The 72089-nt window shown below is 45.3% G+C and overlaps 1 protein-coding gene across 1 annotated transcript; it reads right to left on the bottom strand.

Moving 5' to 3' along the window:
* Window positions 1–36850: 36850 nt before the first annotated feature.
* Window positions 36851–58291, bottom strand: LOC141212759 (uncharacterized). The gene is made up of 7 exons (XM_073665068.1): window positions 58218–58291; window positions 45333–45482; window positions 45024–45203; window positions 44818–44941; window positions 44642–44739; window positions 44353–44443; window positions 36851–41926 (listed from the first exon to the last, which is right to left on the bottom strand). Exons 2-7 carry the CDS (start codon window positions 45408–45410, stop codon window positions 39747–39749), a joined length of 2751 nt encoding a protein of 916 aa, XP_073521169.1. The 5' UTR covers window positions 45411–45482; window positions 58218–58291; the 3' UTR covers window positions 36851–39746.
* Between the last annotated feature and the right edge of the window lie 13798 nt (window positions 58292–72089).

Raw genomic sequence — 72089 nt, 5'->3', positions numbered from 1 at the left:
GGAAGAATCTCGCCACCCGATGTTTGAAGATCTCCCACCACTCTGACTTAGTGTTACCAAGGCCCAGTAGCGGTACCTGACTTTGAAAGAAATCCTCAAAGGACTGTCTTACAGCTGCTTCCTTCAGGAGTGACGAATTCAGCTTCCAAAAACCTCTTCCCATCCGAGGAGTCTCTGTAACATTCAGAGAAAACATAATCAGGCAGTGGTCGGAGAATTCAACCTCTACCACCGATAAAGGTGAAGAGACTGCCTCCTCCTTCAAATAAAACCTGTCTATTCTAGACCTAGTCTGACTACCTCTGAAATAAGTGTAACCCGCGTGGCCCGTGGTGTTCCGGATGTGGACATCCACTAGGCGAGCCTCACTAACTATGCTATTCAAGGCGACGCTGTCGTAGGCCAACCGGTCTCTGGAACCTCCTCTGTCTTGGGGCCTCGAGACATTGTTGAAGTCCCCTCCAAAGACCACCAGTCGGCTACAAAACAAAAAGGGTTTAATACTCATAAAGAGACACTTGCGGTCCCACTTAGTCTGGGGACCATAGATGTTTATGAGCCGAAGCTCTTGTCCCCTTATGAACACATCCAAGATCAAGCACCTCCCCATTTCCAACTCAATAACCCGTCGGCATACTACATCTGCGGTCTTGAAAAGGACCGCCACACCGCTATACGGCTCAGCCGCAAGAGACCAATAGGAAGGCCCGTGTACCCACTCCCTCTTAGCTTTTTTAAGGGACGTGAGATCGACCAACCTGGTCTCCTGCAAAAACAAAATGTCGGCATCAAGCTGGCCGAGAAAATGGAAGGCCGTGAACCTAGCCGCATCAGACTTTATGCTGGCAACATTAATGGTCGCCAGCGTCAACGGGGTGAGTGCCGCCATCATGAGTGATCAGGTTGGACAGCGACCTTCTTCCCACCCACCTTACCCTTTACATGTGCTCCATTTTCCTCCTCAGAGGACGATATAGCACGTTTCAGGCACACCGACACATCCATACCTGCTGTTCCACACACAACTTTAACGGGCACAACTGTTTCAGGCGCACCCTTGCCCTTGTCAGGAGGCCCTGGGTCGACCCCCCCCACCAGAGGCCCGGTTTCCCCAACCCCCGATGTTGAGGGCCTGGCGCCCCCTTTAGCCCCTACATCCTTGTCCGCAACCCCCAGCACCAGACCCCCCTCCTCCCCCCCATCTGAAGACAAGGGAGACTCGCTTAGGGCCTGGTACTGGTTGGAGAGCTCCACCGGAGGAAGGGAGGAAGAGCCTTCCTTTGGCACCTGGCCCCGGGTTGCCTTCTCCTTCGAGTTACCCTTCTTCCTCACCCTTTTCTTCTCCCTTTTCTTTTGCTGTTGCCACTCTTCATTCCCCCCCTCATCCACACCTTCGCTGGATGAGGATAAGGGAGAGGTGGCCCCATCCTCCCTGACCATCCTCCTGACCTCTTCGTCTATCTCACTGTCCGGGACCTCAGCTGCAAGCTCCCCCGAACTAGGGACCAGAGGCAGGGACATAATCCCCTGGTCCCTCTCCACCACTCTCCTCGGACGCTGCTCTTTCCCTCCCGCCTCAGGGGGAGTTCTGCTCCTCATCGGTCCCTTACTTCCTACGCCGCCGCTAGTCCCTTCACCGGCTGGTCTGGTCCTCGCCTCCTCCCTACCAGCACCTCCCGGATTCAGGCCAACATTGGCATAGGAGCGCGGACAGCGACTAAACGGGTGTCCCAAGACACCACACAGGTTACACCGAATGTCCCTACAGGTTGCGGCCAGATGACCCACCCCTCCACACATTGCGCACTTCTCCACCTTACACCCCGCGCTGAAGTGAGAGGGGCTGCCGCACCTGTGGCACAACTTCGGCTGCCCGAAGATCAGGATTCGGTCCCTTCCCAAGAATGTTGAAGTGGGAATGTGGGTAACCGAGTAACCCGAGACCTTCAGTTTTACCATAAAGGTCCAGGCCCCTGACCAGATGCCATGCTTGTCCAGATTCTTTTTGGGAATCTGGACCACCTCCCCATACCTGCTCAGCCAGGTCATGATGTCCATCTCAGAAAGTGACTCGTTACTGGTGAGCACGGTCACTTTCTTCACTGAGTTTTGGCGAGAGATAGCCTGGACTATAAACCCTCGCCATTCAGGGCAAATCCGAGCCAGCTCATACTGAGACCAGAAGAGCTCTAGGCCCTCCGATCTCACAAAGCTGACGTCGAAAAAGGTGGCACCATAGGGATGAATCAGGGCATAGATGTCATCAGCCCTGAAGCCCATCCCCAGGAAAAGCTCCACCACCTTGTCCCTAGAGGGGCAAGTTTCATTGCCTTCCCACCGGAGACGGACCACATTCCTACGGACGCCACCCTGCCCTGCTGTCGGCAGAGACCACGTAACGTTCTCTGCCCCTAACTCTCGGAAGGCGGACAGACCATGTCGGTCTATCCAGAACGATAAATCTACCTCCCTACCCTCCACTGTAATGGACTGCTCTCCCCTCTTCAGGGCGTCCAGGAGACGCCATTGCAAGTAACCCTGCCCAGTGTCCCCTGACAAGGACCCTCCACTACCCGCGGCAGCGGCCGCCGCAAAGGTGCGGACATGTGAACCGCCCTCTAACGAGGCCGCCAACGAACTGGGATTCCTTGGCCTCACACTTGGCCCCTCATTCACACTCACACTCTGCCTCACAGCCTCACCTACCGCCCCTGCACCACTACCATCACCACCAGCCGTACCACTCACCACTTCCATACCTGCATCCTCACCTCCATCCTCACCTCCTTCATGTACCCCATTCATCCCCACCTCATGCACCCCATCCATGCTAGCCAGAACAGGTGGGGTACTAACCGCTTTACCCAAGGTCCTGGCATCACTGGGGGGGGGTTTCAGGACACTCACCACATCCGCAGCATTGTCCTTACTCCCCTTCTCCCCCTCTGCCACCTTGGACCCTCTAATATTCATGCGCTGGGTATCACAGGGGCCGGGATTTTGGGCGCCGGGTTTTACCAACCTCACAGGTGCAGACACCCCAGCCGGTTTACCCCCGGCAGCCTTGTCCCCAGCATGCGGCCCCTCAACCCTCTGGCCAGATATGGAAGCAGTGTCTCTCTCCTCCCCCACCATCCTCCGGACCTCAGCCAAGATCTCTGAAAAAGCTGCTCCGGCTCCACCGCCACAACCCCCACCTTCCTCTGCCCGAGACCCAGAGGCCATGGGAGACAGAGATGGGAACTCCACCACACTGAATATGTCTGGCGCCACTGCCAGCGATGACCCTTTGCCATCCCTACTGTCCTCCGTAGGGATCGCCACACCATCACCACTCGCCTTAAATTTGCCTTTACTCTCCCCACCGGACCTGCGCCGAGGACCAACTTCATGATTCGGGCGCCCTTGACCGGTGGGGGTTACACAGGAGACAGCAGCAGCATCAGTATCATCATTAAACACGTAACGCATACTCACCGTCTCCTGTGCCTTCTTCTTGCGCCCCTTCTTCTTTCCAGGTCCCGGATCTTCGTCCCCGAAACAAAAATGCTGGAGGTTCACCGGGGACTCCAGCAACCGGATGGCCGCCATGAGCCCCCCGGACCCCGAAGACGCCTCCATGTCCTCCTCCTCTGATGTGCTGGAGGCAGGCAGCGCCACCTGCTCAGGACGCAGACCGGAAGATTTAGGAGGCTCCCCAGTAACGCCGGCAGGCTGCTCGACCGGGGTTACTGCCACCTCCTGGGACACTGTTCCTGGATCCGTCTCTGTCTTCCCTGCTGTTTTCCCTGCTGCCTCCCTCCCAGCCGCAGGTTTCTTCTGGGTAACTCCAGGTGCTGTGGTGGGCAGGACGAGGGGCGGGGCACTGGCGCAAGGCTTGCTGAGCCTTCTGGTACTATAAGCATTGCTTGCTGCTTTTTCTTTCATGTCCCTCCTGCCTCCCTCCTTCCCTCCGCCCACAGACTGTACAGAGGCAGTGCAGAGAGCTGCGGTGGGCAGGACTAGAGGCGGACCAGCAGACCGGGAACTGCTGGGCTCTGCAGTTCCACTCGCGGCTCTCATGGTAGCTGCGCCGAGCGCTGAGGTGGGCGGGGCTTGGGGCGGGTTGGCAGACTGGGGGCCGCTGGGCTCGGTAGTTCCATGTGTGCCTCTCATGGTGGCCGCGCTGAGTGCCGAGGTGGGCGGGGCTAGGGGCGGACTGGTAGACCGGGTGCCGCTGGGCTCTGCAGTTCCACGTGTCTCTCTCATGGTGGCCACGCCGAATGTCGAGGTGGGCGGGGCTTGGGGCGGGTTGGCAGACTGGGGCCCGCTGGGCTCGGTAGTTCCACGTGTGCCTCTGATGGTGGCCGCGCTGAGCGCCGAGGTGGGCGGGGCTAGGGGCGGGCTGGCAGACCGGGTGCCGCTGGGCTCTGCAGTTCCACGTGTGTCTCGCATGGTGGCCACGCCGATTGCCAAGGTGGGCGGGGCTAGGGGCGGGCCGGCAGACCGGGTGCCGCTGGGCTCTGCAGTTCTACGTGTGTCTCTCATGGTGGCCACGCCGAGCGCTGAGGTGGGTGGGGCAAGGGGCGGAGCCCCGGACCGCGATCCCCCGGCCTTTGTGCCCGCACCCACACTATCCTCTGCTCGCACTAACAGCGCGCCACTTCCTCCACCCCCCACCTTCTCCTCCTCCATGGCTGGGGTAACCCCCGAGGCAGCACCCAGAGCTGTGGTGGGTGGGACAGGGGGCGGGGCTCCAGACAAACGTTCCTTTCCAGGCTCCTGGCTGCCATGCGTAGTCCTGGGAGTGCCTTCACTGGCCGGCAGGCCCCCTTCACACGCCCCCCTTCCTTGCTGCGTGGTTAACCCCTCCTGGCCCGAGAACCGCCGATCATTAGAGAATTTCTCCAGAAAGGGACCCGCAGCCCTCTCTATTTCTGCCTGCCTCTGCTCCACCTCGGCGATCCTATCCTTGACCTTCTGGATTTGCGTGGCGATCGCCGGGCGCTTCCTCTGGGCTGCTGCATTATATAGCGCCTTGGCCTGCCGCAAGTCCAGCAGGAGTTTCGCCAGTGCCACCTTCCCCTTTTCGTGGCACCGCAACATCTCCACCACCCGCTGGGAGAAAGCCTCCGCTGACTCGTCCGGGCCCCTCTCGGCCCATGGGGCACTCCCCTTGCTTCCCTTGGGCTTGCCAGTCACCTTGTTAGCCGATGCCGGCATGCTCACCGTAGCCGTTTCACGCTGGGACAGCCTCCCAGACCTCCTCACAGAGTCCTCCGATGGATCCATATTCAGTCCTCCGACCCCACCCGGCCCAGACCGGGAGGGCCGGAGCCCGGGGATACCCCCCGACACCCCTGCCTCGGTCCTGGGAAAACGAAGAGGCAAGGGTCGGGCTTAGAAAAAAGTCCTAGTTGGAGCTTCCCAGGAGCTCCTCCACACAGCTCTCACTCAGCTAGGAACACAGGCCACACCTCCTCCACTTCCTGCTACCGTGGCTGCTGGCATGAGACTTGCCCTCCAATAGATCCTTGTAAATGGATTTAAAGTGTATTCATTCAAATTAGAGAGACAATTTAAATTAAAAAGCTTAGAGCTGCCTCCACCACAGGGGGGCTCGCTCGACCCACCAGCGGACAGGCACCAGTATTGGGAGAGGGGGGCTGGCCGTCAGGGTTCACCGCGGCTCTGGCACAAACCCGGTGGCACGGGCAGGAGCGGACTGGCCGTGTCGGCTTCTCACTTTTTGGATTTTAGAAGGGCATGACATGCCTATATCTGTGTCTCCCCCTCCTTTTACTCCTCCACCTCTTTTATTTTCGCATGACTATATGTACTTGTCACTTTTCCATGTGTTAGTTATGTCTTCTGAGCAGTTTGTCAGCTTTTGGACACCTTTGAAGGTGTTTTCTATGTGTTTCTATGTGTTTTTGTTTGCCTGTCATTGGTTTTAACGGTGTTCGAAGGTGTTCGACGAACAGTTCGACGAACAGTTCGGCGAACACACGGGTGTTCGACGAACCAAACCGAACTCGAACACTACGGGGGTGGCTCAACACTACTTATTAACCCCAGTATTTTTGTTGAACTAAGGACCGATTGATTCTAATATTTACACTACACTGTGGATTGATTGACCACAGCATTTACAGTAGACTGTGGACTGACTGACTACAGCTTTTACAATAAACTGTGGAAAGACTAACCACAGTCATTATCCCTGAGATAAGTAATTTTGGCCCTAGTGTGTTATTGGTGTGTATAGCATGTAGCAGGAACATATTATCATATAGGTTGTCTTTTTACAGGTGACTGAATCCCAATGAGATATTAGAATGAGAAATTTTTGTTTGTGGACTCCAAGAAGAGAATCAGAGGAATCACATAACAGGTAATTAATTCTCATATTAATTACTGATAATCGTTTGTCTAGGCTTAAGTTCTAGCCTGGCGGATGTGTAATAACACCCACCTTCCTGATACATGACAATATACTGTATGTGTTTTTTCAAATGTACATCTTCTATACACAACTCCTAGTATAACACCACCATATCTCAGGTACAGAGATAAGAATCATTTCTTCTCATTATCCTCTGTCTTTTATTTCATAACCCACCTGATCTGAGCGGTGACACAATCAATACCATGATTACGCGACACTCACCACAGCATTCACTCTAGACCAGGGACTGACAGAACACAGCATTTACACTAGGTGTGCATTGACTGAGCACAGTAGTTATACAATACTCTGGAGTAACTGACCACAACATTTACAGTAGACTGTGCACCGACTGACCATTGTATTTACACTAGGTGGGGACAGAACGAGCACAGTAATAATACCATACTGTGGAATGACTGTCTATATCATTTGCACTAGTCTGTGGTCTAACTGACCACAACATTCACAATAGATTATAGACCGGCTCATCCCAGCATTAACACTAGTTGTGGACTTATTAACCCCAGTATTTTTTTTGAACTACGGACCGATTGATTCTAATATTTACACTACACTGTGGATTGATTGACCACAACATTTACAGTAGACTGTGGACTGACTGACTACAGCTTTTACAATAAACTGTGGAAAGACTAACCACAGTCATTATCCCTGAGATAAGTAATTTTGGCCCTAGTGTGTTATTGGTGTGTATAGCATGTAGCAGGAACATATTATCATATAGGTTGTCTTTTTACAGGTGACTGAATCCCAATGAGATATTAGAATGTGAAATTTTTGTTTGTGGACTCCAAGAAGAGAATCAGAGGAATCACATAACAGGTAATTAATTCTCGTATTAATTACTGATAATCGTTGGTCTAGGCTTAAGTTCTAGACTGGCGGAGGTGTAATAACACCCACCTTCCTGATACATGACAATATACTGGACGTGTTTTTTCAAATGTACATCTTCTATACACAACTCCTAGTATGACACCACCATAACTCAGGTACAGAGATAACGAACATTTCTTCTCATTATCCTCCGTCTTTTATTTCATAACACACCTGCTCTCAGCGGTGACAAAATCAATACCATGATTACGCGAGACTGACCACAGCATTCACCCTAGACCAGGGACTGACAGAACACAGCATTTACACTAGGTGTGCATTGACTGAGCACTAGTGTTGAGCGATACCTTCCGATATCAGGAAATATCGGATCGGATTGGATCTGGCCGATACTCAAAAAGTATCGGATATCACTGATTCCGATACCGGAAACCTATGCAAGTCAATGGGACACAAATATCGGAATGAAAATAAATCCTTTCTTTCCTTGTAGGTTAATTCTACATGAAGGAAAACAACTAACAATAATGTAGAATGTATTGGGGGAGGTGGTTGCCCAAATCGATGGGAACAGTACTCACAGTGAAACATGAAAGCCGGCAATTCATCAGCGGCATACACCGGTACCCGACAATTTAGAACAGAAAGAATAGAGCTTCACACATAGATTATATAGATAGAAACATGTCAGCTACATATATAAGAAGTACAGGGACAGTGTTGCTTACTGTACTTGTCATTTAGTGTAAAGGATTTATTTAAAAAAATAATAGTGTTTTCGTACAGCGTCTCTTTTAAAAAGCCGGCCGGCAATTCAGCAGCGGTACCCGACAATTTAGAACAGAAAGAATAGAGCTTCACACATAGATTAGATAGATAGAAACATGTCAGTCACATATATAATAAGTACAGTGACAGTGTTGCTTACTGTACTTGTAATTTAGTGTAAAGGATTTATTTAAAAAAATAATAGTGTTTTCATGCACAATCTCTTTAAAAAAGCCGGCCGGCAATTCAGCATCGGTACCCAACAATTTAGAACAGAAAGATAGAGCATCACACATAGATTAGATAGATAGAAACATGTCAGTCACATATATATGAAGTACAGTGATAGTGTTGATTACTGTACTTTTCATTTGGTGTTAAAATAAAGGATTTATTAAAAAAAAAAATTGGTGTGGGGTTCCCCGTAATTTTAGTCTCTAGCGGAGGTTAAGGAGACGGCTGGGGCAGATGTTTGATGCCTGGGAAGGGGGTAATACCCACAGAGCTTCCCAGGCTACTAATATCAGCCCCCAGCTGAATACCTAGCCTTTACTAGCTATTAAAATGGGGGACCCCAAAAAAAATGACGTGGGTTCCCCCCTATCTTAATAGCTAGCAAAGGCTAGGCAGACAGCTGGGGGCTGATATTAATAGCCCAGGAAGGGTGCCATGAATATTGGCCCCCTCCCAGGCTAGAAACACCAGCCGTCAGCCGTCCCAGAAATGGCGCATCCACAGGATGCGCCAATTCTGGCACTTAGCCTCGCTCTTCCCACTGCCCTGTAGCGGTGGCAGTGGGGTAATAGGGCTGGGGTTGATGTCAGCTTATAATGCCAGCTGACATCAAGCCCAGGTTAGTAATGGAGAGGCGTCTATAAGACACCCCCATTACTAACCCCATAGTCAAAGTTACAAAAAAACACCCAGAATAAAGTCCTTTAATTGAAATAAACACACAATTCTTTATTGTTCTAAATTAAACCATACTTACCATCACGCCCATTCCAGCTGAAGCCAATGATCTCCTGCAATAAAAGAAAAATAATAAAGCAACATCATCCTTACCTTTCGATGGTTCACAGGACAGCTCCAGCTCTGCTACATCGAGATGACAGGCTGGACCGCAGCAGAAAGCTGCCATCCAGCCTGTCATCCCGCAGACACTGAGAAGCGCAGGCATGCTTGCGCTCCTCAGTGTCTGGCTGTGACAGCATCCAGATGAGCCGACAATCAACTCAGCTCACCTCATGCACGTCACTGACAGCGTGGGAGAATTCTCCTGCGCATGCGGTGAGCGTGAGAGAATTCTCATGCTGAAGCGCTGAGCACAGTAGAATTTTCCCACGCTGTCAGTGACGTGTATGAGGTGAGCTGAGTTCAGTGGACATGACCTCGGCTCATCTGGATGCCGTCACAGTCTGACACTGAGGAGCGCAAGCATGCCTGCGCTTCTCAGTGTCTGCGGGATGACAGTCTCGATGGCAGCTTTCTGCTGCGATCCTGCTTGTCATCTCGATGTGCAGAGCGGGAGCTGTCCTGTGAGCCATCGAAAGGTAATGATGATGTTGCTTTATTATTTTTCTTTTATTGGAGGAGATCGTTGGCTTCAGCTGGAATGGGCGTGACGGTAAGTATGGTTTAGTTTAGAACAATAAAGAATTGTGTCTTTATTTTAATTAAAGGACTTTATTCTGGGTGTTTGTGTTTTTTTTTAACTTTGACTATGGGGTTAGTAATGGGGGTGTCTTATAGACGCCTCTCCATTACTAACCTGGGCTTGATGTCAGCTGGCATTATAAGCTGACATCAACCCCAGCCCTATTACCCCACTGCCACCGCTACAGGGCAGTGGGAAGAGCGAGGCTAAGTGCCAGAATTGGCGCATCCTATGGATGCGCCATTTCTGGGGCGTCTAACGGCTGGTGTTTCTAGCCTGGGAGGGGGCCAATATTCATGGCACCCTTCCTGGGCTATTAATATCAGCCCCCAGCTGTCAGCCTAGCCTTTGCTAGCTATTAAAATAGGGGGGACCCCACGTAATTTTTTTGGGGGGTCCCCCATTTTAATAGCTAGTAAAGGCTAGGTATTCAGCTGGGGGCTGATATTAGTAGCCTGGGAAGCTCCGTGGGTATTACCCCCTTCCCAGGCTTCAAACATCTGCCCCAGCTGTCTGCTTAACCTCCGCTAGAGACTAAAATTACGGGGAACCCCACGCCAATTATTTTTTAAATAAATCCTTTATTTTAACACTAAATGACAAGTACAGTAAGCATCACTGTCACTGTACTTCATATATATGTGACTGACATGTTTCTATCTATCTAATCTATGTGTGATGCTCTATTCTTTCTGTTGTAAAATGTCGGTACCAGTGTATGCCGCTGCTGAATTGCCGGCCGGCTTTTTTAAAGAGACAGTGAATGAAAACACTATTATTTTTTTTAATAAATCCTTTACACTAAATGACAAGTACAGTAAGCGGAGCGCTGCCATCCAGCTTGTCATCCTTCAGAGACACTGCAGAGCGCAGGCATTTTGGCAGCTTCCGATTCCGGTATTCGATATTCTAAAAGTATTGGAACTCAGTATCAGAAGTCCGATACCGCGAATATCGGTCGATACCCGATATTTCAGTATTGGAAGGCTCAACACTACTGAGCACAGTAGTTATACAATACTCTAGAATGACTGACCACAACATTTACAATAGACTGTGCACCGACTGACCATAGTATTTACACTAGGTGAGGACCGACCGAGCACTGTAATAATACCATACTGTGGACTGACTGTCTATATAATTTGCACTAGTCTGTGGACTAACTGGCCACAACATTCACAATAGATTATAGACTGGCTCATCCCAGCATTAACACTAGTTGTGGACTTATTAACCACAGTATTTATGCTGAACTAAGGACTGATTGATTCTAATATTTACACTACACTGTGGACTGACTGACCAGAACATTTACAGTAGATTGTAGACTGACTGACTACAGCTTTTACAATAAACTGTGGATAGACTAACCACAGTCATTAATCCTGAAATAAGTAATTTTGGCCCTAGTCTGTTATTGGTGTGTATAGCATGTAGCAGGAACATATTATCATATATGTTGTCTTTTTACAGGTGACTGAATCCCAATGAGATATTAGAACGTGAAATTTTTGTTTGTGGACTCCAAGAAGAGAATCAGAGGAATCACATAACAGGTAATTAATTCTCATATTAATTACTGATAATCGTTGGTCTAGGCTTAAGTTCTAGACTGGCGGAGGTGTAATAACACCCACCTTCCTGATACATGACAATATACTGTATGTGTTTTTTCAAATATACTGTATATCTTCTATACACAACTCCTAGTATAACACCACCATATCTCAGGTACAGAGATAAGGAACATTTCTTCTCATTATCCTCGGTCTTTTATTTCATAACACACCTGCTCTCAGTGGTGACACAATCAATACCATGATTACGCGAGACTGACCACAGCATTCACCCTAGACCAGGGACTGACAGAACACAGCATTTACACTAGGTGTGCATTGACTGAGCACAGTAGTTATACAATACTCTGGAATGACTGACTACAACATTTACAATAGACTGTGCACCGACTGACCATTGTATTTACACTAGGTGGGGACCGACCGAGCACAGTAATAATACCATACTGTGGACTGACTGTCTATATCATTTGCACTAGTCTGTGGACTAACTGACCACAACATTCACAATATATTATAGACCGGCTCATCCCAGCATTTACACTAGTTGTGGACTTATTAACCCTAGAACGCATACCTGGGGCCTCGTAGGCCCGCCCTGTTAATTGTTTTCTATTTTCTGCAAGATTACTTTAGTTAGAATTTTGAAACTCTAGGTATTCCTCAGGAATATAGTTGTTTGTCATTTCCAGTTGTTCATTTATTTTTATGTTACAGGCATTTTCGGTATAACAACTCTTTTTTGAAAATACCCATTTTTATGGTCATGCGTTCTAGGGTTAACCACAGTATTTATGCTGAACTAAGGACCAATTGATTCTAATATTTACACGACACTGTGGACTGACTGACCACAACATTTACAGTAGACTGTGGACTGACTGACTACAGCTTTTACAATAAACTGTGGATAGATTAACCACAGTCATTATCCCTGAGATAAGTAATTGTGGCCCTAGTGTGTTATTGGTGTGTATAGCATGTAGCAGGAACATATTATCATATATGTTGTCTTTTTACAGGTGACTGAATCCCAATGAGATATTAGAATGTGAAATTTTTGTTTGTGAACTCCAAGTAGAGAATCAGAGGAATCAAATAACAGGTAATTAATTCTCATTTTAATTACTGATAATCGTTGGTCTAGGCTAAAGTTCTAGACTGGCGGAGGTGTAATAACACCCACCTTCCTGATACATGACAATATACTGTATGTGTTTTTTCAAATGTATATCTTCTATACACAACTCCTAGTATAACACCACCATATCTCAGGTACAGTGATAAGGAACATTTCTTCTCATCATTCTCTGTCTATTATTTCATAACACACCTGATCTGAGCGTTGACACAATCAAAACCATGATTACGCGAGACTGACCACAGCATTCACCCTAGACCAGGGACTGACAGAACACAGCATTTACACTAGGTGTGCATTGACTGAGCACTAGTGTTGAGCGATACCTTCCGATATCAGGAAATATCAGATCGGATTGGATCGGGCCAATACTCAAAAAGTATCGGATATCGCCGATTCCGATACTGGAAACCAATGCAAGTCAATGGGACACAAATATCGGAATGAAAATAAACCCTTTCTTTCCTTGTAGGTTAATTCTACATGAAGGAAAACAACTAACAATAATGTAGAATGTATTGGGGGAGGTGGTTGCCCAAATCGATGGGAACAGTGCTCACAGTGAAACATGAAAAGCCGGCAATTCATCAGCGGCATACACCGGTACCCCACAATTTAGAACAGAAAGAATAGAGCTTCACACATAGATTAGATAGATAGAAACATGTCAGCTACATATATAAGAAGTACAGGGACAGTGTTGCTTACTGTACTTGTCATTTAGTGTAAAGGATTTATTTAAAAAAATAATAGTGTTTTCGTGCACCGTCTCTTTTAAAAAGCCGGCCGGCAATTCAGCAGCGGTACCCGACAATTTAGAACAGAAAGAATAGAGCTTCACGCATAGATTAGATAGATAGAAACATGTCAGTCACATATATAATAAGTACAGTGACAGTGTTGCTTACTGTACTTGTCATTTAGTGTAAAGGATTTATTTAAAAAAATAATAGTGTTTCCATGCACAATCTCTTTAAAAAAGCCGGCCGGCAATTCAGCATCGGTACCCAACAATTTAGAACAGAAAGATAGAGCATCACACATAGATTAGATAGATAGAAACATGTCAGTCACATATATATGAAGTACAGTGATAGTGTTGATTACTGTACTTGTCATTTAGTGTTAAAATAAAGGATTTATTAAAAAAAAAATTGGTGTGGGGTTCCCCGTAATTTTAGTCTCTAGCGGAGGTTAAGCAGACGGCTGGGGCTGATGTTTGATGCCTGGGAAGGGGGTAATACCCACAGAGCTTCCCAGGCTACTAATATCAGCCCCCAGCTGAATACCTAGCCTTTACTAGCTATTAAAATGGGGGACCCCAAAAAAAATGACGTGGGTTCCCCCCTATCTTAATAGCTAGCAAAGGCTAGGCAGACAGCTGGGGGCTGATATTAATAGCCCAGGAAGGATGCCATGAATATTGGCCCCCTCCCAGGCTAGAAACACCAGCCGTCAGCCGTCCCAGAAATGGCGCATCCATAGGATGCGCCAATTCTGGCACTTAGCCTCGCTCTTCCCACTGCCCTGTAGCGGTGGCAGTGGGGTAATAGGGCTGGGGCTGATGTCAGCTTATAATGCCAGCTGACATCAAGCCCAGGTTAGTAATGGAGAGGCGACTATAAGACACCCCCATTACTAACCCCATAGTCAAAGTTACAAAAAAACACAAACACCCAGAATAAAGTCCTTTAATTGAAATAAACACACAATTCTTTATTGTTCTAAATTAAACCATACTTACCATCACGCCCATTCCAGCTGAAGCCAACGATCTCCTGCAATAAAAGAAAAATAATAAAGCAACATCATCCTTACCTTTCGATGGTTCACAGGACAGCTCCAGCTCTGCTACATCGAGATGACAGGCTGGACCGCAGCAGAAAGCTGCCATCCAGCCTGTCATCCCGCAGACACTGAGAAGCGCAGGCATGCTTGCGCTCCTCAGTGTCTGGCTGTGACGGCATCCAGATGAGCCGACAATGAACTCAGCTCACCTCATGCACATTACTGACAGCGTGGGAGAATTCTCCTGCGCATGCGGTGAGCGTGAGAGAATTCTCATGCTGAAGCGCTGAGCGCAGTAGAATTTTCCCATGCTGTCAGTGATGTGCATGAGGTGAGCTGAGTTCATTGGACATGACCTCGGCTCATCTGGATGCCGTCACAGTCTGACACTGAGGAGCGCAAGCATGCCTGCGCTTCTCAGTGTCTGCGGGATGACAGTCTGGATGGCAGCTTTCTGCTGCGATCCAGCTTGTCATCTCGATGTAGCAGAGCTGGAGCTGTCCTGTGAACCATCGAAAGGTAAGGATGATGTTGCTTTATTATTTTTCTTTTATTGCAGGAGATCGTTGGCTTCAACTGGAATGGGCGTGATGGTAAGTATGGTTTAATTTAGAACAATAAAGAATTGTGTCTTTATTTCAATTAAAGGACTTTATTCTGGGTGTTTGTGTTTTTTTTTTAACTTTGACTATGGGGTTAGTAATGGGGGTGTCTTATAGACGCCTCTCCATTATTAACCTGGGCTTGATGTCAGCTGGCATTATAAGCTGACATCAACCCCAGCCCTATTACCCCACTGCCACCGCTACAGGGCAGTGGGAAGAGTGAGGCTAAGTGCCAGAATTGGCGCATCCTATGGATGCGCCATTTCTGGGACGGCTAACGGCTGGTGTTTCTAGCCTGGGAGGGGGCCAATATTCATGACACCCTTCCTGGGCTATTAATATCAGCCCCCAGCTGTCAGCCTAGCCTTTACTAGCTATTAAAATAGGGGGGACCCCACGTCATTTTTTGGGGGGGTCCCCCATTTTAATAGCTAGTAAAGGCTAGGTATTCAGCTGGGGGCTGATATTAGTAGCCTGGGAAGCTCCGTGGGTATTACCCCCTTCCCAGGCTTCAAACATCTGCCCCAGCTGTCTGCTTAACCTCCGCTAGAGACTAAAATTAAGGGGAACCCCGCGCCAATTATTTTTTAAATAAATCCTTTATTTTAACACTAAATGACAAGTACAGTAAGCAACACTGTCACTGTACTTCATATATATGTGACTGACATGTTTCTATCTATCTAATCTATGTGTGATGCTCTATTCTTTCTGTTGTAAAATGTCGGTACCGGTGTATGCCGCTGCTGAATTGCCGGCCGGCTTTTTTAAAGAGACAGTGAATGAAAACACTATTATTTTTTTTTAATAAATCCTTTACACTAAATGACAAGTACAGTAAGCAGAGCGCTGCCATCCAGCTTGTCATCCTTCAGAGACACTGCAGAGCGCAGGCATTTTGGCAACTTCCGATTCCGGTATTCGATATTCTAAAAGTATTGGAACTCAGTATCGGAACTCCGATACCGCGAATATCGGTCGAATAGATTGTGCACCGACTGACCATAGTATTTACACTAGGTGGGGACCGACTGAGCACAGTAATAATACCATACTGTGGACTGACTGTTTATATAATTTGCACTAGTCTGTGGACTAACTGACCACAACATTCACAATAGATTATAGACCGGCTCATCACAGCATTAACACTAGTTGTGGACTTATTAACCATAGTATTTATGCTGAACTAAGGACCGATTGATTCTAATATTTACACTACACTGTGGACTGACTGACCACAACATTTACAGTAGACTGTGGACTGACTGACTACAGCTTTTACAATAAACTGTGGATAGACTAGCCACAGTCATTAATCCTGAAATAAGTCATTTTGGCCCTAGTCTGTTATTGGTGTGTATAGCATGTAGCTGGAACATATTATCATATAGGTTGTCTTTTTACAGGTGACTGAATCCCAATGAGATATTAGAACGTGAAATTTTTGTTTGTGGACTCTAAGAAGAGAATCAGAGGAATCACATAACAGGTAATTAATTCTCATATTAATTACTGATAATCGTTGGTCTAGGCTTAAGTTCTAGACTGGCGGAGGTGTAATAACACCCACCTTCCTGATACATGACAATATACTGTATGTGTTTTTTCAAATGTACATCTTCTATACACAACTCCTAGTATAACAACACCATATCTCAGGTACAGAGATAAGGATCATTTCTTCTCATCATTCTCTGTCTATTATTTCATAACCCACCTGATCTGAGCGGTGACACAATCAATACCATGATTACGCGACACTCACCACAGCATTCACCCTAGACCAGGGACTGACAGAACACAGCATTTACACTAGGTGTGCATTGACTGAGCACAGTAGTTTTACAATACTCTGGAATGACTGACCACAACATTTACAATAGACTGTGCACCGACTGACCATAGTATTTACACATGGTTGGGACCGACCGAGCACAGTAATAATACCATACTGTGGACTGACTGTCTGTATCATTTTCACTAGTCTGTGGACTAACTGACCACAACATTCAAAAGAGATTATAGACCAGCTCATCCCAGCATTAACAGTAGTTGTGGACTTATTAACCACAGTATTTATGCTGAACTAAGGACCGATTGATTCTAATATTTACACTACACTGTGGACTGACTGACCAAAACATTTACAGTAGACTGTGGACTGACTGACTACAGCTTTTACAATAAACTGTGGATAGACTAACCACAGTCATTAACCCTGAGATAAGTAATTTTGGCCCTAATGTGTTATTGGTGTTTATAGCATGTAGCAGGAACATATTATCATATTGGTTGTCTTTTTACAGGTGACTGAATCCCAATGAGATATTAGAACGTGAAATTTTTGTTTGTGGACTCCAAGAAGAGAATCAGAGGAATCACATAACAGGTAATTAATTCTCGTATTAATTACTGATAATTGTTGGTCTAGGCTTAAGTTCTAGACTGGCAGAGGTGTAATAACACCCACCTTCCTGATACATGACAGTATGTAACATACCTGGCGGTGTCCTTGCATAGTGGTCCATCTCCCACTGTGCAAGAGCGCGCACTTGATCTCCAATCCAGAATGTCTCTCTGCCTTCCCTCCATGCTGTCTGTTTGCCTCTGTGTCTGCTGCTTAAGGGCGGCGCCCAATCACTTTCTGCTTTTTATACCTGCTGCAGGCACACCCCTTGTGCGTCCTCAGCCTATTGCTGTCTGTCACCTGTTATTTAACCCAGCTGCTCCAATCAATCCCTGCCTGAGCATTGTGTTTCATTCAGTGTGTGCTTTCACTCTGAATGTGCCAGGTCCCTTTCTGTGTTTGCTTGCCTTTCTTGTAGGCTGTATTTCCAGTCCTGTCTGAACACGCTCCTAGCCTGTTCCTCCCGCCCTCTAGGGGCTGCATACCTAGACCCGCTCCTGTATCTTGCTGCTGTGTCTGTTCTTGTCTGTATACTCTCCTAGCCTGTTTTCCTGTGTTTCTCTATGTCCGTTCCTTTCCTTTTTCTGCGGAGTCTGAACTCGTACCTAACTCCTGCTTGTTGTCTCTGTACTCCCGTTTGTGAGTTTGTGGTCCACTCGCTACTTCACTGCAAGTACCCTGTGGGTATCTGGCTCTGCCTTTCCCTTCCTGTCTGTTCCGTGTGAACAGAGCCTTGTCCCCCCTGCTCTGCCTTGCTCACCGGTCCGGCGGTTCTAGCCTGCTCTGCCTTGCTCACCGCTCCGGCGGTTCTAGCCTGCTTTGCCTTGCTCACCGCTCCGGCGGTTCTAGCCTGCTCTGCCTTGCTCACCGCTCCGGCGGTTCTAGCCTGCTCTGCCTTGCTCACCGCTCCGGCGGTTCTAGCCTGCTCTGCCTTGCTCACCGCTCCGGCGGTTCTAGCCTGCTCTGCCTTGCTCACCGCTCCGGCGGTTCTAGCCTGCTCTGCCTTGCTCACCGCTCCGGCGGTTCTAGCCTGCTCTGCCTTGCTCACCGCTCCGGCGGTTCTAGCCTGCTCTGCCTTGCTCACCGCTCCGGCGGTTCTAGCCTGCTCTGCCTTGCTCACTGCTCCTGCAGCCTTGCTCCGCTCTGACCCTTTTGCTCACTGCTCCGGCAGTCTTGCTCCACTCTGACTCCTTTTGCTCACTGCTCCGGCAGTCTCGCTCCGCTCTGACTCCTTTTGCTCACTGCTCCGGCAGTCTCGCTCCGCTCTGACTCCTTTGCTCACTGCCCCGGCAGTCTCGCTCTGCTCTGACTCCTTGCTCACTGCTCCAGCAGTCTCGCTCAGCTCTGACCTCTTGCTCACTGCTCCAGGCGGCCTTGTCCTGCTCTACTCTTGCTCACCGCCCCAGGCGGCCTCGTCCTGCTCTACTCTTGCTCACCGCTCCAGGCGGTCTCGTCCTGCCCTGCTCTCGCTCACCTCTCTGGGCGGCCTCACTCTCCTGTGTTTGTCCGCCACATCTGTGGTTCTGTTCCTGAGTCCCAGTGTGTACTGGGTCCTATCCCGCCTGTGTTCCTACCTGCTAGTGCCTCCCTGTCTGCACTCTAGCTGTGCTTGCCTGTACCCCCCTGCCTGCATACCCGCCTGCCTGCATACCAGTCGTGCCTGCCTATACCCACCAGTCTGTGTGCTAGCCTAACCTGTCTGTTCCTGTATTCCCCTGTGTGGGTCAACAGCCGTGTCCGGGGTCTGTCCTGGAGTAGCACCTGGTCCTCTGCTCGGTTCCTCCTTGGTGCACTGGCGTCGTATGCCGTTGTGCGACCCTGGTCGGATCGGGTGAATACCTAGTTACGCCCCTCCAGGCATTCACTCTCCGGCACGGTCCAGTGGAATCACACGCACACGCCACTCAGCCCGGGTGTGTGCATTACAGCATGCTCAGGCCATGGTTCCCGTTGAGCCCCACGGCCTTTGCTCTCTGAGACGTTTTCCAGTGAATACATGCATTAAAAATAAATAAAGAATTTTTTTTTCCTTAGCTGAGTTCCAGGCGAATTACGCACCCGTCCAGATGGATCTATCAGCTCTCGTTCCTGCGGATCCGCCACGTTACTATGGGGATCCAAGACAGAGTCGTGCATTTGTGGAGCAATGCATGCTACACTTCAAGCTCTACCCTCTATGTTTTCCCACAGATCGGGCTAAGGTGGGATTCATGATGTCTTACCTAGCGGGTGATGCCTTGAATTGGATCACCCCCCTATGGGACGCACAGGATCCTATCGTCCTGGACATAATGGCCTTCCTGGTGGCCTTTCTAATGGTCTTCGATGATCCTAACCCGGAGGCTCCTGCTGAAGCTTCACTTCCCAATATCCCGGAGCAGTCCCGATGGGTAATGTGTGTGGGTAGCGCAATAGTCCTCCAGCCCAATGAGACTACTGCCCACACAGAATCCTCCAGGCATTCACTCTCCGGCACGGTCCAGTGGAATCACACGCACACGCCGCTCAGCCCGGGTGTGTGCATTACACACTCTATGTCTCTTCCAAGGGTCATTGTAGTGCCTCCCAATTTTTTTTTCAGCCATTGCATTCACTGCAGAGGCCAAAACTATGGGAGACCCACTTCATAATACTGGGAACATTTTTTCATGAGGCCCTCTAACTCTCTTCCAAGGGGCATTGGAGTGCCTCCCAATTTTTGGCAGCCCTTGCATTCACTGCATAGGCCAACACTATGGGAGACCCACTTCCTAATAATGGGAACATTTTTTCATGAGGCCCTCTACGTCTCTTCCAAGGGGCATTGGAGTTCCTCCAAATTTTTGGCAGCCGTTGCTTCACTGCATAGGCAAACAGTATGGGAGACCCTCTCTTTTCTAATGGGAAGTTGTTACTGTGGCCCTGCTCTATTGGTTTTTAAATTGTTAGTTGGGTTTTTCCTAAATTTTGTCAGCCGTTGGACTCACTGCATACCCTATAACTGTATAGCAGACCCTCTACTTTCTAATGGGAAAATGTCGTACTCGTTACTGTGGCCCTGCTGTATGTGTCTTTAAATTGTTAGTTGGGTTTTTCCTAAATTTTGTCAGCCGTTGGACTCACTGTATATCCTATAACTGTATAGCAGACCCTCTCCTTTCTAATAGGAACATGTTGTACTCGTTACTGTGGCCCTGCTCTATGTGTCTTTAAATTGTTAGTGGGGTTTTTCCTAAATTTTGTCAGCCGTTGGACTCATTGCATACCCTATAACTGTATAGCAGACCCTCTCCTTTCTAATGGGAGCGTGTCGTACTCGTTACTGTGGCCCTGCTCTGTGTGTCTTTAAATTGTTAGTGGGGTTTTTCCCAAATTTTGGCAGCCCTTTCAGTCACAGCATGGGCATTACCACTATAGGAGACCCGCTCCTTTATAATGGGAACATTTTCTTTACTGAGACCCTCCTCTATGTCTCTTCAAAGGGGTATTGGGTTGCGTCCAAATTTTTGGCAGCCCTTGCAGTCACTGCATACGCAATAACAATATAGGAGACTCACACTTTAGTAATGGGAGCAATAAAGCGTAGCCGGCTGATGGCTTTCTAACAATAGCGAGGGCCGACTGCTGGCCTTTTAAGAACGGTAAGGGCCGCCTGATGGCCCTATAAAAATAGGCTTTGTGACTTTCAGAGTCACCCCATCATAAATGAAACAGGATGTGTCTGATGATGTGTCACACACCACTTTGCAAGATAAGGTTGTAAAATATTAAAATGGCATTTCCCGGTGAATGCATTTGTCTTAAAAAATAAAGTAAAAACAAAACAGTAGGATCTTTCTTCAGTATAAAAAACAGAGTCGGCAATGTAACCTCAATGTAATCACATTGTTCAGCTCCTGCACCTCTTCTACCATCTCAGAAATGACCACATCAGTCACAAGCTGAAAGCACCGCAGCACTGCCTTGGCCAAGCGGCAACAGGCTGTGCTGAAGATAACATGCTTAATGCTTAGGTGACAAACCGCCCAGCGCTGTAGAGTTGTTGAAAGCTGTGTCATAGCAGCCTGATCTGTGGCTCTCACCACTGAACATACAACCAGGCTTGGTCGTTTGTGACAATGGGCGGAACCTGGTGACGGAGAAATGACAGCCGGAGTAGATACAGTTTCCCTCTATGCCAGTCCTTTCACTGAGCTAAAGAATATGGCTGTGGTTAAATACAACTCCCACTGCGAAGCTGTTTCAGATTGAAAAACATTGGGCCCACCAGAGGATTTGATTCTGAGGGCCCACCTTTGTCCACCGCTCAAGAGCCCCATAACAGTTGCAAATTTTGCGCCTATCATGAACTCTCCTGATGGAGAAGTCAGGGCCCACCCGAGAATTCTCCGGTGGGCCCGTCCAACCCTGCTGAGAAGCAGCTCTAGCTAAGAAAAGTGTGTGGGAAGGTTCCCAGACACTCTTATGGCTGCATTTTTAATGTGGACTGGCTCCATACCACCCCTGGCCACATTCACCTGTCCATGTGTTTGTGGTTAGGCGGTCCTTCCCAGTAAGTGCAATGGGGAGGGCATGGGTAATGTTGTTGGACCCGTGCTTGTGGAAGGCGGAGATGATACCGGGAGAAATAGTGGCGGCTGGGGACCGAGTATGGACACCCGGATGCCGCCGGCATGAGGTTGTGAAAAGCATCCGTCTTCACGAGTCTAAAAGGCCACATTTCAAGTGAAAGCAGCTTTAGAGGACTTCCTGGGAGAAATGACAGCTGGGTAGATATGGTTTCCCAAGTCCATTCACCAAACTAAAGAATATGGCTGTGGTGAAATACAACTCTCAGCAAAAAAAGCTGTGGACTGGCTCCGTACTGTCCCTGGCCACATTCACTTGACCATGTGTTTGTGGTTAGGCGGTCCTTCCCAGTAAGTTCACTTGGGAGGGCTCGGGTAATGTTGTAGGACCCGTGCTTGTGGAAGGCAGAGACGACACCAGGACAAATAGTGGCAGCTGGGGACCATGAATGAATACCCGTTCGCTGCCGCCATAAGATTGTGGACAGCTTCTGCCTCCACAAGTCTAAAAGGCCACATTTCAAGTGCAAGCAGCTGTCAAAAATTTGGCAGTATAGTATTGCAGCCTGTGGGTGGGTGGGTGGCTGGCTGCATACTTGCGCTTGCATTCCAAGGAATGGGGTAGGGACAACTGAACGCTGCCCTGGGACAAGGACGTGGACGGTGATTGTTGCAAGTCTGCAATGACAAGTGCATGGCGGGAGGCATCTTCGCATGTGCCAAGGATCACTTATGATGGGCACACTTTTAGGCAGTGACCTGGGAGTCAGAGATGCTTCCAGAGGTCTTCCCCATGCTGTTCCCATGTCTTTTCAGCACTGTATGCATGTGTCTGATGATGTGTCACACACCACATGGCCAGATAAGGTTGTAAAATGTTAAAATGACATTTCCCGATGAATGCATTTGTCTTGGTTGAAAGCAATGTAAAAGTGCAAAAACACATCAAAAACGCTACGTGTGAACATAGCCCAAGGTGTGGAGGAGTCTTTTTGGTTTTGGTTATTTATTTTGCCTTATATACAAGTCATTACCCTAGAAAGAATGTTCCCTAACATGTTGCCCAGGAAAATCCATTTTGGTTTAGTTTTTGTATGTTTTATTGTGAGTCCGTAAAAGTGGCATAATACCTCTGACAACATTGTTGACAGCAGTGATCTGGGAGTTAGAAATGTTCCAGGGGTCTTCGCCATGCTGTTCTCATGTCATTTGAGCACTGTTCCCATCGATTTGGGCAATTTTTAAGATGCACTGACACACTGTTCCAGAACCTGTGACAAAGGACGACAGATCATTCGAAACGCATAGCACTGTCCACCTACCCCCCTACCCTTTCCTCATGGATGTCATTTTCAACATGGACTAATTAACCCCTTTACCCCCGAGGGTGGTTTGCACGTTAATGACCAGGCCAATTTTTACAATTCTGACCACTGTCACTTTATGAGGTAATTACTCTGGAACGCTTCCACGGATCCCCCTGATTCTGAGATTGTTTTTTCGTGACATATTGTACTTCATGATTTTGGTAAAATTTCTTCAATATCACTTGCGTTTATTTGTGAAAAAAACGGAAATTTGGCAAAAATTTAGAAAATTTTGCAATTTTCAAAATTTGAATTTTTATGCCCTTAAATCAGAGAGATATGTCACACAAAATACTTAATAAATAACATTTCCCACATGTGTACTTTACATCAGCACAATTTTGGAACCAACATTTTTTTTTGTTAGGGAGATAAAAGGGTTAAAAGTTGACCAGCGATTTCTTATTTTTCCAACAAAATTTACAAAACCATTTTTTTAGGGACCACATCACATTTGAAGTCACTTTGAGAGGTCTTTATGACAGAAAATACCCAAAAGTGACACCATTCTAAAAACTGCACCCCTCAAGGTGCTCAAAACCACATTCAAGAACTTTATTAACCCTTCAGGTGCTTCACAGGAATTTTTGGAATGTGGAAGAAAAAAATGAACATTTAACTTTTTTCACAAAAATGTTACTTTAGACCCAATTTTTTTTATTTTCACAGGGGTAACAAGAAAAAATGGACCCCAAAATTTGTTGTGCAATTTCCCCTGAGCACGCAGATACCCCATATGTGGGGAAAAAGCACTGTTTGGGCGCACGGCAGGGCACGGAAGGGAAGGAGCGCCATTTGACTTTTTGATTGTAAAATTTGCTTGAATAATTAGCGGACCCCATGTTGCGTTTGGAGAGCCCCTGATGTGCCTAAACATTGGAGCTCCCCCACAAGTGACCCCATTTTGGAAACTAGACCCCCCAAGGCACCTATCTAGATGCATAGTGAGCACTTGGAACCCCCAAGTGCTTCACAAATTGATTCGTAAAAATGAAAAAGTGTTTTTTTTTTCACTTTTTAATTTTTACGAATCAATTTGTGAAGCACCTGGGGGTTCCAAGTGCTTACTATGCATCTAGATAGGTTCCTTGGGGGGTCTAGTTTCCAAAATGGGGTCACTTGTGGGGGAGCTCCAATGTTTAGGCACACAGGGACTCTCCAAATGCAACATGGTGTCCGCTAACAAATTGAATGGAAAATCGGCTCAAATTGTTAGCGGACACCATATTGCATTTGGAGAGCCCCTGTGTGCCTAAACATTGGAGCTCCCCCACAAGTGACCCCATTTTGGAAACTAGACCCCCCAAGACACCTATCTAGATGCATAGTGAGCACTTGGAACCCCCAGGTGCTTCACAAATTGACTCGTAAAAATGAAAAAGTGGAAAAAAAAACACTTTTTTATTTTAACGGATTAATTTGTGAAGCACCTGGGGGTTCCAAGTGCTCACTATGCTTCTAGATAGGTGCCTTGGGGGGTCTAGTTTCCAAAATGGGGAAAATTGTGGGGGAGCCCCAACGTTTATGCACACAGGGGCTCTCCAAACGTGACATGGTGTCGGCTAACAAATTGGAACCATGTCGCGTTTGGAGAGCCCCTGTGTGCCTAAACATTGGAGCTCCTCCACAAGTGCCCCCTTTTTGGAACGGATTCCTGATTTGTCAATTTTATAATGTAGTGTTATATGCCAGTTGTGTATTACAACCTGACAAACACTACACAACTGAAGTATGACAACCTGACGAACACTACGTCAGCTGTGTAGTGTTCGTCGGGTTCTCATACGTCAGAAATTAATTCAATAGTTCATGGAGGTATGGTATCTTCTGAAGCAGTCTTTCATGCAGAGGCCAGGTTTGTCGGGGCAGGTGTCACATTGGTTAATGGTGTCCTTGCGTATTTCTCTTCGGTAGCACACTTGGCACTTCTTTTGTGACTTACCCTTTTTTCCGCTGTGAGGGATCTGCCCCGGGAAATGCTGGCCCGGTACAATTCGAGGTCCTTCAGTTCCAGAAGTAGTGGGACCCGCTCCGCCACCACTGCCAAATATCAGGGCCTTGATAACTGTCTCCTGAAAGTGAAGATACGACGCAGAAGTCTGGCCTGCACATTGAGACAGAAGGAAAGCGTTGTGCATTGCCATCTGAACAATGTGCACGGCCAGCTTCTTATACCATACCTTGGCCTTTCTCAAAGCACTGTACGGCTGGAGGACTTGATCGGAGAGATCAACTCCCCCCATGTACTTGTTGTACCCCACTACACAGTCTGGTTTGGCGACCTGTGTAGTGGAACCTCTTACAGTGCTGAGGGTGCTGCCATCACCATGTGTGGTGGTCAAGAGAAGGACATTCCTCTTGTCCTTGTACTTGACCACCAACAGGTGGTCGCTACATAGGGCTCTGCTCTCACCCCTTCTGAGCCGCTGCACAATTAGCGTCTTTGGGAGGCCTTTCTGATTTTTGCGGACAGTACCGCAAGCTGCGGTATGTCGCGCAGAGAGGGACTTGAAGAGTGGGATACTTGTATAAAAGTTATCCACATACAGGTGATAACCTTTATCCAGCAGTGGGTGCACCAAGTCCCACACAATTTTCCCACTCACTCCCAGAACAGGGGGGCATTCAGGGGGTTCAATCCGGGAGTCCTTCCCTTCATAAACTTTAAACTTGTGAGTGTACCCTGAGGTACTCTCACAAAGTTTATACAGCTTGATCCCGTACCTGGACCTTTTACTGGGCAGGTACTGCCGGAATCCAAGCCGCCCCTTGAAAGAAATTAAGGACACATCCACGCTGAGGCCCCTTTGGGGCACGTACACTTCACCAAACTTGTTGTTGAAGTGCTCGATGACCGGCCGAACTTTGAAAAGACGATGAAAGTTCGGGTCATTGCGTGCAGGACACCTTGCATTATCTTGGTAATGCAAGAACTTGTGGATGTCCTCAAAACGTTTCCGGATCATCACCATTCAGAACACTGGAGTGCTGAATCTCTGTTTTTTTCAGGATCCCCATATGAAGGACCAGGCCCCAAAACTTCATCATTTCTTCTGCGCCTACAGGAGACCAGTTAGAAAATGATGAAGAGGGGTTTTGTTCCAAAAATTGATGAGCATACAAATTAGTTTGGCCCACCAGGAGGTTTATAAAATCCTCAGAGAAAAAGACTTTGAAAAAGTCTATTTCTGTGAGGCCGGTGGTGTCAAACTTGATTCCTGATTCGCCACGAAATCAGGAATCAATGACTCAACATTTTCGGGGGGCGAGGTCCATATGGGGTCAGTATTGGGGGGTGCTGGAACATCTTCTCTCCTGCGACGACTGCGGGGCGGTCCAGGAGAACCTGAGGAAGAAGAGGAGGAAGAAGAGTAGGAAGAGGAGGACGATGAGGCATCAGAAAAGCAAAGAAATGTGGGATCCTCGCCCTCGCTGTCGGTCTTAGTGTCGGAGGCAACAAAAGAGTATGCCTCCTCCGCTGAATAGCGAGTTTGGGATGAGCCGGACATTTTTTTTTTCCCGTGTATGTGGTGCGTGTGTGTCAGTTCTTTATTTAGAGTGTGTGTGTGTCAGTGTGCTTGGTGTGAAATTTTTTTCCTGAAAAAAAAAAGAGAAAAATAAGAACTACCGTAGGTGGTTCAAACAGCGAGCACGAATGCGGATCGGTGAACTATGTCACCAATCAACTCTCGGCAGCTGCTGGGTGTGTGCGCGGATGTGGTGCAAAGGTGGGGGGGGCGAGAATTGACAGGGACAAGAAAAAGAAGAGAAAGAAGAGAAAGAAAGAATAAAAAAAGAAAAAAGAAAAGTCGTGAAAACAGCGAACATAGAAAAGAAAAAAAGAAAATTCGTGAAAACAGCGAACACAGAAAAGAAAAAAAGAAAAGTGAAAACAGCGAACACAGAAAAGAAAAAAAGAAAAGTCGTGAAAACAGCGAACACAGAAAAGAAAAAATGAAAAGTCGTGAAAACAGCGAACACAGAAAAGAAAAAAAGAAAAGTTGTGAAAACAGCGAACACAGAAAAGAAAAAAATATGTCGTAAAAATAGCGAATACAGAAAAGAAAAGTCGTGAAAAGCAGCGAGCACGGACGTTGATCAGTGATGTAGACACTGTTCAGCCCTCGGCCGCTGCAGGACACACGAAAAAAAAAAATTGGTAAAAGGAGGGGGGGGGAGGGGGTAGAGGGGTGGATGAGGGGAGAACAGAGATGCACTTACCAAAGTCTTCTCTGTTCTTCTTTCAGCAGGATCAGCAGCAGGTTCTGGAAGAGGCTCAGGAGCAGGATCCGCAGGATAAGGAGCTGGAGATCAACGACCCAGGAGACAGGAGCAGGAGATCCAGGACCCTGGACAGCAGCCGGACGCCGAAGCTGAAGATCCAGCAGCCTGAAGAGCTCAGTAGGATGCCGGAGCAAGAGATCCAGGACCCTGGAGAGCGGCAGCAGCGACTGGAGCAGGTAGGAGAAAGGTCTTGTAGTGTCACAGAAGATTGTGGAACTACAAGGCCCAGCACAGAGTGATCAGACGTGACCACTCTGTAGAAATCCTCACCAAGTGTGAGGATCTGCAGGGCGGTCACAGGGGGGTGACAGGGTGGTGGCAGGCAGGTCACAGGCCGGTCACCTCCCGGTCAGGTACTCTGATTGGTGTGATTGATGATGACATCGATCGCACCAATCAGAGATGGCTGGGGCCTGGGCATGCACCACAGGGGGTTACAGGGAGGTGACAGGCAGGTCACAAGCCGGTCACCGCCCTGTGACCGCCGTGTCACCTGTGTTCATGTACTCTGATTGGAGCGATCGATGTCATCATCGATCGCTCCAATCAGAGCTGGCTGGGGGCTGGCAGGGGGCTTGTATGACTTCACAGGGGGCCATGGGGAGGTGACAGGCAGCCTAACCCCTCGACTTGACAACTCCCCTGTTGCTGCTCCCATCCCACGAAGAGTTAGACGTAGGAGGGAGCTCCCCATTATCACCACTAGGCACGAGGTAGATAGTGGGGTATTAGATTATCTTGCCTGCACGGCGAATGATGATGGGGAGGAGGCGTTTACGTGTAGCCTAGGCATAGTATCTGAGTGATATCGACACGCCTGTGCAGCTGCCTGCCAGGAATGCCTTCCATATTATTTTGGATGCTTGCATGTGACATAATAATCTTCATGAGGTGTTTGACTGTCTGTAAAACTGCCATCGGTCAGACAGAAACCGTCTGCACTCGGCAGATGAGGACTATGCGGGTTCATCACAAAACCCATCACACCTCAGCTCCCTACTTCCCAACCAACATCCCCTGTGGATCGACAACCACCCATTCAGTCAGAGCACATGAGGGGGCAAAGGAAGGAGGAGTGGGCTGCTCCAGGAGCTCCAATGGCTGGACCCTTAGTTAGTGATAGACCACTACGATGGTCCAGGCATGGGCCTACTGGAGGTGAATATTATTATGCTCATGGAGGGCAATACCATCACCCCCAAGAGCCACACACAGAGACCTCCTTTCCCTTCAGGGTCATATAGCCCTCAATTCATGGCCTAAACGATTTCCACAGCACCAGCATCTTTGTCTGGAAACGTTTCTGCCTCCCAACAGAAGGCCTTCACCTATCATAATTTGTAATGTTAGGATTACGATGTTATAATTCTGAATGTTTTATTTCTTTACGCCAGATTGTTTGGATTCTAAAAATAAAAAAGGTGTACATATGACAAAGTATGTATGCCCTTATTTGTATATATATTTTTTATTAAAGTTTTTGTTAACAAAAAAGCCATGTTTTTCATTTTTAGAAAATAAAAAAATACATGTTGCTAGTAAAGGGAGCAAAAAAACACAAAAAAACATAAACACATTATTAATTCAAGGAACAATAACTGGGGGATTCTGCCATGGCGTCTCATCCTATGGAGCTAAGAAACAGGAGGCAAAAAGATCCCGAACCTTAATGACAGAAGACTGTCGTCATGTAGTCGGCACAAATGGATAAAGGAAGGGATTGGGCACATCCTGGACATCTTCAGGACCTGGACCATAACGACACTCATGCATGCGGGTAAAGTTGTGCAACAGCACACATGCCTTGATCCCGCCATTCACATTCTGTGCGCTAAGTTAGAGGACAGACTGGAGCACGCGCCATTCAGCGCACAGGATGACAGAAGCACACTCAACCATTCTGCGAGCATGAGACAGCAAATAATTGACAACTTACCTCTGGTGATTGAGGCCTCGATGTGGGAACAACTGCATCACATCTCTTGTTAATTGGAAAGCCTCATCAGCAACGAAGACATATGGTGCTGCTTCAGACCTTGAACCTGGAAGAACACATGGAGGTGGGAGAGCAAGGTCATTATTTAGAAGGCATAGACCCATTACCGATGTTTTAAAGATGCGGGAATCACCTGTACTCCCATAGGCCCCAATATCAACAATTCTAAACAGGAAATTACTGTCAACTACCGCCAATTGTACAACAGAAAAATACTGCTTATAATTGAAATATTGGGACTGCTTATAATTGAGAGTTGGACGGCTTCTTGACCCTGATGTGTTTCCTATCCAAGGCCCGAGGCAGTTTGGAAATTGAGTTTTCAGCAAAAAGCCTCGTGATATCCGCTCCCAGGCAAGTTGTGCCGGCTCCGGCAGCACCACAGAATAGAGTCTGTCCCATATCTGGGCACATATGTTCCAGACAATTCCTGAAATTGTTGACTTGCCCAGGAGGAATTCCAAATGAAGGGCCACAAATGATACACCAGTAGATAGAAACCTATTGGATAAATGTAACAATGCATAATGAGATAGTGTAGGAGGATATTTTAACATAATCAATACCTAATAATAATGCTTAAAATATATCCATAATTAATAAATAGATAAAAAAAACAACCTCTTATTAATACTATATTAGACATTCTTAAACATTGACCATAGTAAGGCAAACATTATATTTTTACAAAATAACACAAGCATACAATTAAGCTATAGTTACTACACTTGGTAACACACACACAGACTTTTCCATCCACTATTGAAAAGCAAGGCCACATAGTGTCACGTGTGTATCAGATGTGACAGACAGTCGTCCTGCAGGTGGTTGCAGGAGATCCCTTCGTTTAGCATTACAGACATCTTCTTAACTGTTTCACTCTAGGACCCAGCGGCTACCTCCTTCCTGCTAATTGACACCCTGGTCTGGGTGTTTAAATAGTTTCACTTTCAGCAGGAAGTTACCTGTGATACTCACATTACTCCTTGTGAATGCTTGGAGCTCTCAGACTGCTATCGTGTTCTGTGGTGCTAGGAGGACGCTTGGAGTTATCTCTCTGAAGTCGACTAACGCTAAGCTACTTTCCACCGTGTTTGTCTACCTTGTTGTCTTTAGTCACTAGTGGGGTTGACTAGTGCTCACCTCCCCCCTTTCCTATACAGGGTCAAGCGCTAGGGAAATACAGGGTTTAGGTTCGCGTGCGGCAATTGGTGAGGAAGGAGGTCTCCACTCCCCCTTTCCCGAGTGTCAGGGCTCCCTTTCCCCATCCCTTCATGTTACACTAGTCTTTCCCACACCTTGAGTGACACATAGATATTTGGACCTGTAATAATGTTAATTAATAGTGAAACCAACAGACTAATTCGTTTTATACCTTAAAAAATTGGCAGTGAACATGTAATAGGCCTGGAGATCAAATTCTTATTTAAAAAAAATTACAACAAAAATACCTTATCGTCATAAGAATAAATACTTATCCCCATGGAGGTATTCTGGTATGATATTCCTGACCTCAGCAACTCCAAAAGATGGTCAAATGTAGATACGCTCATCCGACAATAGTCATAAAACTTTTGAGGATGCAAGCGTAGCTCATAATACAGTCTACTAAACTTACCTTTTGCGGCCCTTTTTGTCAGAAGTGGATGGATCCAGTATGGACGCCGCCTCCTCGGATCAGCTACAGTTGGGTAGGGCTCACCATAGCGCCAAGATAAGACCCAGTGGAAAAGGATACGCTCTGTATCAGGTTGAATTATTATTATTATTTATTATTATAGCGACATTTATTCCATGGCGCTTTACATGTGATAGGGATATACATAGCAAAAACATTTACATAGTCTTAACAAAACGAGTCAGCGACTGGTACAGGAGGAGCGAGGACCCTGCCTGCGAGGGCTCACAGTCTACAAGGGATGGGTGAGGATACAGTAGGTGAGGGTAGAGGAGGTCATGCAGTAACGTGGTGGAGCGGTGGTTACTGCAGGTAGTAGGCTTGTCGGAAGAGGTAGGTCTTCAGGTTTCTTTTGAAGGCTTCCATGGTAGGCGAGAGTCTGATGTGTTGGGGTAGAGTTCCAGAGTAGGGGGGATGCACGGGAGAAATCTTGTATGCGATTGTGGGAAGAGGAGATAAGAGGGGAGTAGAGAAGGAGATCTTATGAGGATCGGAGGTTGCGTGCAGGTAAGTACCGGGAGACTAGATCACAGATGTATGGAGGAGACAGGTTGTGGATGGCTTTGTATGCCATGGTTAGGGTTTTGAACGGAAGTCTCTGGGCAATCGGGAGCCAGTGAAGGGATTGACAGAGAGGAGAGGCCGGGGAATAGCGGGGGTAGTTGTTGCCAAAAATACTTCAAAACCAGGCTACAGCGGTATTATGGGGGAATATCCCAACATGATATATGTGCTCACAGTGTGGGACATGGAAACGAGGCTTTTTATAGGGTTCTACACAAGGATTTCTTAGGCATCTTAGTGAAAATACATGATGAAAATTACAAGGCAGACGAATGCCATTCGCATCACATACGCTCATATGTGAAAAAGACCGCACAATCACACTACACTCGCAGAGCAATTGAAAGAAAAATAGCGTGACACTCATCCGACTCTCCTGCATTAAAATAAGACGCGAGTGTGACTGCGGCCTAAGAAGGGTTATGATAGGAATCGTTGGAGTCAGAGTCCTGGAAAGTATTGTCAGAGGAATCAAATTCAGAGGAGCTGGAACATGGGATTTGGAGGCAGATTTGTGGTATGAATGGGGTATTAATATTGATTTGGGGGTGTGTAGTGTTCCACTCCATCTACCCCATTCATACACCTGGTTAAGTGTATAGTCATTATTATCGCGTTGGAATTTATTTTTCTTCATAGACATAATGCTGTCTTCCAATTTGGTGATCGTTTGTAGCGTTTTACTTATAAATGCTCCATGTTCTGTGTTAGATTTATATGGCTCCAATGTTAGTTTAATATCATTCATTTATGATTGAACAGCAATTCATTTTTCTCCTCATTGTTAACAATAAGACACATGAGATTTAGAGAACATGTAGTAAGTAAATGGTTCCATTGCTCCACAAATTGCTGGGAATAAATGGTTGTTGGAAGTTTTTTGATCCGTAGTCCTCTAGGGACCATATCTTTATCAATATAATTCCGTAATGTTGTTTTGTCCCACCATGTTTTCATTTCATAAATCATGATTTTTTTTTAAGTTTCCTTAAGTTGTCAAACATGGAATTAGGAGTCTGATGCGACTGTCTGCCATTATCAGCCATAACCGCCACACCATACGCCCTTATGAACCATGGCCTACACCATGGCTGTCTCCTCTCTAGTTTTCCCTATGACCTAAATAATCCTCCTATACTATAAGGCCTCCACACTGTCCGCCTTAATGAGCTATACCCACCACATTGTCTGCCATTATCAGCTATAACCGCCACACCATCCACCCTTATCAACCATGGCCTATACCATGGCTGTCTCCTCTTTAGTTTTCCCTTACACTCTCTATATCTCCACACTGCCCCCCACCATACTAACCTCTCTCCATATTGTGCCATTTCACACTGCCCTCCCTCAATATCCATTCTGTGTCTCTTTTCACACTATGCCCTCATACTGCTCTCTCCAAACTGTATCCCACAGCGCAGGTATAATGTCCCCCACAGCGCAGGTATAATGTCCCCCACAGCTCCCAGTATAATGTCCCCCACAGCTCCCAGTATAATGTCTCCCACAGCTCCCAGTATAATGTCCCCCACAGCTCCCAGTATAATGTCCCCCACAGCTCCCAGTATAATGTCCCCCACAGTCCCTGATATAAAGTGATGTCCTCTACAGCCAGCAATCCTTTATTATAGAGGAAAATGAGATCATTGGGTTTGAAACATAGAGCAACAGGTCATCTGAATATAGAGCTAATTTATAGTGATGTGATGTGAGCCTATAGTAACTCCACTAATATCTGGATTTGTATGTAATGCTACCACTAAATGTTCCATCAGAGGAACATAAGGGACAACCTTGCCTCGCCCCATTTTTAATAGAAAATGTGTCCGATAGAAAGATAGAAGGCCGTTTACCCCAACTATCACTTTAGGGTCAGTGTATAAGAATAGAATTTTAGATAACAAGAAGTAACCCAACCCAGTTTGTGGTAGGGCGCTCTTTAAGAAAGTCCAATGTCGAATGCTTTAATGGCGTCAACAGAAACATGGCACATTGGGATCCCCTGGCTTTTTGCATGGGAAATTAACAATGTTTTATTTGTATTATCATGAGCTTCTCTAGCCTTAACAAAGCCAACCTGATCGTTGCCAACAATTGAGGGTAGATAGTGTGAGAGCCGTGTTGCAATTATTTTAGAGAATATTTTGACGTGTACATTAATTATTGATATTGGATAAATATAAGGGCAGGTATTTGGTTCTTTTCCAGGCTTTGATATAACCGTTATATGAGCCTCAAGTGATTGGGGGGCAAAGGGGTCTTCTGAGATATTATTAAACACTTTTGGTAAAAATGGTAATAACAGAGGTGCAAACATCTTATAATAAAATCTATTATTGAATCTATCTGGCCCAGGGCTCTTCCCAATAGGGAATGATTTAATGGCCTCTCATATCTGTTGCTCAATGAAAGCTTTGTCTAGTACCTCCTGCTCGGGGGGCTGTAAGGAAAGTAGGGCAGTGTCCAGAATATATTTGTCAATTTTTGTTTCAAGACTATTAGGTGGCATGTCGTGGTATTGTGCATAAATCTAATATATATAATCGTCTTATCCCGTCTGTCTGTCTGTCCTTCTGTCCAGGAAATCCCGCGTCGCTGATTGGTCCGGCCGCGGCCAATCAGCGACGCGGGATTTCAGAAAAAAGATGGCGGCCGTTAGCGGCTCATCTGCCGCACGGAGGTCAGCGGCGATGCAGCCGGGAGATGACCGGCGACTGCTCGCAGAAGTACCCCGACCGGCGGCGCCGCTGACTTCCATGCGGCTACCGTCGGGAGATCAGCGGCTAGGGCCGCTGATCTCCTGACGGCAAGTGTGAAGGGAGGACCGGGGAGCGGCGCCGCCGGTTGGGATACTTCAGCTGCGAGCAGCCGGTCATCTCCCGGCTGCTCGCAGCGGAAGTACCCGCACAGGCAGCGCCGCTCCTCGGTCCTCACTAATACGGTTCGCTGATTGGTCGCGGCCGCCGGCCCCGACCAATCAGTGATATTGGCGCCAAATTTAAACACCACTCTGCTGATTGGTCGTGGCCGCCAGCCGCGACCAATCAGCCATTTTGGCGCCAAATTTAAACACGCTCACCAGTCCTCACTTACACGGTTTGCTCATTGGTCGTGGCCGGGACCAATCAGCAATATTGGCGCCAAATTTAAATGCCGCTCTGCTGATTGCACCCGGTCGGCCGCATACATATTCTAGAATACCCGATGCGTTAGAATCGGGCCACCATCTAGTATTATATAGTGAGCTATAACAGCAATGAAATGCTTCCTCTATGTCAGTGGGGTTATGAATCTATAGCCGGGTGCCCCTTTTATTCTGGATACGTATGTCCTTTGCATGTGTGGATGTAACCTCCTTGTCAATGAGCGGCCACATTTATCTGTGAATTCATACGAGTATCTTCACATGCGATCTTGGTATTTTATACACGTTTCATCTATTAATGACCTTCGCTCCTTTCTTTTTCCAATCAGACCGTTTTTATTGAACAAAACAAAGAATTACCAACATTTTGCTTTTCTTATAGAAACATTGTGAGAAAAACAATAAAAAGAAAGAAAAACCAGTAACAATACGACAACCGGTTTACAATGATATAAATCCCAATATCGCTCTATAGTACAAGGTTTTGGAATAGTAATTTTACATTTGTACATAATTATCTGAAATATTCCTGACTGATTATTTTTTTCCCTATTGGGACATCAAAAGAAAAAGAATATATCTAAGAAGGGACAATTATATGGACTGAGACAATTATTATTCGCTGACACCTTGGGTATAAGGATATAAATTCCTGGTTTACTGTAAGGAAATGGACAAACGGTCCAGTATAGTATTTCTGAGGTTTAAATGGTAAGGCAGTTTCATCATGCTCATATTTGTGAAGGAGTCTATACACTGTGTTCCAAATTATTATGCAAATAATATTTTCTCAGATTTTCCCAAATTACCTATATGAATTGCAGTCATTGTAATTTTCCAGTAAAATAACTATTAGAGTACAATTGAAAGGTTTTTGTACAAACTGCCTATGATAACAGTATTTTTAAAAAAAAATAAAAACTCAAACTGCACTCAAAATGCATGTTCCAAATTATTATGCACAGCAGTTTTCAACCTTTTCATTTTAATAAAGAACAAAAAAATGGTCATTTTTGCAATTATAAGCATTAGCAGGTTATTACACACTGAAATCAAACAGTTTTCAACTCAAAACTTTATTCTAGGTGATGTTACATTTGCACATAGGACCGCTTGTTCGAAAGGAGCTTCTGAACTCTCTCGTCCATTGAATTTGTCAGGTTTTGGATGGTTTCTGCTTCAATTATTTTGCATGAGGACAGAATACCCTCCCAGAGCTGTTGCTTAGATGTGAACGGCCTCCCATCATAGACACTCCTTTTGATGATGCTCCAGAGGTTCTCAATGGGGTTGAGGTCAGGGGAGCATGGGGGCCACACCATAAGTTTGTCCCCTTTTATGCCCACTCCATCCATCTGGACCATCGAACTGTTTTGTTCACCGATGAGTGCTGTGCAACGCTTGATGGTCCAGATGGATAGAGTGGAGGATGGCTGGTTGATGGACACCCCATGCAAACACGGCTACGGCGCCAACAAGGAGGAGGTGGAGTAATGTTTTGGGCTGGAATCATGGGGAGAGAGATTGTCGGCCCCTTTAGGATCCCTGAAGGGGTAAAGATGAACTCCATAATGTATGTTGAGTTTCTCAAACAGCACTTCCTGCCATGGTTCAAGAAGAAGAACCGTGCATTCCGCAGCAAGATCATTTTCATGCATGATAATGCCCCGTCTCATGCTGCACATAACACATCTGCATATCTGGCTGCTATGGGCATAAAAGGGGACAAACTTATGGTGTGACCCCCATGCTCCCCTGACCTCAACCCCATTGAGAACCTCTGGAGCATCATCAAAAGGAGTGTCTATGATGGCGGGAGGCAGTTCACATCTAAGCAACAGCTCTGGGAGGGTATTCTGTCCTCATGCAAAACAATTAAAGCAGAAACCATCCAAAACCTGACAAATTCAATTGAGTGTTTTATTTTTTTTAAAAATATACTGTTATCATAGGCAGTTTGTACAAAAACCTTTCAATTGTACTCTAATAGTTATTTGACTGGAAAATTACAATGACTGCACTTCATATAGGCAATTTGGGAAAATCTGAGAAAATATTATTTGCATAATAATTTGGAACACAGTGTAGTCTCAAGAAGGTCTGAGACACAGAGTGAGTCTTTCAGCAGATAATCATTTAAGTTCCCACAGTTGAAGCCTTGGTGGAGTCAGGTATAGTCAGATAACAATATACAGGAGCATGATCTGACCATATAGCAGTCCCTATCAGAGATGTAGGTTGCCATGTAAGCAAGTGATGGCAATTTAATGAAAAGTCTCTATGGCAATGCATATTGAGTATAGGAGAATAATACGTATAATCCTTTAGATCTGGATGTTGTATCTTCCATACATCGACCAGTTGAAAAGACCGGAGCAGGTTTAGCAAAGCTTTTGGGTGATTTCGATTGGTGACTCCAGCCCAGGAACGTCTCTAAAGAAGGATCCAAGACAAAATGAAAGTCACCTTCAATGATGATAAGGTCCTACAGAAAATGCTTTAGTTTGTTTAAGTATTGACATCATGTCTTAATTAGGTCACAATTAGGGAGACAGAAGTTTGCCAAAGTCAAAATGTTGGAATAGATGGAGATCTTAAACCCATACACCCTCTCAGTGTCAGACAGTGTTTCTACAATAGTATGCGGCAGTGATCTGTGTCGGCCTATACTCTGCACCTTAGACTTCAAAACAGCATTTGTACTGTGACGCCAAGATGAATAATATCTGTTAGTAAACAGGGTACAGTATATGATCGCCTCTAAAGTGGGTCTCCTGAAGAAGGAGAAAATGAACGTGTTGTTTATTCATATGATAAAACACTTGAGCTCCTTTCTCTCGAACATTAAGTCCTCTGACATTCAATGAACGAGTTTTGAGTTGTGTTGTGTTGTATATGAAAAAAAAGGAGGAGGAGAGAAAGATTAAGAGCAAAGAGGAGGTATAGATGGTAGAGAGTAACGTCTACCTCTCAGTGGCCAAGAGGTATAGATTATGAATATATCGAACACCAGGAAATTACGAAACAAGCAGATCCCAATGCAAGTCCCTAACTGAGGGTTGTCTTTACAGGCGTAAGTCAAACCTTTAGTCCTAGGGTTCCTACTAGGGGGAACCATAGAATATATAGCGAGCAAAGTAATACGGCCTGATATTACAGTAATATAATGTGAACTCAAATTAAATGGCGTTCTAAGATATGAACTGAAACATTCTGTATAGTGGAAGAGTGGCACCTAAAACTCTATTTAGATATATCTTATTATATTCTGAAAGAAATAAGTACGCATCTGCAAACTGTCTCTCTCATCAGGGAAAAGAAGATTCATTTCAGGAGCTCATATGATTGGCAGGTTCCTTTTCCGTCTGGGTGCATCACCATTAAATTCCTGATCCATTGAAAGCCTTCTGTGAGGTGCCGAAACTCTGTGGCAATGGTGGAGAAGGTGGCCAGTCAGATATATGAATTCTGGGAATGTCCAGGACATCACAGAATGGTCTCATGTCGCTTTGATCTTTCAAAGTATACAATGTACCATTTTTTTCGGACTTGCAGCTGGAATGGGTACCACAGGAGTACATCAGACCATTTTCCTAGAGAGTATCAAGTAGTGGTTTCAATACCCTTCTTTGAGCAAGTGCCATTCAGGATAGATCTGTGAGCAATTGTATGCGTTTTCCATTGAAATCACCAGGACCCAAATCCCCTGCTTTCCTCACAACGGCCTCTTTTACATTGAAAAAATGTATGTGACCGATAATGTCCCTTGGACGCTCAGGATCTGGGCCATGATTGCCTAATGTACGGTGCGCCCTGTCGATCTCCAGCTCCTTATCAATAGGGTCACCAAGGATATAATTGAACAATGTCCACAGTGTTGGCATAATCGCTTGTGCATTGATGATTTCAGGATATTATTGTGATTTTCTTGGTCATCAATGATATTAAAGAGACTGTTTATTTGCTGGCTGTGAAGATCCAGTGTTTGTTTCTGAGCATTTTGATGGCCACAACTTGTACGACATCATCCTCTTATCTCTGTACCTTGTCAGTAAGCTGTGATAGGCTAGAAGTGAGGGGACGTATTTCAGTTTTGTACGTGGTCTTCAGCCTTTGTATATATTGCTCTATCTCTTGTTTACTAGGGATAGACGGAATATGAAATACAAATCAATTATGGCTTTCCCCATATTAAAATCCCTGTGGCTGGGGGAGTATATTTCCCTGTGCAGCAAGCACTGCTCAGTATGTGGGCTTTGGTGAGAATACAGGGAGATTTGTGGAGATGTTTTCTTGTGAGGCCTACATTAAGAGAGAGGTTGGTGCAGGACTTACAGGCTTGAGCTATCTGGCATCATGAGGGTTAATACTGCTTCTTTTTCCAAGCTGAGATGAAGCAGTAATGGTTCCAGAGCAGGATGATAAGACTTTCGATAAGAAACACTGCATACCAGACATGCTGACGGAGGTGGAGGACCTCAGATTAACCTCAGATCTCTCGTCTTTCTTTCCCATATCGGACGTCCTGTTTAAGGCTGGAAATTGCTTATAATTCCCCCAGGAACACGGTCTGAAGAGAGTGCTCTCATTGCTATGTCCAGGCCATGTCTTTCCTGTTGATTTTCAATACGTACAGTACGAAGGCGGTGTTGATTGGGAGCAGGATTGTGTGATGTAATAACCTTATGTGAGCCCCAGAAACGCGAGTTGTGACACCAATGGAACGGCGCCACAACGGGAGGTGCGTATGAGTGTTTTTATTTTAAAAAGGCCAAACATGAGGAATGAGAAGGAGTTGTACCAATAGAAGTGGAAAACCTCTTTAAGAAGATACAATTTTTGGTTAGAATTTAAATAGGCTTCTCCCCTGTGTGACTTCTCTGAAGTTTATTAAGAGTTGATTTCTGAGTAAAACATTTCCCACATTAAGAACATGAAAATGGCTTCTCACCTGTGTGAGTACTTTGGTGACTAAGAAGTGAGTATTTCTTCACAAAACATTTTCCACATTCTGAACAGGAAAAAGGCTTCTCCCCTGTGTGGGTTCTCTGGTGTATAACAACATCTGATTTCTGGTTAAAACATTTGCCACATTCTGAACAGGAAAAAAGCTTCTCCCCTGTGTGAATTCTCTGGTGCTTAACCAGATTTGATTTCTGGCTAAAACATTTTCCACATTCTGAACAGGAAAAAGGTTTCTCCCCTGTGTGAGTTCTCTGGTGCTTACCCAAATCTGATTTCTGTTTAAAACATTTTCCACATTCTGAACAGGAAAAAGGCTTCTCCACTGTGTGAGTTCTCTGGTGATTGACCAAATCTGAATTCTGGTTAAAACATTTCCCACACTCTGAACATGAAAAAGGCTTCTCCCCTGTGTGGGTTCTCTGGTGGCTATCAAGAATCGCTTTACGGTTAAAACATTTACCACATTCTGAACAGGAAAAAGGCTTCTCCCCTGTGTGAGTTCTCTGGTGATTGACCAAATCTGATTTCTGGTTAAAACATTTCTCACATTCAAAACAGGAAAAAGGCTTCTCCCCTGTGTGAGTTCTCTGATGTCTGATAAAACTTGATTTTAATGTAAAACATTTTCCACATTCTGAACAAGAAAGTGGCTTCTCTCCTGTGTGGGTTTTCTGGTGGTTATCAAGATGCACTTTCTGGTTAAAACATTTCCCACATTCTGAGCATGAAAAAGGCTTCTCCCCTGTGTGAGTTCTCTGGTGGCTATCAAGAATCTCTTTACGGTTAAAACATTTCCCACATTCTGAACAGGAAAAAGGTTTCTCCCCTGTGTGAGTTCTCTGGTGCTTAACCAAACCTGATTTCTGGTTAAAACATTTTCCACATTCTGAACAGGAAAAAGGCTTCTCCCCTGTGTGAGTTCTCTGGTGGCTATCAAGAATTGCTTTACGGTTAAAACATTTCCCACATTCTGAACAGGAAAAAGGCTTCTCCCCTGTGTGAATTCTCTGGTGCTTAAGCAAATCTGATTTATGGTTAAAACATTTTCCACATTCTGAACAGGAAAAAGGCTTCTCCCCTGTGTGAGTTCTCTGGTGATTGACCAAATCAAATTTCTGTTTAAAACATTTCCCACATTCTGAACAGGAAAAAGGCTTCTCCCCTGTGTGAGTTCTCTGGTGCTTAAGCAAATCTGATTTCTGGTTAAAACATTTCCCACATTCTGAACAGGAAAAAGGCCTCTCCCCTGTGTGAGTTCTCTGGTGATAGACCAAATCTAATTTCTGGTTAAAACATTTTCCACATTCTGAACATGAAAAAGGCTTCTCCCCTGTGTGGGTTCTCTGGTGGCTATCAAGAATCGCTTTACGGTTAAAACATTTCCCACATTCTGAACAGGAAAAAGGCTTCTCCCCTGTGTGAGTTCTCTGGTGATTGACCAAATCTGATTTCTGGTTAAAACATTTCTCACATTCAAAACAGGAAAAAGGCTTCTCCCCTGTGTGAGTTCTCTGATGTCTGATAAAACTTGATTTCAATGTAAAACATTTTCCACATTCTGAACAAGTAAATGGCTTCTCTCCTTTGTGGGTTTTCTGGTGGTTATCAAGATGCGCTTTCTGGTTAAAACATTTCCCACATTCTGAGCATGAAAAAGGCGTCTCCCCTGTGTGAGTTCTCTGATGTCTGATAAACCTTGATTTCTCTGTAAAACATTTTCCACATTCTGAACAAGAAAATGGCTTCTTCTTTGTGTGACTTCTCTGGTGATTAACAAGATTTGATTTCTGATTAAAACATTTCCCACACTTGAAACAAAAAAATCTTTTCTCCGCTGTGTGAATGTTTTGATGTATAAGAAAACTATTTCCATATTCTGAACGTGAAAATGGCTTCTTTTCATTAGGAGTAGTTCGTTTTTTAATGCTTATTTTGTGTCTTTGATTTCCCTTAGTAGTCGGTAATGAATCAGAAGACAGGATCTGTTTCAAAGGATCAGTTGAAAGATCTTTGCTGTGAAGGGATGATGGTAAATCTGGAGTAATGGCATTCACTTCAATTGTATTCTGTGAGATCTCAAGATCGTCTGATTTAAAAATTGTAGATGTCAGCTGTCCGTCTGATCTCCTGGTACAGTCATCTGCCAAGAATAAAACCAATTATTATTTTTGAATAAAATATTCTTGAATTATATATTTTTTAACATTTCTACTTAAACTGTAAAATAGCAACTCATGTAAAAAATATTGAATTATTCACCAAGAAAATTACAGTTCACAGTGTAATAGAAAACTTCATAGCAAGACCCAGTAGAGCGTGATGTTCAACTGTTTGTTCATTCAGTCTCCCAAATATGGAATAAAAAGCCAAACAATGTTATATAGGCAAAAATAATACCAATAAAAATTTCTACTCATCTCACAAAAAACAAGTCCCCACTCAGGTCCATCATTTGTCAGTGGAAAAACAGAGTTTTTCACATGATTAGTGGCTCAAAGGCTCTTGAAAAGCAACGTTGTTTCTAAAAACCAATCCAGCAATATTCGCTCTCCCAAAGTCAAATCTCCCCCTCTCTTCTGAGCCTTGCAGGGTGCCTTGGCATTACTATAGCGAAAAGAACCCACTTAATTTACAGTGTGTGTCTCCTGGAGCACAATCTGGGCACTATGTGTTGGGCAATAAAATGGCATATTTGTAATTTTCACTTTGAAACATCTACTGTGTGCTAATTTTCGGAAAGTGACTGTGGAGTCAAAGTAGTGACAACTTCTTAAGATTAATTCATTGAGGGTCATAATTTTCAAAATGGAGTCAATATATGGGAATTTCTACTGCTCTGATTTTCTGACATTTTGTATGGTGTGGTGTGTCCCATATCCTCTGAGACCTGCTCCTGCGACGTCTGCTTCTGTCACCAGGTGCTGTCCTATTTATTCTGCAGGCGGCGCTGGTGATTGAGAAGACGTCGGGACCAAAAGTTCTGGGCGGCACAGGCTCTGTCCAGCCACTTAGATTAGTTTGCATGGAGCCAGTAGTACCATCCAGTCTGGCGGTATGGGTGTGTGTGCTGTTCAGCTGAAGTAATCTGCTCCCTACTTCTGGCAATTGGAAAGCACCGCACCCTACTAAAGCTGGAAGCATATTGCCGGAAGCTGCCAGATCCAGCCTTGTTCTCCTCTGGTTCAGGCCTCTGTGATCAGCTCCCGGCTTGTGCATTTGGTTCCTGTTGTGACCTCGGCCCGTTTACTGACTATTTTTGCGTATTCTGATTTTGTACTTTCTCTGCCCTCCTGGTTATGGCTACCGGACTATTCTTCTTCCCATATCACAGAACAGAACAGCAAGTAACACTATGGCCCAAGCCTAGGAGTATCTGCGTAAGTCCAGATCCATAAGGAAGGATTAAAGGGTAATGGGCAAAACTGTGACTATAGATAATAACACTGACTGAAATGATCAAGCTGAACAGTCTTCTTCAGTAAAAAAAACCTTTAGTCTGTAACTGTAACTACTAGGTAGTTAAAGACTCACATAGGTGAGGCAGGCCGATCCAACGCCAAATAAACTATCATACAGAATGAACATGTAAAAAAAATATAACAATAAAAATATGTGTTACATCCCCAACACCAATGTATGTACGAAGGGAGAAATCCAACACTAAACCGGAGATGCACTCATTTATGGTGGACCATTGGAGCCACTAGGAGTCCTGACCATAAGAGTAGAGAAAGTATTAGTGCCCCCATTTCAGGAGAGATTGTGCAGGAATCTGAATTCTTTAGGATTGAAAACATAATGTAATTTATGACGTTGAGTGAATCCATGAAACCAGGGCTCGAGCCATGCCACCACATCTCCTGCAGGCGTGAATAGATGTATATTACAGCCATCAGCCACGCACAGCTTAGAGACATATCATGGCACAGGTGTAATGTTATTTATGTAGTTTTATCCCAATCCTGCTTGAAGTTATTCAGTTTTAAAAGAAATTAAAAAGTCAGAATAAAGGGAAACTTTGTACAGAAATTCACAATTGGCCCTCACTGCACATTTAATATTGTCGATCATAAAAGTGAAGTTTGGCCAGAAAGACTGGACCTGGTCTTGTAGGGACCATATGAGCACATTCAGCAGCACAGAAGGGAGAGAAGGTAGATTCATCTAATAAGATATCAGGGATCTAGGAAGCCAACAGCATCATTACCCTCCTCTTTCTCTTACAGGCCCATCAGAATATTTTCCTTCAAGTGATTTTCTCACTTGTCAGCACATTCTACGTACGCTGTCATTTGGCTTTGTAGTTTACAGATCTGGGAATGTAACGGTCAGCGTCTACTAATCCCAGGGGGTAGGTGGATCCCCAGGTTGCAAGTTCTCTAGAAAAGGAGTTTTCAATGCCCAAATTCATTTGAACAGTTTTGGGTGGAGAAGAATGTTGTGGTCTAGAGGTAAAATGGTGATCACTCGAATGTGATATGGCCGGACAACACCACCGATAAAGCAGCCACAGCCGGTGACTGAGAAGAATCTGTGACTTCTCTGCATTTAGTGGTCACTACTCACCTGGGTAGTCATATGTAGCAATCTCCTCTTTACACTGCTCATCACCCCTCACATATGTCTCTGTAGTATTAATATGGGTCAGATCTTCACCCTGAAACAAATATTATAAAAGTCACAGACAGATGGAGAAGTCCCATCTATGATCAGCTCTAATCCTGTCATCTCCACCGTTCTCATTACACAAGTATAAAATATATAATACTGGTGGATAAAACAAGACTGAGCACAAGACCTTCACAGCCGTCTACACATCATAGGGGAGATCTCATGACACCTTCTCTCCATCTACCTGATGATCCTGAGGAACATTGGGATCTTCTTGTTTACAGTCCTGTGGAAGAAGAGGACGGGGACATCTCTCTGGTGTTGTCCTCTTACTGGATGGATCTGGAGGAAACACATACAGGACTGAATTCATTCTTTACATACAGATAATTATAGGCCGTGTGTATTTAGTCCTATTACCTGGTGATGTGAGGGGCTGGGGAACCTCCATCATGATGTCCTTGTACAGATATTTCTGTCCTTCTAAATACTCCCACTCCTCCATGGAGAAATAGACGGCGACATCCTGACACCTTATAGGAACCTGACACATACAATGATACCGTCATCCCCCGATCCCTCCATAGCATTACTGTATAATGTCCCAGCATTTCCAGCAGTGTCACCTCTCCAGTCAGCAGCTCAATCATCTTGTAGGTGAGTTCTAGGATCTTCTGGTCATTGATGTCCTCATGTATCAGGTGGTGAGGTGGAAGCTCCGTGATTGGGCTCAGGGGTCTTCCCCATCCCTCAGACACAGGGTCCTGACAGCACTCACTAGAGGTCTTCTTCACTACTGTGTAATCCTGGTTATGGAGAGACACATTAATAAATCTCACTACAGACATTTCCAGAGTCCTCACCTCTCCAGTTCTGTCCATCTGTTATTCCCATAGATAAGAATGATGTAATGTGACGTCATCAGAATCTCTCACCTCTCCAGTAAGCCGGAAGAGGATCTCTAGGGTGAGGTGCATTATCCGCTCCGCCATCTTGTCTCTATCCATATCCATCCTTGATAGGTGATTCAGAAAAATTCTCTTATATAGAAGATCTTCACTGAGAGGATCTGATATTGTAGAGACCTGAATGAGAAGATGATGAGCCGATATAACATCATAAAGAATTCTGTGTAATAATACAATTACTGGAGACAATACGGGAAATATATCAGGAGATAGAATGTGTAGATGTTGTGTTCTCTAGTTTTTATGGACTGGAACATAAGTTGAATTGCTGACTTAGACATCTCCTCCATACTTCCAATCACTGGCTAAGTTGGCCACTGCTTCAGTAAGAATCACCCAGAAACCCAAGCAGCAATGGTATTTTTATTATTTTACAACATTCTGCTTTTGTCCCTGACGTAGTAATAAAACCTTTATATTTTAGGCCCCAGACAACAAGCAGTTTCTTCCTCGGAGTCGGCAGCTGAATACGTTTCTTATAGACTCATCTTCCATAACGCTAATTCTCGTCATATACATTACACATGGCATGAGAAATAACAACTTCATGATGAGGACGACATCTTCATCTTCTAATACGGCTCTAGAAACAGATATGGCCAGAGTCCGTCACTGACTACATCATCACCGACCGTCTGTATGAATGTTTCCCATCTTTCCCAGGTTGTAATCTTTTATCACGTTAGATCTCATTTATAAGAGCGTGTGTGTAAGAACAAGACAGTTATTTGATGCTAATGTCTCCATGTACAGTGGTTTTTTCCTGGATATTATGTTTCCTTTAGCATTTTCCTGTAGGCTTCCATATATCACATGAAAAACACCAAAAAAAGAAAACCAAGTGTTAAAACATAAAATAAAATTGGGGATGGCGGCACTGTGGGAACATTATACTGTATGTGGGGGGATGGTGGTAATTTGGGAATATTATATTGTATGTGGGGAGATGGTGGGACTGTGACAACATTATACTGTATGTGGGAAGATTGCAGAACTGTGAGAACATTATACTGTATGTGGGGGGATGGCGGTACTGTGGGAACATTATACTGTATGTAGGAAGATGGCGGTACTGTGGGAACATTATACAGTATGTGGGAAGATGGCGGTACTGTGAGAACATTATACAGTATGTGGGAAGATGGCGGTACTGTGAGAACATTATACAGTGTGGGGAAATAGAGTCACTATGAAAGCATTATAGTGAGAGGCTTAATGACGGCAGTGGCTCCTGCGACCGACCCCTACTTCAGCTGGATGTGTTCTTGGACTGACATTAAGCTGAAGTGCCACAATACACGCTGCTGACCAATCAGAGGCCAGCAGCTGACATCGGCATGTACGCCATTAGGGGGCGCATGGAAGTAACATCATGCTCTCCTGTCGCTTGCAGCTGAAGTCAGCGGCAGCTCCAGAAAAAAGACACCGAGCGGCGAGGGAGCAGAGGGAAGGTGAGTACAATGTTTTGTTTTCTTTAAATCAGCGAGTACACGGTGCCCTTGGCCATAATACTACATGTAAGAGTGTGGGCTGTGCATTATACTACATGTACGGACTATTGGCTGTGCATTATACTACATGTAAGAGTGTGGGCTGTGCATTATACTACATGTATGAGTATGGGCTGTGCATTATACTACATGTACGGACTATTGGCTGTGCATTATACTACATGTAAGAGTGTGGGCTGTGCATTATACTACATGTAAGAGTATGGGCTGTGCATTATACTACATGGATGACTGTGGGCTGTGCATTATACAATATGTACGGACTATGGGCTGTGCATTATACTGCATGTACGAACCATGGGCTGTGTATTATGCTACTTGTACGGACCATGGGCTGTGCATTATGCTACATTTATGGACTATGGGCTGTGCATTATACTACATGTATGGACTATGGGCTGTGCATTATACTGCATGTATGGACTATGGGCTGTGAATTATACAACCCCTGGCAAAAATTATGGAATCACCGGGCTCGGAGGATGTTCATTCAGTTGTTTAGATTTGTGCCATGTCTGTGATCAGCTTTTTTTCAACAACATTAAAGTCATTTCAAATGGCAACTCTATGGCTTTAAGAAACACTAAAAGAAATCAAGAAAAAAAATGTTGTACTCAGTAAGGGTAATTTTTTTCCAACCAAGCAGAGGGAAAAAATTATGGAATCACTCTGTAAATTTTCATTTCCAAAACTAACACCTGCATCAAATTAGATCTGCTCGGGGCGTGGCCTGGCTATGGAGGAGTGAAGTCGCAGGGTTGTTTGCTCCCGTCCCTGGCCCAGCTTCGGGGCATGCCTACCACATCAAATCGAGCCAAAATACTGCCAATGCCAGCAAAAAAGAAACGGAACATAACACAGATCAGTGTGAGTACCCAGCGGGCCTCTCCAACCAACATTACACGCTATCTGAGAAGCACTGCACCTGCTTCTCCTGCACAAGCGGGATCTAAGATGGCGTCGGCGGGCCCTGTACAGTGCTCCTCGGCTCCTGCATCGGAGCCTCTGAGCCCACGTGGTAAACGCTCCCCCACATCAAGATCAACAGACCAGGCGATACCTTCGTCGGCGGAGGACTCTCAGGCGTGGGAGAACACGGGAGGCCTCACCGTCGCAGCTACGGAGGACTCCCCCCAGTCCAAGATGGCGGACCCTGGTTTCGCGCCTCCGGGATTCAGGTGCGTGGTGGGGGATAGCTCCGTGCTCCAACCCCCGGACACTTCAGACTCAGCAGAGCTTACCTCTGCTGCAGGTCCGGACTTACAGAGACCCCAATGGTCCACTGATGACCAGAGATCCCCTGAGAGAGGCTCCTTCCCCACATTATTACGCTCTCCCTCTCCTGGCTGCTCAGAGGAGAGCCAACAGGATGATTTATCTCAGCATGAGGCAGTGTGGAGAGATCTCAAAGCTCGAATACGAGCTATCCCAACCAGGGAGGACATGGAGTCCTATATGTTCAGACTGGAGTCCTCCTACAGAGCTGAAACTGCTGCCATTAGAGGGGACATGCAAGAGTTAACAGAAAAAGTGTCTGCTGCTGAGTCACACACAGCATCCATCGCCCAACAAGTTAAATCCCATGAACAAACTTTGTCCTCCCACTCATACCAACTGGAATACCTAACAGATTTGATAGACGATATTGAGAACAGAGAAAGGCGCAATAATATTAGGATTAGAGGACTTCCAGAGACAATTGAACACCATAAATTGGATGAGACACTACGCCATTTGTTCAACTCTATTCTGGGTTGGCTCTTAGAGAGTGAGTTGGAGTTAGACAGGGCCCATAGATCCCTGGGTCCCAGACCCTCTGACATGTCAAAACATCGAGATGTGATTTGCCGGGTTCATAAATACAAAATCAAAGAAAGCATCTTAATAAAGGCCAGAAAAATGAATTCTATTCTATATCAAGATCATCCTGTACAACTCATGTCTGATCTATCACGTCACACACTTCAAAAGAGGAGGACTTTAAGACCTCTATTAGAGGTTTTGAGACAGCAGAACATATTATATTCTTGGGGTTTCCCTTTCCGCCTACAAGTCCGCCATTCTGGGGTTTTACATGTGGTACGCTGCCCTGGAGACATCCCGGCTTTTGTTAAGGGCTTGGGGATCCCCCACGTATCTATATCATCAGAGGATTGGCCAAGTCTCCCAGGAGGCCCCAAGTCGGATCTCAATCCTCAATCACAAAAAGTGACAAGAAACAAAGCCAGAGAAGAATCTAGAAGAGAGATCAATAGGAAACACGTTCCGCATCCCCCAGATTGAAACGTCTCTCACAAAAAGGACCTGTGGTCAATTCTCTAGCCCTCAGTGCTAGTCAAGCTGGTGAAAGACATTAGAATGTTATGTTCCTCTAAAATGTTGGTGAAAGACATTAGAATGTTATGTTCCTCTAAAATGTTCTCAACGTAGAATATAGTTGATATTTTGAATACCTCACGTATGTGACTGGTTATCAGTGACAAAACTGATTGTACTATGTCAATAGTATTCAGTTCTTGGGAGGTACAGATATTATCTCACAAGGTTATGTGATATATTGATTTGAGATTTAATATAGTGATAAGCAGATGTTAATCTATGACAGTTTTTGGCTGCCTTTATATCAAAGTTTTAGTACAAAAGGTTTGGCCTGTTGTTTGGGCTTGGGGGGGACGGCTCCTCGGTAGAAAGCCCATTCTCTCAAGGGGTTTACACACTGCTGGCATGTGTAAAATAGACTCATCTCCCCTCATCAGATTGTTTTCTTTATTCTAATTTTATTTTTGTTCCCCTTTTGCTTTCTCGTCCCTTTCCCCCACCCCTTTTTTTTTTTTCTCTCTACATATTTTGTACCTTTTTTCTTAATTTTCGTCTCCTATCTCACCCCACCCCCTTCCTCACCCTTGGTAATCATGTCATCTTTTAAAGTAGGTTCATTGAATGTAAGAGGCTTTAATGTCCCACAGAAACGTTCTCAAATTTTATACTCTATGCACAAACAAAAAGTTCAGGTTCTTATGTTACAAGAGACGCATTTTAAAATGGGGCATGTGCCTGTTCTTGGTGATAGGTATTATTCTCGATGGTTTCACAGCACTAATATGGATTCACGCTCTAAGGGTGTATCCATAGCCATACACAAATCGTTGGCTTACACTTTCATGGATTCTCTCATTGATGATCAAGGCAGATATGTGTTTTTAAAACTTAAAATAGCGGAATCAATATATACAATAGCAAATTGGTACCTCCCTAACAAAGATCAGATCCCCACGTGTAGGTCCTTTTTAACATTCCTCTCTGAATTTGCAGAAGGTATTCTGATTGCAGGTGGAGACTTTAACTTCACATGGAATCCCGCGCTAGATTCATCCTCAGGAAGGGGTGTTGTCCCTTCGAGAAGGCTCCGATCACTGAAGCGGGCCATCCATGCCCTCAGATTGACAGACGTTTGGCGAATCTTAAATCCTCAGGGTAAGGATTACACATATTTTTCTCCTGCGCATGGTTCATATAGTCGCATTGATTTCTTCCTGTTGAGTCATCACGCTCTTTCTTTAAACCCATCTGCCACAATAGGCGACATGTTGTGGTCTGATCATGCTCCAATTTTTCTATCCCTATCTATTCCTTCCTCTGTCCGACGCTCGTGGACATGGAAAATGAATGATCACCTTCTCAAGGATAGTATCTGCATGACAGAATTAAAAGATTCTATTGATTCTTTTATGCAAATTCACAAAACAGATCAGACCTCAACTCCTCTGCAATGGGAAACTCTAAAATGTGTCATGAGAGGCGTGTTGATTAAACATGGTTCAAGACTCAAAAAAGAAAGAACACAGAGGGTGAATGACCTGTTGAGACAGATACACATATTGGAGATATCGCACAAACATACATTGTCACCTAATACACTTGCAGAACTATCAAAAAAAAGGAATGATCTTAAGATCTTGTTTGAGCAAAAATATATAAGACACAGGGAGCAAACTAAAAGTTTTTTTTATGAATCGTCGGATAAATGTGGACGGGCACTCTCAAGATTGCTTCATCCTCGTTCTGCGGCAACATACGTTCCATATATCAAGAAACAGAATGGGGGGGATGCCCATAACCCTACAGAAATTATCGAGACATTTCGCTCATACTATGAGAAGTTATATAAAGGGCAATATTCTGATCTCTCTCCCTGTGACCTAACTGCCCGAATTAAAGAGTATATACAGGATACTTCTTTACCATCTTTAGATAGCCAGGTCTCTGGGGAACTGGAAAAAGACATCACGGAGGAGGAGGTCAATCTTGCTATTTAATCTACACCATCTGGTAAAAGTCCTGGCCCAGACGGATTTACCCCAGCATTCTATAAGTCCCTGAAAACTCAACTATCCCCTATTATGCATAAAACATTTAACTCACTAAATGATAAGACGTGTTTCGTCCCCCAATCAGTGGAAGCTCATATTAGTATCCTTCCTAAACAGGGTAAAGATCTTACAAATACGGCTAATTATAGACCCATATCATTAATAAACGTAGACATTAAAATACTCTCCAAAATTCTAGCAGAAAGACTGGCCCCATTGTTACCCTCCCTTATAAACACAGATCAAGTGGGATTTATTCAGGGCCGAGAGGCAAGAGATAACACCATTAAGACCATGTTGCTAATCTCCAAAGCTAAAAGCAACTCCGTACCTATGGGCCTTTTATCTGTTGATGCAGAGAAGGCCTTTGATAGGGTTCATTGGCAATTTATGAAGGAAGCACTAAGCCAAATAGGCATTGGACCACGATTTTTACAGTTGATTTTCTCCTTGTATTCAGGTCCTACTGCCAGAGTTAGGGTTAATGGAACCCTTTAAGATACAAAATGGGACTAGACAGGGGTGCCCTCTTTCCCCCCTTCTGTACATGATAGTGATGGAACACCTGGCCAACGCTATAAGGAAAAATAGTAGTATTCAAGGGGTTAAAATAGGTACAAGGACTTATAAGACAGCATTATATGCAGATGATCTCCTCCTCTATGTATCTCAACCTCAGACATCTCTTCCTTCCTTAATGAAGGAGTTTGACAGATTTGGGTTCCTGAGTAATTTCAAAGTTAATTACTCAAAATCGGAGGCATTAAACGTGTCATTGCCACAGAGAGAGGTTAAACAGGTAATGGACAACTTCCCTTTTAAGTGGAAATCGGAGGCGATAAAATACTTGGGAGTGCTCGTTTCTTCTGATTTGTCAAAAATGTATGCGCTAAACTACCAGTCTCTCTTGGACCGTACATGTAAAGATTTACTAAATTACAGTAAACTGAGAATGTCCTGGTTTGGCAAAATGAATGCCGTAAAAATGGATATACTTCCCCGTTTTTTATACATTTTTCAAACTGTCCCTATCTCTCCCCCATGCAGCTATTTCAGCAGATTACGTACAGTATTAACTAGGTTTGTGTGGGGTAAAGGTAGACCTAGGATAAGTATGCAGACTTTAAACCACCCTAAAGCAGCTGGTGGAGCTGGATTTCCGAATTTTAAAACATACTTTCAAGCCTCTGCTTTGGGTCGCCTTCTAGACTGGCACTATAATTCTTTGACAAAGGGAGTTGTTGTTCCTTTGAAGCACCTTCCCTGGCTCTTCGCCTCAGACGTTTCCTCAATTGGAGGTTTATCTGAATTGACTAGGGGTACAATCAAAATTTGGCATGCAATTATGAAAAAACACTTTTCCTCTAGTACAATCAGCCCTCTTATGCCATTATTCTCCAATCCCTCCTTCCCTCCTGGATATTTGAGGGATTCTTTCATGGGATGGAGAGCTAGGGAGGATGTTCGCCTTCTGCAGATATTCGAAAATGGTAGATTTCCGTCATTCAATACAATACGAGATAGGTATCCGTCTAGAAAACTCCAGTAGTTGGAATATCTACAGTTACAATCGTTTTTATCGTCTAGGGGGGCAGCACCCCTATTCCAGTGTACACCATCTTCCTTTGAGAGACTGTTTTTGCAGGAATCTCCTCCCAACCATGTAATATCCATGCTTTATAATTGTCTGATAGGGGTAAATATCTCAGGAAAGCTTAATTTTCAACATAAGTGGGAACAGGAATTGGGACATATCATACCCTCGTCAGACTGGGAAAAAGGTTTCTTGTTTACACACAAAATGTCAGGTACAAATTATGCGCAGGAGAAAAATTTCAAAATTATGGCAAGATGGTATCAGTATCCTGTGAAACTCCACTCCATATTTCCGGCAACTTCAGACATGTGTTGGCGATGTGGAGTGGAAAAGGGATCTATGCTCCACATTTGGTGGGAATGTAGTCAGATCAAACCTCTGTGGGAAAAAACATTCTCCAACTATAACCTAATTACTGAAAATAGGGTTGAGAATTGCTCTGAGATAGCCCTACTTTCCATCCTGCCTTCATCGATTAGATCCCAAAAAAAAGATATCTTAAGATTTTGTTTAACAGCAGCTCGTGCGGTGATTCCACGTTATTGGAAGTCACCTCAAATTCCCCCAATCTCAGAGTGGTACAATGAAATGGCTTATATCTGCTGAATGAAGCAGCTTTCTGCTGATTTCAATGATTGTGCGGATAAATTCATGAAGATCTGGAGTGTTTGGATCTTGTTCCAAGACTCGTCGGAGTTCCACGGGCTATTTGGGTAAAGACTGATGAATAGGCGAATTGGATCCGGATTGGTGCTGGAGATGATTAGTGAAATTAAAATGGAACCTTAGCTCAGACTCCCCTGCCCCGTTCCCATTCATTAAACCCTTCTCTCCTTTCCTATTTTCACTTTCTTATTACTTCTTCTCCTGCTCTCCCCTCCCCACCTTTTTTTTTTTTTTTTTCTTCCGTTTTTGTACTGTTGATATTTGATATATGTTCTTGGTTCCATTGCTGGAACATATAAAAGTAAGCTTATACTGCTGGATAAAGGTGCTTCAGTCTTATAAGAAAAATAGTAAATATGTGAATATACAATTTTCTGACCGTCGAGACTGAGCACTGGCTTCTACTGATGTTAATTTTGTATGTTTATGTCTTTTCTTATTTCAATAAAAAAGAGATTATACTAAATTAGATCTGCTTGTTAGTCTGCATCTAAAAAGGAGTGATCACACCTTGGAGAGCTGTAGCACCAAGTGGACTGACATGAATCATGGCACCAACACGAGAGATGTCAATTGAAACAAAGGAGAGGATTATCAAACTCTTAAAAGAAGGTAAATCATCATGCAATGTTGCAAAAGATGTTGGTTGTTCACAGTCAGCTGTGTCTAAAATCTGGACCAAATACAAACATGGAAAGGTTGTTAAAGGCAAACATACTGGTAGACCAAGGAAGACATCAAAGCATCAAGACCAGAAACTTAAAGCAATATGTCTCCAAAACAGGAAATGCACAACAAAACAAATGAGGAACGAATGGGAGGAAACTGGAGTCAATGTTTGTGACAGAACTGTAAGAAACAGCCTAAAGGAAAGGGGATTTACATACAGAAAAGCTAAACAAAAGCCATCATTAACACCTAAACAGAAAAAAACAAGGTTACAATGGGCTAAGGAAAAGCAATCGTGGACTGTGGATGACTGGATGAAAGTCATATTCAGTGATGAATCGCGAATCTGCATTGGGAAGGTGATGATGCTGGAACTTTTGTTTGGTGCCGTTCCAATGAGATTTATAAAGATGACTGCATGAAGAGAACATGCAAATTTCCACAGTCATTGATGATATGGGGCTGCATGTCAGGTAAAGGCACTGGGGAGATGGCTGTCATTACATCTTCAATAAATGCCCAAGTTTACATTGATATTTTGGACAGTTTTCTTACCCCATCAATTGAAAGGATGTTTGGGGATGATGACATCATTTTTCAAGATGATAATACATCCTGCCATAGAGCAAAAACGGTGAAAACATTCCTTGAAACAAGACACATAAGGTCAATGTCATGGCCTGCAAATTGTCCGGATCTCAATCCAATTGAAAATCTTTTGTGGAAGTTGAAGAAAATAGTCCATGACAAGGCTACAACCTGCAAAGCTGATCTGGCAACAGCAATCAGAGAAAGTTGGAGCCAGATTGATGAAGAGTACTGTTTGTCACTCATTAAGTCCATGCCTCAGAGACTGCAAGCTGTTATTAAAGCCAGAGGTGGTGCAACAAAATACTAGTGATGTATTGGAGTGTTCTTTTGTGTTTTGCTTTTCATGATTTCATAATTTTTTCCTCAGAATTGAGTGATTCCATAATTTTTTCCCTCTGCTTGGTCGGAAAGAAATTACCCTTACTGAGTACCACATTTTTTTTCTTGATTTCTTTTAGTGTTTCTTAAAGCCATAAAGTTGCCATTCGAAATGACTTTAGTTTTGTGCCATGTCTGTGATCTGCTTTTTTTCAACAACTGAATGAACATCCTCCGAGCCCGGTGATTCCATATTTTTTGCCAGGGGTTGTACTACATCTACGGACTAAGGGCTGTGCATTATACTACATGTACAGACTATGGGCTGTGCATTATACTACATGTACAGATTATGGGCTGTGCATTATACTACATGGATGACTATGGGCTGTGCATTATACTGTATGGAGGATTAAGGGGAGTGCATTATACTTCTGTTATGGGGCCCCATCACTTCTATGTTCGCCCCTGGTGAGTGTAATAGTTTATTTTTTTCCATACACTAAAGAACAGAGGCAGAACGGGGGACATATACTAGGTTGAGGCCCAGGATAAAGGACATACATATACAGTGGGTACGGGAAGTATTCAGACCCCTTTACATTTTTCACTCTTTTTTTTTTTCAACATCATTGTTATTTTATTTTTCAAAACATAAATACATAACATACATCTAATCTGGTGCATAGAGAGGTCAGAGTGCCCGTACGCAGACTGGGTCTATATCAACTCTATTCACATATTTAATTGGTATAACAGTACATTTTTCACTCTTTGTTTCATTGCAGCCATTTGGTAAATTCTAAAAAGTCACTTCACTTCACTTCACTTCTTCACTGAAAAAAAACAGAAATGTAGAAATTTTTGCAAATTTGTTTAAAAAGAAAAACTGAAATATCACATTATTTAGTATTCAGCATTCAGCCCCTATGCTCAGTATTGAGGAGAAGACCCCTTTTGAGCTAGTACAGCCATGAGTCTTCCTGGGAATGATGCAACAAGTTTTTCACACCTGGATTTGGGGATCCTCTGCCATTCTTCCTTGCAGATCCTCTCCAGTTCCATCAGGTTGGATGGTGAACATTGGTGGACAGCCATTTTCAGGTTTCTCCAGAGATGCTCAATTGGGTTTAGGTTAGGGCTCTGGCTGGGCCAATCAAGAATGGTCACAGAGCTGTTCTGAAGCCACTCCTTTGTTAATTTAGCTGTGTGCTTAGGGTCATTGTCTTGTTGGAAGGTGAACCTACGGCCAAGTCAGAGATCCAGAGCACTTTGGAAGAGGTTTTCATCCAGGATATCTCTGTACTTGTCCGCATTCATGTTTCCTTCAATTGCAACCAGTCGTCCTGTCCCTGCAGCTGAAAAACACCCCCATAGCATGATGCTGCCACCACCATGTTTCACTGTTGGGATTGTATTGGGCAGGTGATGAGCAGTGCCTGGTTTTCTCCACACATACCGCTTAGAATTATCACCAAAAAGTTGTATCTTCATCTCATCAGACCAGAGAATCTTATTTCTCACAGTCTGGGAGTCCTTCATGTGTTTTTGAGCAAACTCTATGCAGTCTTTCATATGTCTTGCACTGAGGAGAGTCTTCCATCGGGCCACTCTGCCATAAAGGCCCGACTGGTGGAGGGCTGCAGTGATAGATGACTTTGTGGAACTTTCTCCTATCTCCCTACTGCATTTCTGGAGCTCAGCCACAGTGATCTTGAGGTTCTTCTTTACTTCTCTCACCAAGGCTCTTCTACCACGATTGCTCAGTTTTGCTGGACGGCCAGGTCTTGGAAGATTTCTGGTGGTCTCAAACTTCTTCCATTTAGGCTGTGTGCCCACGTAGCATTTTTCAAGCGTTTTTGATGCGGAATTTCCGCAGCGTAAACGCTTGAAAAACGCTTGGTAACACGCACCCCATGGTCCCCAATGGGATTCCGCAAGTTCTATGCACATGCTGCGGATTTTTCCGCAGCGTTTATGCTGCGTTCAAAAATCCGCAGCATGTCATTTAATTTTGCGTTTCCGCAAGCAGAATTGCCTTTGTTCAATGCATAAAAAACGCAAGGCAATTCCGCATGTGGAAAACGCGTGATAAACGCGCGAAAAACGCGCGATAAACGCGTGCGGAATTCCGCATGCGTTTTTCCGGGAGAGGACTTGCATTTATGCAGCAGAAATTTTCTGCTTCATAAATGCAACGTGGGCACATAGCCTTAAGGATTATGGAGGCCACTGTGCACTTAGGAGCCTTGAGTAATGCAGAAATTCTTTTGTAACCTTGGCCAGATCTGTGCCTTGCCACAATTCTGTCTCTGAGCTCCTTGGGCAGTTCCTTTGAGTTCATGATTCTCATTAGGTCTGACATGCACTGTGAGGTCTTATATAGACAGGTGTGCGCCTTGCCAAATCAAGTCCTATCAGTTTAATTAAACACAGCTGGACTCCAATGAAAGAGTAGAACCATCTCAAGGAGGATCACAAGGAAATGGACAGCATGTGACTTAAATATGAGCAAAGGGTCTGAATACTTATGACCATGTGATATTTAAGTTTTTCTTTTTAATAAATTTGCAAAAATTTCTACATTTCTGTTTTTTTTAGTCAAGATGGGGTGCAGAGTGGACTTTAATGAGAAAAAAATGAACTTTTTAGAATTTACCAAATGGCTGCAATGAAACAAAGAGTGAAAAATGTAAAGGGGTCTGAATAGTTTCCGAACCCATTGTATATATCAGGACGGGGGGAGGTCGAAATCTCGCAACGGGTCCCATCAGACCCTAATAATGCCTCTGATTGTACTGTGTGGGGGGATGGCGGTACTATGGGGGCATTACACTGTGGGGGCATCATACATCCTGCATAAGGGGCATAATGGGGGCATTACACTGTGTGGGGGCATCATACATACTGTATAAGGGGCATAATGGGGGCATTACACTGTGGGGGTCCTGTACTCTGAGAACAATACGTTTCCTCCCTTCCTGTCTCCATAGTTGGGTCATATGTATCTATTACAGGAAACAGAACAGAAACCTTATGATTCTCATAAAGGGGCAACACAAGACCCCCAAAGAGCCTCTGTGCTGAAGGGGTTAATGCCCCCTGCCCCAGTAATGGGGTCTCCACATACCTCCACCTGCAGAGCCGCCACCACATATATGGCTGTTGTGTGCACAGGAGCTGTGATGAGGTCACAGGAGGGGAGGAGTCAGGGGTCACATGATCAGGGGCCTCAGTGGATGCAGGACTCTGCTGTGCTGGTTGTCATGGTGCTGGATGAGCTGAAGTTTATGTGTGGGGTCAGGAGGGGTTTACAGTGTGGATGTAGCAGAGCCGCGTGTGTACGAGGTGTGCGGAGCGGAGCCGCGCGTGTACGAGGCGTACGGAGCAGAGCCGCGAGTGTACGAGGTGTACGGAGCAGAGCCGCGCGTGTACGAGGTGTATGGAGCGGAGCCGTGTGTACGAGGTGTACGGAGCAGAGCCGCGCGTGTACGAGGTGTACGGAGCGGAGCCGCGCGTGTACGAGGTGTACGGAGCGGAGCCGTGTGTACGAGGTGTACAGAGCAGAGCCGCGTGTGTACGAGGTGTACGGAGCAGAGCCGCGTGTGTACGAGGTGTACGGAGCAGAGCCGCGCGTGTACGAGGTGTACGGAGCGGAGCCGCGTGTGTACGAGGTGTACGGAGCGGAGCTGCGTGTGTACGAGGTGTTCGGTGCGGAGCCGCGTGTGTACGAGGTGTACGGAGCGGAGGCGCGTGTGTACGGAGAGGAGCCGCGCGTGTACGAGCTGTACGGAGCGGAGCCGCGCGTGTACGAGGTGTACGGAGCGGAGCCGCGCGTGTACGAGGCGTACGGAGCTGAGCCGCGCGTGTACGAGGCGTACGGAGCTGAGCCGCGCGTGTACGAGGCGTACGGAGCTGAGCCGCGCGTGTACGAGGCGTACGGAGCTGAGCCGCGCGTGTACGAGGCGTACGGAGCTGAGCCGCGCGTGTACGAGGCGTACGGAGCTGAGCCGCGCGTGTACGAGGCGTACGGAGCAGAGCCGCGCGTGTACGAGGCGTACGGAGCGGAGCCACGCGTGTACAAGGCGTACGGAGCGGAGCCGCGTGTGTACGAGGCGTACGGAGCGGAGCCGCGCGTGTACGAGGTGTACGGAGCGGAGCCGCGCGTGTACAAGGTGTACGGAGCGGAGCCGCCTGTGTACGAGGTGTACTGAGTGTAGCCACACGTATACGAGGCCTACAGAACGGAACCACCCGTGTACGAAGTGTACGGAGCATAGCAGTGCGTGTACGAGGTGAACGGAGCGGACCCGTGTGTGTACGAGGTGTACGGAGCTATCTGTCTGTCACCTTACACATGCCCTCCGTTCCTCCATAATCCAAATCTCGCACCGCAGTCTTAAATACTTCTCCAGTGCTGCGCCTGTTCTCTGGAATGCACTTCCCCTGACAATCTGACTGATACCTAGCCTCCACGTTTTTAAGCAAGCTTTAACCCCTTTCTGATGTGGGGCGTAATAATACGTACCTGGGCGTTATTGATCGGGTACGTATTATTACGCCCCGGCGATCGCCCGCTGTGTGGGAGCGATTGCCGCCGATTGTCAGCTGATTGTGACAGCTGACTCCCGTTACTATGTTTCAGGAGCGGTCCCGCACCGCTCCCGACACATTAACCTGGAAATGCTGCGATCGAAGTAGATTGCAGCATTTCCGGAGTAGGCAGAGGTAAGAGCGCCCCTCTTACCTTGGATCGGAGACCCCGTGCCATGATGACCCGATGTCATCTTGACGACATCCGGGTCACCAGGCATCAGGAAGTTAGATAGATCATGCATAGTGCATGATCTACCTAACTTCTGTCTGCAGGGCTGATAGCCTGCATAGCATAATGATGCTGCTGCTGCATCCCTATGCTATGCAAGTGATCAGCCTGCAAAAAAATGAAAGTCCCATAGTGGGACAAAGTGTAAAAGTGAAAGAAAGTGAAAAATATAAAAAAAAAAAGAAGAAAAAATAATCCAAAAAAATAAAAATATACTGTACCCATAAATAAATATTATTATTAGTGATGAGCGAGTATGCTCGCCCCTGCTCGGTACTCGCCCGAGCATCTCACTGCTTGAGATGCTCGGCACTCGACAAATATTTCCGGGGTTGCTCGGCGGGAGCTGGGGTCCTCTTCTGCATGTTTGGCGCTCTTCACAGAGCCAATGAACATTAAGGGATTGCCTGCCACACACTGTAATGCCGCAGCCATCTTGGTTGTGGGCATTACAGTAATTGGCTGGCCGCACAGCATCATCAGGTGTATATAAGACCGGGTGCCGCCATGCTCGTCACAGTCTACCCCGGAATCAGACCGTGTAGGGAGAGGTGTCAGGGAGAGATTTGCTTGTTTAGAGTTAATATAGGTATTCCACAACATACAGGGTGGTCCAAAAGTAGGTGGACAGAAAGTATAATAAGTAGTGTTGAGCGAGCATGCTTGACACTGCTCGTTACTCGCCCGAGCATCACGCTACTCGGGATGTTCGGCGAGCACCGAGCATTTCCGGGTTACTAGGGCGGGAGCTCGGGTCTCCGCCCTGCAAGTTTCACGCTCTTTACAGAGCCAATGAACATGCAGGGATTGCCAGCCAGACACTGTAATGCCGCAGCCATGTTGTTTGTGGGCATTACAGTGATTGGCTGGCCGCACAGCATCACCTTGTGTATTTAAAACCGGGCGCCACCATCTTGGACACAGTCGCTCCGGATCAGACAGTGTAGGGTCAGTGCTGCTGAGCTAGGGAGAGATTTATACTCCGAAATAGTTAGTGTAGGGTCTCTAAAGCCTGCAAAATCAAACAAACAGTCCTTCTCAGGACTAATATCCATCCCAGATATCAGGCAGGCAGGCAGGCTGTACAGGAGACGCAGTGGTTATACCAGCAAACGCTGCATTACAGTCCTGTGTGCTCCTGTTGGTCAAATTGCTAGACTTATCACCCCGGTCTCAGGGACCAGGAAAAAAATATGTTTTTTTTCATCTAAATCCTGTATTTTTTTTTTTCCTCAGTTAGACTGTCCAAGTACGCGTCTTATTAACCTTTTGGTATCCCCCCCCCCCCCAAAAAAAAAAAAGAGTGTGTCTGTGACTGTTCAGACACCAATATATCTGTTTAAAAGAGTCTGGTGTAGGCCAGAAAAATGTAACTGTGGTTTTGCAGTTCCATGGGTCAAATCTCTGTATTATCTGGTTTTTGGCATTTTTTGCTGTAAAAAAAAACTGTAATAGTGTCTCCCTGACTGGTCAGACACCAATATATCTGTTTAAAAGAGTCTGGTGTAGGCCAGAAAAATATAACTGTGGTTTTGCAGTTCCACGGGTCAAATCTCTGTATTATCCTGTTTTTGGCATTTTTTTGCCGTAAAAAAAAACCTGTAATAGTGTCTCCCTGACTGGTCCGACACCAATATATCTGTTTAAAAGAGTCTGGTGTACGCCACATAACTATAACTGTGGTTTTGCAGTTCCACGGGTCAAATCTCTGTATAATCCTGTTTTTGGCATTTATTGCCGTAAGAAAAAACAGTAATAGTGTCTCCCTGACTGGTCAGACACCAATATATCTGTTTAAACGAGTCTGGTGTAGGCCAGAAAAATATAACTGTGGTTTTGCAGTTCCACGGGTCAAATCTCTGTATTATCCTGTTTTTGGCATTTTTTGCCGTAAAAAAAACTGTAATAGTGTTTCCCTGACTGGTCAGACACCAATATATCTGTTTAAAAGAGTCTGGTGTAGGCCAGAAAAATATAACTGTGGTTTTGCAGTTCCACGGGTCAAATCTCTGTATTATCCTGTTTTTGATATTTTTTGCTGTAAAAAAAACTGTAATAGTGTCTCCCTGACTGGTCAGACACCAATATATCTGTTTAAAAGAGTCTGGTGTAGGCCAGAAAAATATAACTGTGGTTTTGCAGTTCCACGGGTCAAATCTCTGTATTATCCTGTTTTTGGCATTTTTTGCCGTAAAAAAAAACCTGTAATACTGTCTCCCTGACTGGTCAGACACCAATATATCTGTTTAAACGAGTCTGGTGTAGGCCAGAAAAATATAACTGTGGTTTTGCAGTTCCACGGGTCAAATCTCTGTATTATCCTGTTTTTGGCATTTTTTGCCATAAAAAAAAACTGTAATAGTGTCTCCCTGACTGGTCAGACACCAATATATCTGTTTAAAAGAGTCTGGTGTAGGCCAGAAAAATAGAACTGTGGTTTTGCAGTTCCACGGGTCAAATCTCTGTATTATCCTGTTTGTGGCATTTTTTGCCATAAAAAAAAACAGTAATAGTGTCTCCCTGACTGGTCAGACACCAATATATCTGTTTAAAAGAGTCTGGTGTAGGCCAGAAAAATATAACTGTGGTTTTGCAGTTCCACGGGTCAAATCTCTGTATTATCCTGTTTTTGATATTTTTTGCCATAAAAAAAACTGTAATAGTGTCTCCCTGACTGGTCAGACACCAATATATCTGTTTAAAAGTGTCTGGTGTAGGCCAGAACAATATAATTGTGGTTTTGCAGTTCCACGGGTCAAATCTCTGTATTATCCTGTTTTTGCCATTTTTTGCCTTAAAAAAAACTGTAATAGTGTCTCCCTGACTGGTCAGACACCAATATATCTGTTTAAAAGAGTCTAGTGTAGGCCAGAAAAAAATAACTGTGGTTTTGCAGTTCCACGGGTCAAATCTCTGTATTATCCTGTTTTTGCCATTTTTTGCCGTAAAAAAAAAACTGTAATAGTGTCTCCCTGACTGGTCAGACACCAATATATCTGTTTAAAAGAGTCTGGTGTACGCCACTTAACTATAACTGGGGCTTTGCATTTCCATGGTTCAAATCTCTATATTATCCACTTTTGGGCCTTTTTTACATAAAAAACAGTTTGAGTGTGTCGCTGACTGTTGAGCCCCAAATATATCTATTTAAAAAAGTCTGGTATACGCCAGTAAATTAGAACTGTGGTTTTGCAGTTCCACAGTTCAAATCTCTGTATTATCTAGCTTTTGGTATTTTTTACGTAAAGAAAAACAGTAATAGTGTCTCCATGATTGTTCAGACACAAATATATCTGTTTGAAAGATTCTGGTGTACGCCACATAACTATAACTGTGGTTTTGTATTTCCACGGTTCAAATCTCTGTATTATCCACTTTAGGGCCTTTTTTACATTAAAAAAAAAACAGTTTGAGTGTGTCGCTGACTGTTCAGCCCCAAATACACTACAGACCAAAAGTTTGCAAACACCTCATTTAAAGATTTTTCTGTATTTTCCTGACTATGAAAATTGTACATTCACACTGAAGGCATCAAAACGATGAATTAACACATGTGGAATTATATACTTAACAAAAAAGTGTGAAACAACTGAAAATATGTCTTATATTCTAGGTTCTTCAAAGTAGCCACCTTTTGCTTTGATGGCTGCTTTGCACACTCTTGGCATTCTCTTGATGAGAGGGTAGTCACCGGAAATGGCTTTCACTTCACAGGTGTGCCTTGTCAGGTTTAATAAGTGGGATTTCTTGCCTTATAAATGGGGTTGGGACCATCAGTTGTGTTGTGCAGAAGTCAGGTGGATACACAGCTGATAGTCCTACTGAATAGACTGTTAGAATTTGTATTATGGCAAGAAAAAAGCAGCTAATTAAAGAAAAACGAGTGGCCATCATTACTTTAAGAAATGATGGTCCAACTAAACGCAAACCAGATGTTATTCCATCTGGTTTGCGTTTAGTTGGACCATCATTTATTTTTCAACAGGACAATGACCTCAAACACAACTCCAGGCTGTGTAAGGGCTATTTGACCAAGAAGGAGAGTGATGGGGTGCTTCGCCAGATGACCTGGCCTCCACAGTCACCAGACCTGAACCCAGTCGAGATGGTTTGGGGTGAGCTGGACCGCAGAGTGAAGGAAAAAGGGCCAACAAGTGCTAAGCATCTCTGGGAACTCCTTCAAGATTGTTGGAAGACCATTTCCAGTGACTACCTCTTGAAGCTTATCAAGAGAATGCCAAGAGTGTGCAAAGCAGTCATCAAAGCAAAAGGTGGCTACTTTGAAGAACGTAGAATATAAGACATATTTTCAGTTGTTTCACACTTTTTTGTTAAGTATATAATTCTACATGTGTTAATTCATAGTTTTGATGCCTTCACTGTGAATGTACAATTTTCATAGTCAAGAAAATACAGAAAAATCTTTAACCCCTTAACAACATTTGACGTACTAATACGCGTCTGTGCCCTGGGACTTAAGAGCCAGACCCGTATTAGTACGTCATGGCGATCGCGCGCGCACACAGGCTGTGCGGGCGCGATCGCCGCCGGGTGTCAGCTGATTGTCACAGCTGACACCCGATACTATGTGCAGGGAGCGGTCCTGCACCGCTCCCAGCACATTAACCCCCGCGATGCTGCGATCGAAGTCGATCGCAGCATTGCGGGGGCAAGGGGAGGTGATCGCAGATACTCACCTCCTCTTCCGGCTTCCAGCGCTGTCTGCAATGGCTTCCCGGGTGTTGCCATGACGACCCGATGTCGTCATGACAACATCCGGGTCACCAGACAGCAGGGAGATTGTTTGGACATGCGCAGTGCATCTCCAAACAATCTTCTCCCTGTCCAGCGCTGACAGCCTGCATGGCACAGGGATGGTGCTGCATTCCTGTGCCATGCAGGCGATCAGAGAAAAAAAAGTGAAAGTCCCAGAGTGGGACAAAGTAATAAAGTATATAAACTTTCAGAAAGTGAAAAAAAAAAATGTGCAAAAATATTTAAAAAAAAAATAAAAAAAATAATCCACCAAAAATAAAAATATAATGTACCCGTCAATAAATATTATTATAAAAAAAAAAAACAATAAAAGTACACATATTTGGTATCGCCGCGTCCGGAACAACCTGACCTATAAAACTGTCCCACTAGTTAACCCCTTCAGTGAACACAGTAAAAAAAAAAAAAAAAAAATGAAGCAAAAAACAATGCTTTATCACCATACTGCCAAACAAAAAATTGAATAACACGCAATCAAAAAGACAAATATAAATAAGAATGGTACCGCTGAAAACATCATCTCGTCCCGCAAAAAACAAGCCACCATACAGCTCCATCAGCCGAAAAATAAAAAAGTTATAGCTCTCAGAATAAAGCTATGCTAAAAAATATTTTTTTCTATAAAATTGCTTTTATTAAGTAAAAGCGCCAAAACATAGAAATACGATATAAATGTGGTACCGCTGTAAACGTACTGACCCGAAGAATAAAGCTACCTCATCAATTTTACCACACGCGGAACAGAATAAAAAAAAATAAAAAAAAACAATTCCTGAATTGTTGGTTTTTGTTTATTCTGCCTCCCAAAAATCGGAATAGAAAGCGATCAAAAAATGTCACGTGCCTGAAAATGGCACCAATAACAACGTCAACTCATCCCGCAAAAAACGAGCCGTCACATGACTGTCTGGAAAAATCTGGAAAAATTATAGCTCTCAAAATATGGCGATGCAAAAACTAGATTTTACAAAAAATGCGTCTTTTAGTGTGTGACAGCTGTCAGTCATAAAAACCCCATATGATTCTGGTATTGCTGTAATCACACCGACCCGAAGAATAAAGTCGTCTAATCACTTATACCGCACGAGGAACGGCGTCAAAAATAAACTCTTGGGTTAGGATTGGGCTAGGGTTAGGGCTGGGTTTGGGGATAGGGTTGTGCTAGGGTTAGGGTTGTGCTAGGGTTAGGGTTGTGCTAGGGTTAGGGTTGTGCTAGGGTTAGGGTTAGGGTTGGGGTTAGGGTTGTGATGGGGTTGGGATTTTTTTCAAAAGTAAGAAAAAAAGATGACGATATGGCGACTAGTGTTGAGCGCAAGTGCTCGCTACTTGAGTTTGCATCGGGTGCTCTGATATGCATTGAGTATCGTGGGTATTTGAGTGACATGCTCGAGTCTCTGCCCCATATGCTTCGCGGCCAAAAAAACTTTACGGGGATTGCCTGCCATGCACGAGCGATCCCCGCATGTTTTTTTTTGGGTGTCTAATTACCGTGAAACATGCGGAGCAGGGACTCGAGCATGTCACTCGAGCACACGCTGTACATGGTGCATACCTGAGTACCCGATGCAAACTCAAGTAGCAAGCACTTGCACTCAAGACTAATGACAATTTATTCAATATGATGACCTAATGTAAAAAACTTCTATGTCGTACTTCTGGGTTCAAAATGTTCACTATACACCTTAATAAAATCCTTGAGGGGTATAGTTTCCAAAATGGGGTCACTTGTGGGGGAGCTCCACTGTTTAGGCACATCACGGGCTCTCCAAACGCGACATGGTGTCCACTAACAAATTGAATGGAAAATCGGCTCAAATTGTTAGCGGACGCCATGTTGCGTTTGGAGAGCCCCTGTGTGCCCAAACATTGGAGCTCCCTCACAAATGACCCCATTTTGGAAACTAGACCCCCCAAGGCACCTATCTAGATGCATAGTGAGCACTTGGAACCCCCAGGTGCTTCACAAATTGATTCATAAAAATGAAAAAGTGTTTTTTTTTTACTTTTTCATTTTTACGAATCAATTTGTGAAGCACCTGGGGGTTCCAAGTGCTCACTATGCATCTAGATAGGTGCCTTGGGGGGTCTAGTTTCCAAAATGGGGTCACTTGTGGGGGAGCTCCAATGTTTGGGCACACAGGGGCTCTACAAACGCAACATGGTGTCCGCTAACAATTTGAGCCGACAATTTGTTAGCGGATACCATGTTGCATTTGGAGAGTCCCTGTGTGCCCAAACATTGGAGCTCCCCCACAAGTGACCCCATTTTGGAAACTAGACCCCCCAAGGCACCTATCTAGATGCATAGTGAGCACTTGGAACCCCCAGGTGCTTCACAAATTGATTCATAAAAATGAAAAAGTGTTTTTTTTTTCACTTTTTCATTTTTACGAATCAATTTGTGAAGCACCTGGGGGTTCAAAGTGCTCACTGTGCATCTAGATAGGTGCCTTGGGGGGTCTAGTTTTCAAAATGGGGTCACTTGTGGGGGAGCTCCAATGTTTGGGCACACAGGGGCTCTCCAAACGCAACATGGTGTCCGCTAACAATTTGAGCCGACAATTTGTTAGCGGATACCATGTTGCATTTGGAGAGTCCCTGTGTGCCCAAACATTATAGCTCCCCCACAAGTGACCCCATTTTGGAAACTAGACCCCCAAGGCACCTATCTAGATGCATAGTGAGCACTTGGAACCCCCAGGTGCTTCACAAATTGATTCATAAAAATGAAAAAGTGTTTTTTTTTTCACTTTTTCATTTTTACGAATCAATTTGTGAAGCACCTGGGGGTTCCAAGTGCTCACTATGCATCTAGATAGGTGCCTTGGGGGGTCTAGTTTTCAAAATGGGGTCACTTGTGGGGGAGCTCCAATGTTTGGGCACACAGGGGCTCTCCAAACGCAACATGGTGTCCGCTAACAATTTGAGCCGACAATTTGTTAGCGGATACCATGTTGCATTTGGAGAGTCCCTGTGTGCCCAAACATTGGAGCTCCTCCACAAGTGACCCCATTTTGGAAACTAGACCCCCCAAGGCACGTATCTAGATGCATAGTGAGCACTTGGAACCCCCAGGTGCTTCACAAATTGATTCATAAAAATGTAAAAGTGTTTTTTTTTCACTTTTTCATTTTTACGAATCAATTTGTGAAGCACCTGGGGGTTCCAAGTGCTCACTATGCATCTAGATAGGTGCCTTGGGGGGTCTAGTTTCCAAAATGGGGTCACTTGTGGGGGAACTCCAATGTTTGGGCACACAGGGGCTCTCCAAACGCAACATGGTGTCCGCTAACAATTTGAGCCGATTTTCCATTCAATTTGTTAGCGGATACTATGTTGCATTTGGAGAGTCCCTGTGTGCCCAAACATTGGAGCTCCCCCACAAGTGACCCCATTTTGGAAACTAGACCCCCCAAGGCACCTATCTAGATGCATAGTGAGCACTTGGAACCCCTAGGTGCTTCACAAATTGATTCGTAAAAGTGAAAAAATGGGGTCACTTGTGGGGGAGCTCCAATGTTTGGGCACACAGGGGCTCTCCAAACGCAACATGGTGTCCACTAACAATTTGAGCCGACAATTTGTTAGCGGATACCATGTTGCATTTGGAGTGACCCCATTTTGGAAAATTGGCCTGGTCATTAACGTGCAAACCACCCTCGGGGCTTAAGGGGTTAAATGAGAAGGTGTGTCCAAACTTTTGGTCTGTACTGTATATCTATTTTAAAAAGTCTGGTATACGCCAGTAAATTAGAACTGTGGTTTTGCAGTTCCACGGTTCAAATTTCTGTATTATCCAGCTTTTGGTATTTTTTCCGTAAAGAAAAACAGTAATAGTGTCTCCATGATTGTTCAGCCCCAAAATATATCTGTTTAAACGATTCTGGTGTAGGCCAGAGAAATCGAACTGTGGTTTTCCTCTTTCACGGTTCTAATCTTCTTTTTATTACCCTTTTTCCATTGATAGTGTGAGTGTAAGCTATTTTACTTAATTTACAATGGGCAAGGCGCGTGGCAAGGGACGTGGAACTGGACGTTCTGGTGATGGTGCATGTAGAGGATGGGGCCGTGGCCAAGGTGAAAATGTGCCACAACCAACAGCCACATCTTCTCACTCCCAGTACTTGACCGAATTACTAGGGAAGCACACAACAACACCAGTATTGGGAACTGATCAGTGTGCACAGGTTATTAATTGGATAGCAGATAATACTTCCAGTTACCTGGGCACCACCACCTCCCGTCTGTCTTCCACACGGTCAAGTTTTAGTAGCCGTGAGTCTCGACCGCATACTCCTCCTCACCCTGATGCTCCTTCCTTCCACCATGCCGAGTGTCGTCAGACAGCAACTGATCCCACACTTGGACACTCTGAAGAGCTGTTCACTGGTCCATTTCCATATTTGTGCCTCTCGCCTGCTCCGCTTGAAGTGGTGGAAGAGGAGATCCCATGTAGCGATGCCCAAATATTTGAACAGCCATGGCCACAGGAAGTCGACGCTGGCAATTTGTCACAAGAGGTGGACGATGACGAGACACAATTGCCACGAAGTGAGGAGGAGCATCGTGGTGCGCAAGTGGAAGAGGAGGAGGTGGTGGATGATCTAGTAACTGACCCAACGTGGCAGGAGGACACGCAGAGCGAGGCCAGCAGCACACAGGGGGAGGGAGGCAGAGTACCCCAACAGGCAGGAAGAAGCAGTGTGGTGGCCGCACACAGAAGGTGGGCAACAGTTCCCCTGTAACACCAACACGAGGGACGTTGCCAGTACAACCGGTAGGTCTTCCAGAGTCTGGAATTTTTTTAAAGACTCAGCTGATAACCCCAAAAAGGCCATTTGTACCACCTGCCATGCCAGCATCAGCAGGAGTGACAAAACTACCAGCCTGACCACCACCAACATGATCAGGCACATGGCAGCAAAGCACCCGACTTTGTGGGGCGAACCCCAGGGTCCACGACCAGTGTCAGCGGGTGTCACCACTGCTTCTTCCGCTCTTGTGCGTGTAATAGAACCCCCTGTTGTGCGTGCAAGGCAATCCCCTGTCCATACTGCATGCAAAGATGCCCCCTCCTCTCAGTCTTCACTTGTTATGGCAGTTTCTCAAGAAACAGCATCAATGTCCACGTCCCACTGCAGCGTTCAATTGTCCATATCCCAGACCTTTGAACGAAAGCGCAAATTCGCAGCCAACGCCCGACAGGCCACAGTCCTAAATTCGCACATTTCACGACTGCTTGCGTTGGAAATGCTACCTTTTAGGCTGGTGGAGACGGAATCCTTCTGCAACCTTATGGCGGTGGCCGTCCCTTGGTACTCGGTCCCCAGCCGACACTATTTTGCCCGGTGTGCCATCCCCGCACTACACAAACACGTGTCCCAAAACATCTGCCATGCCCTCAACAAAGCAGTCACTGGGAGAGTCAACCTGACAACGGACGCATGGACAAGTGCTTGTGGCCAGGGACGGTACATCTCCCTGACGGCATACTGGGTAAACATAGTGGAAGCCGGGACCCAGTCGGACCTTGGGACGGAACACATCCTCCCCACACCGAGGATTGCGGGCCCTATGTCAGTCAGAGTTGCCCCCACAGTGTACAGCTCCTGCGCATCATCCTCCTCCTCCTCCTCATGTTCAGCCTCCATCTCAGATATCACCACATCAGTTACAAGCTGGAAGCACTGCAGTACTGCCTCAGCCAAGCGGCAACAGGCTGTACTGAAACTCATAAGCTTAGGTGATAAACCACACACTGCTTGTGAGTTGTGGACAGCTGTGAAAGAGCAGGCAGATCTGTGGCTGAGACCGCTGAACATACATCCAGGCATGGTCGTGTGTGACAATGGCCGTAACCTGGTGGCGGCTCTGAGGCGAGGCGAGATCACACACGTACCATGCCTGGCTCATGTGCTTAACCTCGTGGTTCAGCGGTTTCTTAAATCGTACCCCGAGTTGCCAGATCTGCTCGTCAAAGTACGCCGCCTGTCAGCTCATTTTTGCATGTCAGCTACAGCTTCCGCCGCCCTTGCTGTGTTGCAGCAGCGTTTGCAGCTTCCGTCACACCGACTGGTGTGTGATGTCCCCACACGTTGGAACTCTACCCTCCACATGTTGCAAAGGATTTGTGAGCAGAAGAGAGCAGTTGTGGAGTACCAGCTGCAACAAGGCCATCAATATTCAGGTCAGACTCCACACATAAGACCTCAAGAGTGGACCTGGATGTCTGACATATGTACCATCCTGACAAACATCATTAGAGTCAGCATCCCACTTGTCTGTCTTTTGAAACGCTCTCTGCAGAGAATTAAAGAGGAGGCATTGCAGCCAGAGTATGATGAGATGGATCAAGAGATTACACACAACCCAGCCTCATCTCATCCCAACGTGCATTGGGGGACAATGAGGGAGAGGAGGAGGAGGAAGAACAGGAGCTGGTATCATGTGCTTTAGACGGTAGTACCTGTACAACTGTCATATCGTCGGTTCAGCGTGGGTGGCCTGAGGACAGGGGGGAGGAGGAGGAGGAGGAGAGCATAGTCAGTCGTCATCCTGGTGAGGACACGGAAGTCTTGCCCGTTACCAGTCTGGCACGCATGGCTGACTTTATGTTACGCTGCCTTAACCGTGACCCTCGTGTTGTCAAAATGTTGGGTGACAGTCATTACTGCTTGGTGACACTTTTAGACCCCCACTACAAGGAGAACTTTCACTCTCTTATTCCTGAGGTGGAGAGGTCTACAAAAATGGGGCAGTACCAGAAGGCCCTTGCTGCAGAACTGTTAAAAAATTCCCATCTGAACACGCTAGCGCCAGAGGTCACAGTTCGTTGCCCAACCAAGACGTACAGGCGAGAGAGATGCAACTCCAATCCAGCAGAGGCAGGGGATCACTGTCAACCTTCTGGGACAGTTTTCTGAGACCCGCCCAACTTACAGGCCCTGAGGCGCGGGGTACTCTCACAAGGAGTGGAAAGTTTCAAAAGATGGTGAGGGAGTACCTTGCCGACCGTACCAGAGTCCTCCGTGATTCCTCTGTGCCTTTTAATTATTGGGTATCCAAGCTGTACACTTAGAATGAACTCGCTCTACACGCCTTGGAGGTCCTGGCCTGCCCTGCCGCTAGCGTGTTATTGGAGCGTGTTTTTAGTGCTGCTAGGGGAATTATAACTGATAAGCGCACTTGCCTGTCAACTGACAATGCTGACAAGCTGACCCTTATCAAAATGAACAAGGGCTGGATTGGGCCAGACTTCTCATCACCACCAAATGACAGCAGAATAACATAAAGTCAAATCCACTGTGTTATTTCGGTGAGGTGTATTCCCATGCACCGCTTCACACCCACACATGGGTATACGCTTCCTCATTTCGGCTGTATTTTGCTCTTCTCCTTATC

This window comes from Phyllobates terribilis, unplaced genomic scaffold (genome assembly GCF_046119375.1).
Source record: "Phyllobates terribilis strain yellow unplaced genomic scaffold, ASM4611937v1 Scaffold_184__1_contigs__length_3730660, whole genome shotgun sequence".
Classification (NCBI taxonomy): Eukaryota; Metazoa; Chordata; class Amphibia; order Anura; family Dendrobatidae; genus Phyllobates; species Phyllobates terribilis.
The sequence above is the reverse complement of the archived record's forward strand: the minus strand, read 5'-3'. Positions and strand labels throughout refer to the sequence as shown.

Bases quoted from the DNA above. Each gene is read 5' to 3' on its own strand.
- LOC141212759 (XM_073665068.1), bottom strand. From the start codon at position 45,410: ATGGATATGGATAGAGACAAGATGGCGGAGCGGATAATGCACCTCACC. The intron at 45,204-45,332 runs GTGAGAGATTCT...CTCCATAACCAG, and splicing joins TCTTCCGGCTTACTGGAGAG to GATTACACAGTAGTGAAGAA. The intron at 44,740-44,817 runs GTAATAGGACTA...TGTTTCCTCCAG, and splicing joins CCAGCCCCTCACATCACCAG to ATCCATCCAGTAAGAGGACA.